At 49.6% G+C, this 59822-nt stretch overlaps 3 protein-coding genes across 4 annotated transcripts; all 3 read left to right on the top strand.

The window, feature by feature from the left end:
• Window positions 1-4566: 4566 nt before the first annotated feature.
• LOC135907348 (uncharacterized) lies at window positions 4567-26398 on the top strand. Its single transcript, XM_065439037.1, has 4 exons — window positions 4567-4931; window positions 18118-18463; window positions 21844-22087; window positions 26256-26398. The coding sequence occupies exons 1-3, from the start codon at window positions 4633-4635 to the stop codon at window positions 22078-22080; spliced, it is 882 nt and encodes a 293-aa protein (XP_065295109.1). The 5' UTR covers window positions 4567-4632; the 3' UTR covers window positions 22081-22087; window positions 26256-26398.
• Window positions 26399-27944: 1546 nt separating this feature from the next.
• LOC139054311 (uncharacterized protein DDB_G0287625-like) lies at window positions 27945-28823 on the top strand. The gene has a single exon (XM_070531132.1). It carries the CDS (start codon window positions 27945-27947, stop codon window positions 28821-28823), a length of 879 nt encoding a protein of 292 aa, XP_070387233.1.
• Window positions 28824-53177: 24354 nt separating this feature from the next.
• Window positions 53178-58907, top strand: LOC135908505 (phosphate-regulating neutral endopeptidase PHEX-like). Of its 2 annotated transcripts, none has more exons than XM_065440323.1 (2): window positions 53178-53562; window positions 56431-58907. In XM_065440323.1, the coding sequence occupies exons 1-2, from the start codon at window positions 53246-53248 to the stop codon at window positions 58499-58501; spliced, it is 2388 nt and encodes a 795-aa protein (XP_065296395.1). In that variant the 5' UTR covers window positions 53178-53245; the 3' UTR covers window positions 58502-58907. The 2 variants fall into 2 exon arrangements, with proteins under 2 accessions (XP_065296395.1, XP_065296389.1); XM_065440317.1 differs by having other exon boundaries at window positions 56428-58907.
• Window positions 58908-59822: the final 915 nt, after the last annotated feature.

The raw sequence follows: 59822 nt of genomic DNA, 5'->3' as shown, positions 1-59822 counted from the left end.
TCAGGCTGCACTGTACGTCGCGTTCAAGAACATACCACGTGCAGTGCACGAAGGAAGTTTCGACATACTACTCCAATGGCCATGCTATTGTCATCAGCTTGACCCGCAGATGCCATCGCCGGAGCCTATGGAACGAGGACGAATATTATACAATGCGCGTCAGGTACCCATCGGACGACGACAACAATATCCTCCCAGAGCATAAGGTAGACTTCCCCTACCAACCCGAAAAAGAAATATAGTGTCAAGATCATGGTTCCGCTCGGGAAAGTATTGTCATCGCTCGGCAAAGTGGTGTCATCGTATTGAAAAGTGGTGCATTCGAGAAAGAAGTAGCGTGAAATACTACTTTGATGAGTACTCCGCAAGTAAAACTCGTCTGAGCGATCGCATGATGACCGGCTTGTCATCTTGCGTTGTTGCGACCTAATAAGCACCAACATTACACTCGGAAACATAACGCAGCAGCAGTACACTCAGCAGCATATCGCCTAATAATTGCTTAGGTGCCCCCATAGTTATTTCGACATCACCTATTTTTTTCTCTTTAATGCGAGGGTAAATGCCTCAGGGCATACAGGGGAATGGGATTGGGGTGGATAAGGATGATTAAATGAATGAAAAAAGATTTGCTGGCCTAATGAAGTCCAAGAGGGATCGATGATGCGGTCCCTGCGTCCAAGCAGTATAATCGCTAGGATTACGCGGTGAGAGTCCCGCTGCTGCAAGGTGCCGGAGACTCGTCGGTTTCAGCGCAGGGCAAACCCACAGCAAGTGGTGGATGTCGGCTTCAGCATTTCGCGACTTGCAGAGTGGACACTCAGGACGAGAATATAACGGGCGAAAGTGCGGCCACTTCTAGTCACGGCAGGTGTGAGCGCAACCCCGACCCTGATCCTCCGAAGCACAACCTCCTCTGCACGGGTAAGACCGCGGGGGAGGTTTACCGCACACGGAGGTATGAGAGCACGTGTGCGGCGCCGGGGGTGCTGCTTTCTTGGTAAAAGGAGGTTGGCATCATCTAGATGAAAGAGTTCACCTATTTCGCACGGGTCACAGGGTACGGTCACAGTGCAGCGGTGGCGTAGAGGTAGAACACCCGCCTCGCGTGCAAGAGGTCCGTGGTTCGAATCCCGGTGCCGGCAATTTTCCACCGGACTTTAAAAAAAATCCGCGTGTAGATAAAATTGCACGAACAGGCCTGGAGTGTGGCCTGATCCCGGTAACCAGAACCGGGTAACACAATCCCTCATCAGAGCAGGATTGGCCACCCTGGTGCAGTACTTGGCCACAACCTCCTATATGAATACAACAATCAAACCCCGGCCCTCAGTCCCCAGCAGCTTCGAAGCAACTGACCACGGTGGCGGTCAGACCTGCAACGCAACAGAGGGTGCTAAGAATCACTGGCTCCGGACAGGCCGCCAATGGCATATGAACCTGGCAACGTTTAACGCTAGAACGTTATCTAGTGAGGCGAGTCTAGCAGTGCTATTGGAGGAATTAGAGGGCACTAAATGGGATATAATAGGGTTCAGTGAAGTTAGGAGGCCAAAAGAAGCATATACAGTGCTAAAAAGCGGGCACGTCTTGTGCTACAGGGGCTTAGCGGACAGAAGAGAACTAGGAGTCGGACTCCTGATTAATAAGAATATAGCTGGTAACATACAGGAACTCTATAGCATTAACGAGAGGGGTGGCAGGTCTTGTTGTGAAACTTAATAAGAGGTACAAAATGAAGATTGTATAAGTCTACGCCCCTACATCCAGTCATGATGACCAGGAAGTCGAAAACTTTTATGAAGACGTGGAATCGGCGATGGGTAAAGCCAAAACAAAATACACTATACTGATGGGCGACTTCAATGCCAGGGTAGGCAAGAAGCAGGCTGGAGAGAAGTCAGTGGGGGAATATTGCATACGCTCTAGGAATAGCAGAGGAGAATTATTAGTAGAGCTTGCAGAACAGAATAATATGCGGATAATGAATACCTTTTTCCGCAAGCGGGTTAGTCGAAAGTGGACGTGGAGAAGCCCGAATGGTGAGACTAGAAATGAAATCGACTTCATACTCTGCGCGAACCCTGGCATCATACAAGATGTAGACGTGCTCGGCAAGGTATGCTGCAGTGACCACAGGATGGTAAGAATTCTAATTAGCCTAGACTTGAGGAGCGAATGGAAGAAACTGGTACACAAGAAGCCAATCAATGAGTTAGTGGTAAGAGGGAAACTAGAGGAATCCCGGATCAAGCTACAGAACAGGAATTCGGCTTCAACTCAGGAAGAGGACCTTAGTGTTGAAGCAATGAACGACAATCTCATGGGCATCATTAAGGAGTGCGCAGTACAAGTCGGTGTTAACGCCGTTAGACAGGAAACCAGTAAGCTATCGCAGTACACGAAAGATCTGATCAAGAAACGCCAATGTATGAAAGCCTCTAACCCTACAGCTAGAATAGAACTGGAAGAACTTTCGAAGTTAATCAACAAGCGTAAGACAGCGGACATCAGGAACTATAATATGGATAGAATTGAACAGGGTCTCAGGAACGGAGGAAGCCTAAAAACAGTGAAGAAGAAACTAGGAATAGGCAAGAATCAGATGTGTGCGTTAATACACAAAGCCGGCAATATCGTTACTAATATGGATGAGATAGTTCAAGTGGCTGAGGAGTTCTATAGAGATTTATACAGTACCAGTGGCACCCACGACGATAGTAGAAGAGAGAATAGCCTAGAGGAATGCGAAATCCAACAGATAACGCCAGAAGAAGTAAAGAAAGCCTTAGGAGCTATGCAAAAGGGGAAGGCAGCTGGGGAGGATCAGGTAACAGCAGATTTGTTGAAGGATGGTGGTCAGATTGTTCTAGAGAAACTGGCCACCCTGTATACGCAATGCCTCATAACCTCGAGCGTACCGGAATCTTGGAAGAACGCTAACATAATCCTAATCCATAAGAAAGGGGACGCCAAAGACTTGAAAAATTATAGATCGATCAGCTCACTGTCCGTTGCCTACAAAGTATTTACTAAGGTAATCGCAAATAGAATCAGGAACACCTTAGACTTCTGTCAACCAAAGGACCAGGCAGGATTCCGTAAAGGCTACTCAACAATAGACCATATTCACAATATCAATCAAGTGATAGAGAAATGTGCAGAATATAACCAACCCTTACATATAGCTTTCATTGATTACGAGAAAGTGTTTGATTCAGTCGAAACCTCAGCAGTCATGGAGGCATTACGGAATCAGGGTGTAGACGAGCCGTATGTAAAAATACTGAAAGATATCTATAGCGGCTCCACAGCCACCGTAGTCCTCCATAAAGTAAGCAACAAAATCCCGATAAAGAAAGGCGTCAGGCAGGGAGATACGATCTCTCGAATGCTATTCACGGCATGTTTACAGGAGGTATTCAGAGACCTGGAATAGGAAGAATTGGGGATAAAAGTTAATGGAGAATACCTTAGTAACTTGTGATTCGCTGATGATATTGCCTTGCTTAGTAACTCAGGGGACCAATTGCAATGCATGCTCACTGACCTGGAAAAGCAAAGCAGAAGAGTGGGTCTAAAAATTAATCTGCAGAAAACTAAAGTAATGTTTAACACTCTCGGAAGAGAACAGCAATTTACAATAGGCAGCGAGGCCCTGGAAGTCGTAAGGGAATACACCTACTTGGGGCAGGTATAGTGACGGCGGATCCGGACCATGAGACCGAAATAACCAGAAGAATAAGAATGGGCTGGGGTGCGTTTGGCAGGCATTCTCAGATCATGAACAGCAGGTTGCCATTATCCCTCAAGAGAAAAGTATATAATAGCTGTGTCTTACCAGTACTCACCTACGGGGCAGAAACCTGGAGGCTTACGAAATGAGTTCTACTCAAATTGAGGACGACGCAACGAGCTATGGAAAGAAGAATGATAGGTGTAACGTTAAACGATAAGAAAAGCGCAGATTGGGTCAGGGAACAAACGCGAGTTAATGACATCTTAGTTGAAATCAAGAAAAAGAAATGGGCATGGGCAAAACATGTAATGAGGAGGGAAGATAACCGATGGTCATTAAGGGTTACGGACTGGATCCCAAGGGAAGGGAAGCGTAGCAGGGGGCGGCAGAAAGTTAGGTGGGCGGATGAGATTAAGAAGTTTGCAGGGACGGCATGGCCACAATTAGTACATGACCGGGGTTGTTGGAGAAATATGAGAGAGGCCTTTGCCCTGCAGTGGGCGTAACCAGGCTGATGATGATGATGACAGTTTCATGAGGTCCGCATCACCGAACCACCGGCTTTCCTGGCCGATATCCCTCTTAGTGGGTAAGCGTCACGTTTCAGAAAGCAAGGAACCGCACAACAATGAATGCCACAAAATTTGCTGTTTATATAAAATTATAGTCGATCTTAATTCAGCCTATACCACGCAAGTCCATTTTCTAATGATCAAAAATTTCTACCTCACCCAGACTTGCTTCATTTTTCAATTTTATCTCTTCTTCTTCCCTTTAAGCTTTAACCGCCGGCTTCTCGCCCAATCCCCCGCAGTGGGTAAGCGCCACAAGATAAAGAACAAGGCAACAAGCAAAGCAACGGTTTCGCAGCCATTTTTCTGGGAGGTGCCACGATGCGGTATTCGAGAGGTGCCGCCGTCCGTTATCCAAGGTCCTCGACATCAGCGCGTTCGGCGCTTGAGCAGCCCCTCGGTCATGTGCCGCTGATCGACCTGGGAGGTCCCGTGCAATTCGATCGAGCTGGGTTCTACCCGCCGCGATCACCGTCCTTCGGCCGAGAGCCCTCTCCAGGACCATCGTACACTTTCGTGGCGGCTTCAAAGTCGGAACCGCAGTTTACCGTGGTCTCCTTCGAATCCTCGCACAAGCCGTCCTCCACGGATTCGCCCCCGGAGACTTCGCAGTCTGCTGAGTACGCCTTCGATTTATTTACCCCCCAAATTTACCCCACCGTCGTCACGTAGGAGCTCTTCGGAATACAGTTTAACGCGAACGTAACGAGCCCCGATAAAGCGAATTATTTTTTATGTAGAACACGCGAAACACACTGAACTCTCTCCTAGCGAACTTGTCATGGCGAATAACGAACTCTGGGCGTCTACCGCAAGTGCCATAAAGCCGTGAACAGGTAACTTAATTTGATCAGGAACAAGCGAAAAGTTGCTGCCTACTACGCGTAGTTTCCTATTCATGAATAGATTCCTCCATTGTTTCTTTTCTGCAATATTCTGCAAGATCGGTGATAACTGACGCAGAACAAAGTTTGTTTAACTTTTTTAGAGTCGAGTTACCCTATACTGAAATATGTATATATTGAATTATCTCAGCGGAAAAGCGTGTGCGTTATAATTGGCTTCATATACATTATCTAAAGAAAATTGTTAGATGAGAGAGAGAGCTATATGCCTTTGTATTAAAGGCGGAAGGGTGCATCTGAGAAGGTGCACTCTAGCCTTTTCCTTTGCGCTGGAGGCTCGGGAGAGAAGGGGAGTAACAGCAGTGAGTAATGACGATGAGGAGAGGGGATGGAATGCATGGCGCGTGCGCCATCAGCATCAATCGAAACTCCAGTGGGAAGTAAGTAATAAGACCTGTTACGCATAATTCCATAGGAGCGCATTGGGCTGTCGCATCCTGGCCCGTTTTCAAACTTAATGTCGTCCCAAGCCTACCTTCTCTCAACTGCGCCGTTGCAAACAGCTCGAGCATGAAAACTCAATTACGCATACCAGTAGCTTTCAACTCGTTCGCCATTAAACTTGTGCTGATAGCGCATTACAAAGCGGCCCCACTAAAGTCTAGATGCCAGCCCCTTGGCACGCAGGATCTTTAATGAAGCTCGTGTTGTCAGCCTCTCAGTTCTATAACATCAACGCCATACGCCGAGAACAGCGCCCGTCTAAATTGGTAGTCTGTCGATGCTGAATATAGGAAACCGTCCGGTCTCCATCGCTCCGGCACAGAGGTTGGACAATTGCGGATGTACTCCAGCATTTCCGCTCTGGTTTCAGCACTTGGAAGTGCTTGCAGTCGGGACTGTTCCCGCGACCTATGAAAGGAGCATAGCGCCTAAAAGCAAGGCCAACTTGAATCCTGTGTGCAGCAACACCATAACTAGCTTCATGTATAACCTTCGTGGGTATGTCACGTTAAACTGCAAGGGAATCGCGTTGCGGACACGAGAGCGTTTCTTTAATATTATCACCACCTGCAATAGCAGCAGCAGCGTAATTTCCACTGCGGGACCAAGGCCTCTCCCACCATGCTCCAGTTATCCCTGTCTTGCGCTAGCTAATTGCAACTTTGCAAATTTGCAGCTGCAAATTTCCTTATTTCATCACCCCATCTAATTTTCTGGCTAGTTTTCTGCCGTATATATCGGCTAATCACGTTTGCTCTCTGGTCCAAACCGCTCTCTTCCTGTCTCTTAAGGACTCACTTAGCACTTTTCGTTCCATCGCTCTTTGCGCAGTCCTTAAGTTGTTGTTGAGCTTCTTTGTCAACCTCCAGTTTTCTCTCCCATACGTTAGCACCGGTAGAACACAGTGATGGTACGCTTTTCTCTTCAAGGGTAGTGGTAAGCTCCCGGTAAGAAGTTAGTAGTACCTGCCGCAGTCCAACTCATTTTTATTCCTCTGTAAGTTTCCTTCTCATAATCAGGGTCCTCTGTGAGGGGAACCTAGACCTATACAAACGCACTCTTGCGCAGACTCTAGAGACTGACTAACGATGATGAATTCTTGTTCCCCTGCTAGGTCATTGAACATTACTTTCGTTTTCTGCATATTAATCTTCAACCCTGCTCTTACACTTTCTCCGTTAAGGTCCTCAATCATTTGTTGCAATTCCTTCCCAGTGTTCCTGAACAACACAATGTCATCTGCAAACTAAATGTTGTTGATATATTCGCAGAAATCCGCATTACTAAGCATTTCCAGTCTAATGGCTTGAATAGTTCTTTTAAGCATGTAGTGAATAGCATTGGGGAGATTGTGTCCCCTTGCCTGATCCTTTTCTTGATATGTAATTATCTATTTTCCTTGTGGAGAAGCAAGGTAGCTGTAGAATATTTTAGATGTTTGCAAAGATATTCACGCATGCATGCTGTCCTCTTTGGCTAAGCGATGCCTCTATGACTGCTGGTATGTCTAGCGAATCAAATTCATTTTCATAATGTATGAAAGCCGTTTAAAGAGGCCGATTGTAATCCGCTGGTTTCTCAATTACTTGATTGATGACAAGGGTGTGAACCATTGTAGAATATTCCTTCTTAAAGCCAGCCTGTTCTCCCGGTTTATTGAAGTACTGCCTTTATCTATTTCGAAATTATCTTGGTGAATACTTTGCATAATACTCAAAGCAAAATAATGGGCCCATAATTTTTTTCAATTTTTAACGTCTCCCTAATTTATTAGCTTATTGTTGTCATTCTTCCAGCTCTCTGGTACACTTGAAGTTGCGAGGGAGTGCATATAAAGAGGCGCAAGACTTTCAAGCGCAATGTCTCGTTCATTTTTGATTAAATCGACTGTCATTCCATCACCTCCTGTCGCTTTTACCGAAAAATGTTTGGCAAGGCTCTTCTGACTTCATCGCTAGTTTTAAAAGAAGCCTCTGTATCCAGCTTATCACTACTTCCAATGAAGGTTGCGTGTACATATCAGTATAAAATACTCATAAGTACTGTACAGGTCAATATAGAATACTTCATCTCCTTTTACTATACCATCAAAATCGCTGATGACATTACCCTGCGTATCTTTCACTGCATTCATCTTGTCCTGTCCTATACCAAGTTTTCTTCTGATTTCGTGCTGCGACCATTTCTTACTCCTTCCTTCATCTTTCCAACATTGTAATTTAAAATATCGCTTACTTTCTTCTTCTTGATCAGTTTTGACAGTTCAGTGAATTCTATCTGATCCCTTGAATTGGTTACTTTTGCGCTTTTTCGTTTTTTACTGGGCCCTTTGTTACTTAGCAGATCTTACCTATTGGTTGCTTTCATGTAGTACCTCCCACTTCAGTTTCTGCTTCTGAAATCAGTCTAGTTACGATTTCATTCATTGCCTCTATGTCATCTTCATCTGCCGATTCGCTAGCCCGAGAGTTTATTACCCGGGCCGACTCCACTGGGACGGTCCCAGGTAGCCACTGTAAGGACCCCAACCAAACGAATTCCCGGGAGATTCTCGCTCATCAGCGTGTAACCACAAGAAAATGCCCTCACCCTCACCCACAACTCAGTGAAGAGGAAGCCGCCAGCTGGCGCAAAATTCAGGCCGGGGTATTCCCCCACCTTAAATTACAGAATGCCATGTTCCCCACTCGCTACAGGCCCGACTGCCCGTGGTGCGGCAGCATACCAACACTTCAACACATTACATGCGATTGTGAATCGCACCCGTTTGATAAAACATACCTCACAATGGAACAACGGGAGGCACAGCTGACCAGCTCAACACTCTTCACACACTCCTTCATAAGACAGGTCAAGGGGGCGGCCGAGGCCAGCGGGGCCTTGGACTAAAGGGGCTCCGACCACTCCACGTAAATCGTTTAAGTCAATGAAAGTTTCTCTCTCTCTCTCTTTCTCTCTCTCTCTCTCTGTGTATATCTATCTATCTATCTATCTCTCTCTCACTCTCTCTCTCTCCTGTTCTGAAGCTGCATTTAGTTTGCGAGCACCAGTCTGAATTCGTATGATTTTACCCTTACTTCGTCAAGGTTGGCCTGCTTCTTCGTGACTAATTTTGCTCTTTCTCTCTTCATATTGAGAGCAATTCTAGACCTCGCTAACCTATTATCACTTCTCTTTACCTCATCTCACGCTTCCACAAACAAGAACATTTATATAGCAATAATCACTAACATGTTGGAGTACGTGGCAACGTGAAAAAGATTTAGTGTACACGAAAGCCGGAAGTGCTGTCCGTTCCTTCACGCATGTTTTCTTCTTTATCATACAGTGCATATTCTTGCGTTAAGTAACCAACTAGCTAAAACTTCTAGTCTTCTCGGGAGCACTCCAAAAAGTTGACACTCTTTGAGGCTTATGTCATCCGCAAACAATAATCATCTGTCTTGTGCGCATTTCCTCTCGTTACGACTCTGCACTTGTGTGTCATTCATAGAAATAAAGTTAAATAACATCTCGAAGGTGAAGAGCGTTCAGAAAATCTACAAGAAAGGTTTTCAGCGCACACCGCTAGTTATTGCTCTGTGTAAAGAGATCAGGCAAACATTACTCTCTACAAATCGGCCGTGTGCATTAGGAATAAAGCTAGAATAAAGCGCTTCGCTAATCGATAACTCTCGACCCATTGAAAACGGCAGCGAAATTTTAAGTGTCCTGTTTATGCGGCCTGCTTCTTCGAGAACTTGTTCATACAATAGCATCGCTAGAAGCCTAAATAAGCCGAACCTGCTACTATGTCATGATGTCTGCTACGTGATATCACGTGCAAGCTGCACAAAGGCGGGAAGCGACCTGTTATCACGCTCAGCTGCGTTCTGATAAAGGCAGTGCAGAATATTGTTAATCGTAGGTGCAATATTTTTCCACATTCACAGTGGCTATGCGTTCCGGGTTCGATCGCGGACATGGTAACCGCATTCCCATAGAAACGGCATGCAAAAACGCTTGTGTGCCGTGCTTTGGGTGCAGGTCAACGAACACTAGGTGATCGAAGTTACTCCGGGGACCTATACGCCGTCCCTGACAGCCATATGTACAGTTTCGGGACTGTAAACCCCCTCCCTCCCCCAATTAAATTTTGAAAGCAGGCTGCCTCTTCCATCCCTTTTTCCTAGCGATGGCTGCTGTCTCGCACGATTGGCCAGTACCGGACCAAGTGCAAACAAAAAAAATTGGTGGTTTAGCTTTGGTTAAACGTAGTCTAGTAGCGATAGCTACAGACCCCCGGCTGCGCTTAGGCTTCGCTTGTAGTTAGACATGTTGTTATTAAACTTAGGGGTTTCCCACTTAGTGGTTTCCCCCAACAGCAGGAACGGTGGCCGCGCGGCGACCGCGACGACGGAGTCGCCGGAGAATCGAGGCCCGTGGTGTGACGTCACTGTGCGGCCACGGTTCGAAGTGCGGCGACGGCGAAGAGGCAAAAAACTGGCTTAATGTACAAAAACACTGAGTGTAGTGTAAATCAAGTCGGCTCCAGGTGGTAGGTGATTAACGTAAGCGCGGACGCGAGCTCAAACATCAATATGCCGTTGTCGTCATGTTGTCGCCTTTAATTTATTGCCTTCAAGCCATTGTGATCATTCCTTCGTTACGTCATTTTTTTCTCTTTCAGCCATCCATTGTCGTCTCTGCATTGTCGTATCGTCGTCACGAGGCCGCCATCGTCAAACCGTTGTCATCATTTTGCCGTCGTCCTTCTGTAGTCAGAGCGGTATCGTGATACAGTCGTCGTCACGACATCGTGGTCCTTCCGCTGTCGCCATTCTGTTGTAGTGATGTAAGCGTGTCTCCAGTGCGATGCCATGGTCGTCGTGCCGTCTTCTTCACGCCATCGTCGCCATTGCGTCGCAGTCATTACGTAGTCGCCGTTCCAGCTATGTCATCCCATCGTCGGCATACCGTCGTCGTCATACAACCACCGTCTTTACAGCGTGGTCATATCATTGTCGTTGTGCCATCATCGTCACGCCGTCGCATGTCATACCGTCGTCGTCATGGTGTCGTCATGTTGTCGTCATGTTGTCGTCACGTTGTCGTCATGTTGTCGTCACTCCAGCATCGTAATCCTACTGTCCTCACGCCATTGTCGTAATTCTACCGTCGTCGCACCACCTTCGCCATGGCGCCGTCGTAATGCCGTCGTGGTCGTTCTATTGTAGTCATTCAGTCGCAGTGATTCCAGAGTCAGCAAGCCATTGTTGCCATGCCGTCAAGGCCGTTTTCGCAGTTGTCATTCCGCGAAATGCAAAAACTACGGTGTGCTTAGATTTAGGTGCACGCTAAAGATCCCCAGGTGGTCGAAATTTCCGAAGTCCTCCACTACGGCGGGCCTCATAATCAGAAAGTGTTTTTGGCACGTTAAAGCCCATAATTTAGTTTTTCATTAGTTGTCGTTCCAGTGTAGTCCTTTCTTGTCATGCGTGGTATGCGCATGTCACATCAGCGAGACGTTTTCCGGTGAAAAATTATTCAACAGTGTTGTTTGCTCTATACTTTCAAATGGCCACTCAGAAACAACAGCGTTATCCGCATACACGAGTTTCAGCATTGATTAAACCGATTTCCACAGTGCGTGGGATGCGCATATATTTCTCCTTATTTTCATGCAATTTTATATCATTCGCATGTAAGGGGGGATGAGCAATTGTTTTGGATAGCGCATCATTACCGCGCTTTCCGTATAACGAGTGCTAGGTAAACAAAGTTACTGTGCGAGGCGTACGATGTATGAGAACTCTCAGCTTGTATTTCATCCACAAAAGTATGAACTGTAGGTGCTGTTACTACACTTGCGATGAGGTTTATTCTCGTTCACGACGTTGTGGAATGCTAGGCAAAACAAGGCACTGCAAGGGCTGTCCGAAGCACGGGGTCGCTCGAGATCACGGCACGGCCCTTCGTCTTCCTCTTCAGACGGCACATACACAGGGGCGCGTCTGCTTCATTACAATGCCCCGGGAGCTAAGCGTAGCCATCCTGGCGACTCAGGGCGCGGAGAAGATGAGCGGGTCGTAGTACGGTTTCAGGCGGTTGACATGTACTGTCTCTCGCCCACGACGACGCAGGTCTGGTGACACGGTGAGCGGCTCGACGATGTAGTTGACCGGTGAAGTGGCCTCGATTATACGGTATGGACCGTGATAACGCGCCAGGAGTTTGGAAGAAAGGCCAGGAATGTTGGCTGGTATCCAAAGCCACACAAGTGAACCAGGAACAAAGTTAGGCGGTGGTTGATGAGCACGGTCATGTCTTGTCTTTTGACGTTCTTGAGTCTCACTAGTCAGGGCACGTGCCAGCTGACGGCAATCTTCAGCATATTTGGCGACTTCGGAAAGCGGAGTATACTCTGTAGCGTCAGGTTGGTACGGCAGTATGGTGTCCAAAGGGCATGATGGCTCACGGCCATACACAAGGAAAAAGGGGGAAAAGCCGGTGGTCGCTTGCGTCGCGGTGTTGTACGCGAACGTAACAAAGGGGAGTACGGTGTCCCAGTTGGAGTGGTCGGATGAAATATACATCCGCAACATGTCGCCATGTGTGCGATTGAAGCGCTCGGTAAGACCGTTGGTTTGGGGATGGTACGCGGTCGATTTGCGATGAATTATCCTGCACTCAGCGAGGAGGGCTTGGATGCCCTCCGACAGGAAGACACGGCCCCTATCACTCAGTAATTCTCGGGGAGCACCGTGGCGAAGGACGAAATTGCGAAGGATGAAAAAACCAACGTCACGGGCGGTCGCTGCTGGCAGTGCTGCAGTCTCAGCGTAGCGAGTAAGGTGATCTACGCCGACAATAATCCACCGATTTCCACGCCCGCTGCATGGAAACGGGCCGTAGAGGTCGATGCCGACGCGGTCGAACGGACGAGACGGGCATGGCAGCGGCTGCAACGGTCCTGTGAAACGCTGTGTAGGTGTTTTGCTTTGTTGGCATGTAGTGCAAGACTGAATGTACTTTTGCACAAAGTTGTACATGCCTCTCCAATAATAGCGCTGACGCAACCTTGTGTAAGTTTTGAGGACGCCGGCATGAGTGCTTAGGGGGTCAGCGTGAAAAGACGCGCAGACGTCAGAGCGCATATGACGAGGTATAGCGAGGAGCCATTTGCGTCCGTCGGGCATGTAGTTTCGGCGATATAGAATGTTGTCCCGCACTGAGAAGTGGGTTGCTTGGCGACGCAGTGCTCGTGTCGAAGGGACATCAGACGGAGCAGCAAGGTAGTCGAGTAACATTGCAAGGGATGGGTCCTTGCGCTGCTCTGTGAGCATGTCAGGGATGGGGAACGGTGACAGGGTGGACGAGGAAGCTGACAAAGACGCCAAATCAGGCGTCAGTGGGGAGCGAGAGAGCGCATCAGCGTCGGAGTGCTTGCGACCAGAGCGGTACATGACGCGGATGTCGTACTCTTGCAAGCGAAGCGCCCAACGTCCCAAGCGTCCAGACGGGTCTTTCAAGGAAGAAAGCCAACAAAGGGCATGGTGGTCAGTAACAACGGCGAAAGAACGGCCGTAAAGGTATGGGCGAAACTTGCTTAATGCCCAGATGATCGCTAGACACTCCTTTTCTGTGACGGAGTAATTTAATTCTGCTTTCTTTAGAGTACGGCTCGCATAAGCGACGACGTATTCATCATAGCCAGCTTTCCGTTGCGCTAAGACCGCGCCAAGGCCAACTCCGCTGGCGTCAGTATGGACTTCCGTGGGAGCATCAGGGTCGTAGTGGCGAAGAATCGGTGGTGAGGTCAACAAATGGCGCAATTGCTGAAATGCTGCATCACATTCAGGTGACCATGCTGCTATGCCGTTACTGGCGGAAAGTAAACTTGTCAAAGGCACCATGATGGATGCGAAATTGCGTACGAAGCGACGAAAATAAGAACATAAGCCAATAAAACTTCGGAGGGTTTTGATAGACGTGGGCCTTGGGAACTCTGCAACAGCGCGGAGCTTGTCTGGATCCGGGAGGACGCCGTCTTTTGAGATAACGTGACCCAATATGGTTAGCTTGCTTGCAGCAAAGCGGCACTTTTTGAGGTTAAGCTGTAGACCGGCAGAGGCGAGACAGGTCAGAATGTCATGCAGGCGAGCGAGGTGCGTCGGAAAATCGGTTGAGAAGACGACGATGTCGTCGAGGTAACATAAACAGGTCTTCCATTTGTGGCCACGAAGGATGGTGTCGATCATACGCTCAAAAGTAGCAGGCGCGTTGCACAACCCGAAGGGCATGACGTTAAATTCGTAGAGGCCATCGGGTGTAACGAATGCGGTTTTCGGACGGTCAGGCTTGGCCATGGGAACTTGCCAGTACCCGGAGCGCAGATCCAAGGAACTGAAGTATTCTGCGCCTTGTAAACAGTCGAGAGCGTCATCGATTCGAGGCAGAGGATAAACGTCTTTCCTCGTTATCTTGTTTAGGCGTCTGTAGTCGACACAAAAGCGAATGGAGCCATCTTTTTTCCTCACCAATACGACAGGTGAAGACCAAGGACTTTGAGAGGGACGGATGACTTTACGTTGGAGCATGTCGTCCACGTGCTCCGTGATGATTCGGCGCTCTTCGGCAGAGACACGATACGGGCGCTGTCGCAAGGGGGAGTGGGAACCAGTGTCGATGATGTGAGAAACACCGGTGGCACGGCCCAGTGACGTCTGATGACAGTCGAAAGAAGAGACAAACTTGTGAAGGAGAGCGAGAAGTTGGCGGCGATGAGATGGGGAAAGTGCAGGGTCGATGGCCTTGTCAAAACCCACTGAAGGTGATGAGCCGGAGACCGAAGCGATGGCGTCAAGGTGACGGAGGGAGGCGGCAGGAACATCGAAGTCGTCGACGTAGTCGACCGCTTGAAAGTATCCTACCGTCTCTCCACGCAGTAGGCTGATCGGGTACTGGTAGTAGTTGGTGACCAGCATCACAGTTGAGCCAGAGGTTACAGTAAGCACGGCAAACGGAAGAACAATGCCCTTGCGTTGAGCAAACACATCGGACGGCGTGAACACTACGGTGGCGTCAGATGCGGAATCAGACGACAAGACAACAGCCATCGACGACTCAGGAGGTACGGTTGTGTCGGCATCAACAGTGAGTTTGTCGGCAAAGTGAGGAGGGCTGGTCGGCAGTGATTCACATAGTGGTAAAAGCGACACTTCTGCACGTGAACAGTCAATGACAGCATGATGACGTGATAGGAAATCCCAACCAATGATGAGGTCGTGAGAGCACGATGGTAGCACGAAACACTCGATTATGTACAGAACGTCGTTGATGACGACACGGGCCGTGCATACAGCTGAAGGGTGGATTCGCTGCGCGCTGGCAGTGGCGAGCACCAGGCCAGAGCGAGCTGTAGTCACTTTTCGTAGCTTGCGGCAAAGGCCCTCGTGAATGACGGAAACGGCTGCTCCGGTATCGACTAGTGCGACTGCTGGTACTCCCTCTACAAAAACGGTAATTACATTTTGCGGCGAAGATTGAGGTCTTGAGAAAATCGACGTATTTGCAGTTCTTGCCTCAGGAACTGCAGCAGTCAGTTTCCCTCTTCAGTGGGAACTCGACGACGCAGGGGCGAAATCGAACGCCGACGAGGGGAAGGGGAACGCCGAGTTTCCAATCGGCGATCAGTGTCGAGACGTCGCGGTGATAATGGAGGCGTGGCGGCGTATTGTGGTGCGTAGCGGGGCCTGTCAAAGCTGGTACACGCAGTTGAGGCGCGGCGGCGACAGAAGCGTGCCACATGGCCAGCAATGCCGCAGGCGAAGCAGATAGGCCGGTTGTCTTGAGTGCGCCACGTCTCGGTGGGACGAAAAAAGTGTGGTGACGGTCGGGCAACTTGAAATGAAGCCGGATTCATGGGCGATGGAAAGGAAGCGGTCTGCGCAGGTGGCCGTGCAACCACGGCGGCATAACTGAGCGGCAGCGACGTAGGGTGGTTGGCAAAGTTGGTATGGGCCAGCGGCACACTCATAGGGTTGGGTGGGGGGGTTGTAGGAGCTGCAGGAAGCGCTTCAGATATGTGATTTCGGATGGCTTCCTGCAGCGTTGGAGGCAGAGCTGCCGTAGGTGCGTCACTGTGAGGCAGCAGCGAGAGCTGCCTGGCCACCTCTTCACGGATAAAATCTTTGATATGCTGCGAGAGGGTCGAGTTGGTGAATTCGGTAGAAACCGCGATGCTGGAGACGGAATCGGCGTGCTGGATGTTCTGGCGGGCGATGGAACGTTGGCGGCGCAGCTCGTCAAAGCTCTGGCAGAGGTTAATGAGGACGGATACGCTAGTTGGGCCTTTGGCCAGCAACATCTGGAATGCGCTGTCCTCGATGCCTTTGAGGATGTGTTTGATCTTGTCATCCTCTGACATGCTGGGATTGACCCGCTTGCACAAATCGAGAACATCCTCGATGTAGCTGGGGAATGTTTCTCCAGGCTGCTGTGCGCGCTGGCGTAGACGCTGTTCAGCGCGTAGCGTACGCACAGCTGGGCGATCAAACACTTCTGCAAACAGAGTCTTAAAGGCGGACCAGCTTGTAAAGTCTGATTCGTGGTTGAAGAACCAAAGTTTGGCTACGTCGGCGAGGTAGAACGGCACGTTGGTCAGCTTAGACTGGTCATCCCATCGGTTATGGGCACTTACACGTTCGTACGATGAGAGCCAGTCTTCCACGTCGTGTTCGGCGGTCCCACTGAAAATGGGTGGGTCGCGCTGACGAGGGACGCCGGCGCAGATGACAGTGGCAGCCGGTGGAGCGGGCAACGAGGTGGCGGGATCAGGCATAGTGCACGGCGAACTTGTTGGCAGGGTTCGAGTGCGGAGCTCCAGGACGAGGCGAAGGATCTCAGCAACCTCCACCAAATGCGATGAGGTTTATTCTCGTTCACGACGTTGTGGAATGCTAGGCAAAACAAGGCACTGCAAGGGCTGTCCGAAGCACGGGGTCGCTCGAGATCACGGCAAGGCCCTTCGTCTTCCTCTTCAGACGGCACATACACAGGGGCGCGTCTGCTTCATTACACACTCTTTATTTCATAGGATTTTGTTTTATATCGCGTTGCCTGTAAATGCACATCAATTCCTAGTCGCCATCGGCATCCTCAACTGCATTTAGCTTCACGGCGCACTTTAAACGGGATTCATCCGCTGAAATATATAGGTCGCAACCCCAAGCGTATTTATTTTGAATGACTTAGAAGATCACGCTGTTCATTACCCACACCTATAGCGTGCACGGGAGTAGTCGCACTTCTGACTCCCGCTCCTGGTAGCGATGTAGTACAGCTGAAAATTTTGTGAATTGCCAAAGCCCAAGTTTCTGCAACGTCTATTGAAGGCGAGAGGCTCATTATCATGTGCGTACGAGATACGGGTTCAAAATTTCAGCTTCTCGCAAGTACCCAACGTTAAGCAATGCGCGAACTTAAAGAGAGATCGACTTAAGACGCACATTTCTGCCACGCCTACATTAAACGGTAATGAACTGGAACATGAGTATTCCATGCGTGTTTTGTTTGCAAAGTATTCACTGCTCCCCCATCCCCCTCCCGGATGTGCCGAGCAGCACTTTGTAAGGGAGTACACAGTGACGTCTGATTTGGCGGAAAAACTAGCCGAGTGCACGAATCAGAAGAATAGAACTTGCAGAGTCAACCAATGCGCCATCAGCATTTCCACCAGCAGCTCGATGACGCCACGCTTGTTGGGGGAGGTCTGCATGAAAGGACCGCGTTCAGCCGAATAAGGGAAGTTGGCTTGTAAATGAGTGTTGCTGTATGGTTCGCGCTCGCAGCGCGACAGGATAGTTGTAGAGGTCCAGCATGTAATTATTCCGCCGTACTATTTATGCACGCATCGTCGTACGTTACAGATCAATCTGCCCGCATTGTGCTCGTGTTGTATTGGGAATGCGTCTACCACGTTCGTGGCATGCGCACCTTGTGCCACAAGCTTGTATCGCGCGCTTGAGTGGTGCTCCTAACCAGCGAAGGAGCGATACATTTGTTTCTTTTTTTTCTATTTGGCAATTGAAAGAGATTATTTGCGAGGCAATGGCTCACCTTGGGCACATAATAGACACAAACGCCGCCGCCGTCGCCACCGCTGTCGCGGCTGCTTACACTGCGCAGCATCAGAAGCTTAGTATACGTATTTGCTTTCCTCTTCACTTTTCTTTACATTCTGGCACTCGAGCGCTCTACTATAAGCAAGCGGTTCGGGATCGCTGGTACTCCACCAAACAGTGCAGGAACGGGGCCAGGACAGAAGATGCGACACAAGCACGGGTGTCGCCTCTTCAACGCTTACCTCGTTCTTGCACCGGTACCACTATCGCACTCTTTCGTGCAACGGCAGTTTGACGGCAGCGATCGCCGGCAAATAGTTAAAGAACGCCGCGCGTCGCGACATTCGCCGCAGGAGGTCCCTGGTGCCCGGCGGGCCGGGCCCCTCTGGTGCTCTGGCTGCGGCCGCGACACCTGGCGCGGATGGTCAGCCGCTGTCTCTCCCGAGCACTATGATCGCTCTGTGCGTCTTCTGCCTGGTGACTGCCAGCGCCATCGCCATCACGGTGCTCGTGCAAGAAACCCTGGCCCGCAGGCGGGCCGGAGATGAGGGTCACGAGGGCACCGGCACGGACCCGCCGCTGCGGCTTCAGACGGGCCCGCCAATGGAGGCGGACCGCGCTGGCTTCGAGATGCACTTCTCGCACCGCCGGAGAACCGTGGCCGCGGCGATGTCTCCCAAGCAGCCGCCCTTCTTAATTGTACCTCGATATACTTCGTTTTCCATGTTTTCTTTTTCTTTTCTGCTTCGTCGTCAAATATCAGCGTTCGTTTGTTTTATCTTCTAGTGATTTAACCTTAACTTCTTGTCGCCCTCAAGATGTGATTTTGTTTTTATAAAGTGACGCTGTTCATGCCGTCGCAATCAACAATGCCGTCTGAACGCACAATACCAACCACTCTCATATCTGGAAAGTACCCGTGTCCGCTTTTTCTGTGCACATTTGTAAGAAGTGACTTCTGGCCTCCACGATTGCGCATGGCGTGCCGGTTAACACCTCGAAACTGAATGACATCGTAGAATAAACAATTGCTTCAGGTGAGCAGAAAGGCCTTACCGTTTGCAACTTCATGGTTATATTGCGCTCACTTTTACACAGTCGATATTAAGGAAGGACAGGACGTAGACGGGCGTAGCGCAAACTACCTACTGCTTAATGCTGTTAAAGAACGCGCTTATATACAAGGAGATATGGCGCGGCGAGGTGGGGGGGGGGGGGTATAAAAGATATGACAAGTTGACGAAATGTGATCATAGTTCGGGTCAGGCATACATCGTTCACTTGCACCCGTTCGCCCTGGCAAACTCGACCTCAGCTTTGAAAAGCGCGATGGACGGAGTGCTTACGCACATTTCTTTTTCTTTAGCTATCGCAAGCACCTCCCATATGGGAGGCGCTTGCGATAGCTAAGAATATATATATATATATATATATATATATATATATATATATATATATATATATATATATATATATATATATATATATATATATATATATATATAATACCCAAGAAGGTGGATGGGAGAACGGCGCCGGCGGTAGCTCAATTGGTAGAGCATCGCACGCGTAATGCGCTTTGGATCGTTCCCCACCTGGGGCAAGTTGTCTTTGCATCCACTTTCATTTCCATTATCATATCTTTATTTCAATTATTAAGTACAACTTCCCCAATGATGTTCTTGGTATCATTGTTTGTCGGCTTCTTATTATATTATTAATAATAATCGGGCCCCTTGTTAACCCCCTTTCTTCTCGTTTATTGCATAACGAGCATCTCGAATCAGGAAACAATGATGCCTTCACGACGTAATCAGGACGTACAATACAATACAAATTATGTAATTAAGCTGTCACACACCATGCTTCAGGTTATGCCAGATAGAAGGATCCTCCCTTTTTTAGGAAATAAAGATAGAAAACACGCTTAAATGAACACGCAGTGACACAAAAGGACTGCACCCATTAACGATGCCGCAAGAATAGGACTGTGCAGAGGCCAGTAAAAAAAAGCAAAAATCTACGTGTTCTTGTACAAAAACAGCAGGTCTTCCAGGCTCTCCGGCTTCAAGCAGGTCCTCTTCTGTTGCAGCACGTACTCAGCTGCACTTAAGTCGCATTCGCTATTGGCGCTCTCGGATGGGACATAAACAGCCTTTTTTTTTTAGAAAATTGAAGCCCACGTTATTTCCTACTCTGAGCTCCCCTCCATTCAAGCAGTTCCTCAATTCCCTCACATAAGTCGATGTCAAACTGCCAAGCTCGCTGTCGGCTGGCTGAATTCCCGCAGTATAGTGCCGCTCCCCAAATTCTTCAAGAAACATACACTTCGCTGAAGGTCCGTTATTCGGGTGTTCCATGCATGTTTCTCCTTTAGGCAAACTCAGATGTACATCAATCAACGATTCGCGTACCCTGTCGTGAACAGTTTTTCTCTCCTGCTCATCAAGCACGCGGAGATTGCGCAAAAGCGGCCACAAGAGCGTTAGAGTTTTGTGAAGCTCTCCTATGGGCAACTTTATTTCAAGAAACTGTAGCGTCCTCGACTTGAGCTTCCACGCTTCTGGGCAGTCTGGGGAAGCAGCAGTAAGGTGCTCTTTTTCAGTTTTGCGCGTCATATCAATATAAGGGACAGAGTTACTATTTTGCCCTGCTCAATATTTTCGCTGGCCTCCTTGAAGGGCTCCAAGAATTCGACGACCTCCGTCAACAAGGCCTTATTGACGTTTCCCAAAAGTAGATTGCACCCTTGAATCCAGGAGGTTCTCTATCGCATCGTACTGCGTTTGCACGGACTTGACCATGGCGAGCTTCGAATTCCACCGCGTGCATATCTCCTGGCACACTGCGTGTGGTAGCTGGCTCGGAAGACCGCTCTGTCATTAAAAAAATTAAGGCAGCCGTCACTTTTTGCATTTTTTGCAGGCGCATTTCGGCGTCACCGTCGGCGTCGGTGTCGCCGTGATGTTGCGAATAAAGTCCAAGGGCAATAACATCTTCGCCACGCCGCATGCGGTATGTGCGTGTGAAGGAATGCACGGGTGAGCCGACTATGCCGGCTCAATCTTGCGTGCGCAAGGCAAGAAAGTGGGTAGGAAGTGCTTCGTATTCCGTCGCGCGCAAGGCACCGGGGAGAGGGGAGGGAGGGGGGCGTTCTGCTCCGGCTCCTGCTGCGTATGTCGCGGTCGGGCGCGGCCACACGGGCCTTGAAAGCGATCTGCGATAGGGACACAGTGGGCCGGGTGCCGATAGCTTCGTGTGTGTTGTGTTTTTGCCGCTTAGTTCGTGTTGAAGCGGGAGCCAGCACAAAGGTCAATTCACTCGCTGCTGCTGCCGTGCTTCCTCACTCCAGCGTTTTGACAGCGAATTTCCGCGGTCATAGAGCGAGTTGTGTTCATCTTTGCTTGTGCGCGCAAGACACCATGCTTGTTAATTAGTAAGCGAATGGTTAGAAGTTTATACGGCTGATAAAACTATGATTACTTCGTATAGCTGTCTACTAACTTGCTGTCGCAATCGATGCTTCGTTTTTCGGGCGAAAAAGATAAAACTTTATTGTGCCCTTGATGGGGTCCGGGGTTGGCGGTAGTTGTGAGACTAACCCCTAGTACCCCCCCCCCCTTTCCTCAGACGGCGGCCAGTGCTTGCTTTCTGGCGGCTTATTCGGCCAACCGGACTGCCCAGAGCTGCTCTTTTGGATCCAAGCTGAGCAACAAAGTGTGCCACTGCTCGACCGATACTGCGACTTTTATTGATTTATCCTACTGTCAGGCTCTCATTGCCACATATTTTTTTCTCACTACCACATATCGACTGCGTGCACGGCTCTCATGAACACTCCTGACGGTTGTTGTTGTTGATAGCTTTAGTATAGGAAAATGCATCGCTTTGCACTTTCTATGCAATTCGTAAGTGTTTCCATTACCATTACGCGACACGTTACACAACTCCCTACCTAATTCCAATTTGATGGGGCCCATAATTCGAGCAAATGATGATACCACGATTGCTTGTATACGTAGTCCATAGGCAGATTGAAGCAGTTATGACGAGATTTCCACGTCTGCACGCTCTTGAAGGTGACGCTTAGGCCGCGGACTACGACGCCTTCACCTGAGTGGCCGCTTACTTGGCCACCCTTCCCGGAGACGCTCCCGCCATGGGAAGAGGACGAGTCTGAGGACAAGAAGTCTTCCTCCGAGGCGTCTAGCGACGGCGTCACCGTCTCGACCGTAGCTGCGACCTCTGCGGCCTCTGTGGTCCTGGCACAGCAACAACTGACGGATGGGGTGGACGAGACCACACCCGATAGCTAAAGAGCAGGTAATGTGATCAGCATTCCCGTTAAATGGTGTTTTCGTGCTAGTTCATAGCCTTATTGACGTGTAAAGCATATTCAGTGCCTTTCAGACTTGCTTTCATTGTGCCCATTGACTACATGCTTAGAAACATCACGCACAAAATGTTGTGTTTCCGAAGGCCTGTTTGGTGCTGTACTGCACGTTAGTTAATTTATGTTTGACTCAGGATGGCGCATCTAATAGTATATCAAATCAAATTATGGGGTGTATATCGTCTTTATTTAATGCATTAGCATTAGAAGTGATAAAGTGTATGCGTGTGAAGTGTAGGAAACTGGTCAGGTGGTAGAGAGGGGATGGGAGAGCTTCGAAAAACGTGTATGCATGTGTGTATGTATGTTGCAACTGACGCTGGTTTGCTCCGGGCAACCGTCAACTGCATCTCGCTCCTGCAGGAGGCAGCAAGTGTGTCGAGCGCGCTCCTGAACAACAATTTGAAGAGAGCATTCGCTGCTGTGAACATCTCAGCCACATTTTGCAGCCGTGGGCGGCGCGTGGATATCGCAAGCGAAACGCGAAGTCACCTTTCTCTCAAGCGCTCTTTTAACGCGAGAGCGTTAAGGAACTCGTGTCGCAGAAAAGCCGGTGTGGTCGGTGTGAGTGTCGGCGGCGTTGGCCGTGAGTGGAAAATCACGGAAGGCAATTCATAAATAAAAACAACTTGCAAGATGGGCTAGGTGGGAAGCGAACCAGGGTCTCCGGAGTGTAAGACGGAAACGCTACCATTCAGCCACGAGTTCGATGATTGAAAGCGGGACAAAAGCGCCTCTAGTGAATGCGGTGTTGCCTTAGAAATGTGCCGTAGAAAGTTATACTGCAATGTATATCGGTAATTATGAGCATGTAAATTACAGAAGTCGCAGTTAAACGAGTAGCAAAGTACGTTTCCGCGACATTTCTTCTGCGCTTGGGGCATACGCAGAGCCATCTTGCGGCAAACACAGAAGACCCCCTCCTCGCAATGTACGGCGCTGCCCCGACAGGTGGCGTGCCACTCGCCCGCTTCTCCCTTTCGTCTCGTTTGAGCGCATTGTGACCATGCGGGGACCGGTGCGAGGATGCCCCAATGCCCTTGCGTTTAATAAGTTTTCTCGCTCTCTCCCCTTCCAACTTCCAGGGTGCGTCATACGAACCCTCGTTGCCCTCGTGTTTAGGCGACGCGGCTCCTCTCTCCGCTCACACCGCGATTCCTAGGTGCAGCGTCCGATGCGGGGCGCCTCTGACGTGATCGCTGCGCCGTAGCGCGTCTAGTGGGAAAGCGTCCCTTGCGATCTGTGCCGTGCTGCTGGCGAGGAGTCATGCGTCTGCGTGGTGCTCCCAAGCAAAATAGAGGACGATCCCATCGAGGCGTTAGCCCCATGATCGCGTCCGCCTTCATGGCGCGTCGCGGCCCGGCTGTCCGTGCCGATCACCACATTTGGCTAGCGTAGATCGTTTCTCTCTCCGAGACATCGAGAGAGACATCGAGAGAGGTGATCGGCCCGGCTGTCCGTGCCGATCACCACATTTGGCTAGCGTAGATCGTTTCTCTCTCCGAGACACCGAGTTCTTTGGTTCGTTCTGCTTGCTCAGGCGCACGTTTAGTTGCCGCGCCGAACGCTGCGTTGCTCGGCGCTCACCGCGTGATTGGTGGGTGCAAAGTCCGATACGGAGCGCCTCGTAAGTGATCGCTGCGCCGTAGCGCATTGTCTTACACCCCTTTGCGAGTCGACGGGAACGTCTTGAAGGCGAAGCTTAAGCGTCCTCCAATTTTTTTCAACAGAAGCCTGTTTACGTGGTTCCTATTGGCCATTAGCTGACATCAATCAAGGATGGCGTTTTCATCAATGCGTTCCTTCCTACTTTCCTGTGCGTATTCACTGACGCAGTTTATAAAACAGGCCGAAGTAAGTGAAAATCTGCTTTCGAATTTCGATAATAGTTACGTACTACCGGAAGAAGCCGACTATCGTTTGCCCACGCAGGAATTTAACTGTGGCCGCCCTGCTTATCGGTGTCGTAGCCGATGGGTCTAGCTAATTTCGAACTAGTTTGGAACACTGTACTATAGCCTCGAACCACGCGAAACGTAAGGTCAGACCGCACGCACGCACGCTTGCCAGCGCGCGCTCACTCCTGGCCGCTCCTGGTTAGACGCCCTGGCAGACTTCGCTTCGTGCTGATCGCTTGATAGCACGTCAAAATGCGCAAGTTGGATGTGGCCATCGGTCAGTCATGGTGCAAAACAAAGCCGCTTCCCATAACGTAGCACCGCCAGACTGGAGCATGTGAGCGCGAGCGCGCTCTCGAGCCCTGCCGTGCGCAAAGCAAACGCTGCGCATGCGCACTACAGGTGCACGTAGCTGCGGTCTACTACGTAGCGTAGTAACACACCGCCAGTTCATCATTCTTTCATTACTACTGAATGTCCTGTACGGCGCAAGATTAAAGACACGTTTCTAACTACGCTATTACACCATTCTACGCTCTTCATGCCCGCTGGCTTCGAAACTTATTGTGCGAATACTTTTTTTTTCTTTTCGTGACTAATTAAGTGACTCGGTGCTAATGCAACCTTCTCCTTCATTTTTTTATGCAAAATGCCTCAAACAGTTCTCTCTCTCTCTTGAAGTCCTGAAACTTCCGAGTATACAAGTGCCTCTGTACACTGGAGTACACGGGCACTTTGGGTGCACAGCTTTCGGCGCCATCCTCACAGGTCCCCGGGAAGGGCCCGTGACAACGGGCTGAAGCCTCCCGAATTAGCAGCCAGCGAGGTCCCGGTAGGCACGTGGAAGCCGAAGCCAACGGGGAGATTGGACGCTGGTCGCGCAGCGAGACCCACGAAAGGAAATTTGGCACCTTTCGACGAAAATTGGGAGTGATAGCAATTGGTTACCCTTTGCGCTCGGCCTCCTCTGAGTTCTAACTATACGTTGGTGCGATCCATCGCTGGGTGCGACCTAGCTTACGCAGGGCAGAAGGAACGGTGTCCTTGCAGAGCTGCCGGGCTTCTCACAACGCTGGCGCGATGAGAAGCGTCGCCGTTGGCGTCGCAGGCGTCGCTTCTCGACGGTGCACTAGATAAGACCTATACGGGAAACTGCTTGGGCCTTAGTCAGCCCCCAGGGAAGATAACGTTAGATGGACATTTACTGTCCGTTTAGCTCAGTAGCTCAGACCAACACATACAGACAAGCAGTTCAGGAGGAATGCTATATAGCGGGCTCATTTGATGTTATTCGTGTCATAGGTGTTATTCGTGTCCCTGCGGACGCGTAACGCTCATGGATTGAGCGCAGAGTTGACGGCGCGTCCAGCTCGCTTCGTCGTTTTTTAGCAGTTAAATGCACTCCGCGTATCTGTAGACACCCTGTATCTGTATATATGCCACACTCTTAGGCCAAGTTACACCCTTTGGGGTGTATCTCTGCCACACAACAATAATCGTCATCTGCCTTGCTTGCGTTTCCTTTCTTTAAAACGCCGCGCTCGCTACTTTCCTGTCGGGGATGCTATGCCATGCTGATAACGCGCATGCCGTTCGTTACTGGAAAGTACCGGGCTCGCCGCGTTAAAGAAAAGAAATGCGGAAAAAAAGAACTATGGGGTTTTACGTGCCAAAACCACTTTCTGATTATGAGGCAGGCCGTAGTGGAGGACTCCGGAACTTTCGACCACCTGGGGTTCTTTAACGTGCACCTAAATCTAAGTACACTGGTGTTTTCGCCCCCATCGAAATGAGGCCGCCATGGCCGGGATTCAATCCCGCGACCTCGTGCTCAGCAGCCCAACGCTTTAGCCACTGAGCAACCACGGCGGGTTAAATGCGGACAAGACAGATGGCGTTTATTGTTGTGTGGCAAATAGGCACCACAGAGGGCGTAACCTTTTCTTAGAGCGTAACTCTCCACGCGCCTGCCTCGCGTGCGCCGTCTGTAACCGGACAGCACGGCGGTGGCGGCGGCGTAAATGTGCATCGAGAGCCCGTATACAATTGCTATCGAAATAAAGGAAACTGCAAGCAAGTGCTTTTTTCTCGTAGTGGCGGCTGTGCGATAAGGCACCGCGCTACAGTAGCGTGCCTATATACAGCGCTTGCACGTCGGCTCCGTACGCTATATACTGATGTCGACTCTCACTTTTTGCAGCGCTGATGCCCACCGTTAGGCAGCACGTCGACTCGGAGTGAACCCTTCTGCGTCCAAGTCTCGCGCGTCTCTCGTGCGATTGCATTACGTCCACCGTTTGTTCTTGTAGAAATAAAGAGCAGCTTCACTGCTCCATTTGAGTATGTGGCATGTCTGCATAATGCCAACACATATGTATACATATTAATTCATTTGTTTATATAGCTTCGGGTTCTTCCTTTTAACTCTAGCGTAAGGAACCTGAGAAGACTTCCGAGTTGGCTCGTCCCACAGGCAGTGTCGTTGCCAAGATTGGACTCGTTTATTGGTTCTAGTAGTAGTAAACATTCTTTGTTGGGGCCCTGATGAGCTAGGCAGGAAGCCTGCTCGGTAGGTCCCTGCCCAGCCGTTGGCTAGTCCTATGTCGGAACAGAGAAGCCATGCCTCTCCCCCCGTTCATGGGCCCTCTGGCCAGCCAGCAGCTGGGCGTCTTTGTTAAGGGTCTGTGATGACCTTCGTCCAGTCTTCTCTGTTAAAATCCTGTAACACAGGGCCCAGCCAGAGCATGTGACTTAATGAGCAATATTCAGTGCCACAATCTGGGCAGAGTGGATCAATGTCCGGGTGGAGCATGTTCAGAAAGCCCCTAGAGAGGTAGGACCCCGTCTGGATCATTCGGAGCGTGCTAGCTTGTGGTCTGTTGAGCTTATGATCGCTGAAGAAAAAACTCTGCCAATTCCCTCTGTAATGAGATGTGATTTCGTGAAAAGCAACTAGAGGACCACTGTGGACGAGCTCTCCGGCACTCACCCGAGACACCATCCCGTCGCGGCATATGAAACCTTGTGTTCGATCGTGGGCTGTCTCATTAGGGTTCAGGTGACCCGGCAATACGCATGGTCCTATGTGAGCTGGGAACCGGACTATGTGGTGAACAATGTCAGCCGTTCAGAATCCTGGCTGCTTCTTCGGCTATCAATCCCTATGCGAACGCTCTAACGGCTGCTCGGGAGTCCGTGTACACCGTAGTAGGCCCGACGATTGGTTTAGAAGCAAAAATTAGGCAACCGCATCCTATCTATACAAGTTTAATAAAGATATGTTTTATCTCTCTCTAATCCGAATTTTCATCATAGCAGCGCGATGCTCAAACCACTAGACCATGAACCACCCAGTAACCCAGTGGCCCAACTGGGCGGGAAAACGATTAGCCCCGCCCAGCCCAACCACCCGCCGGAAAGTGCGGGAAGCAACCTAATCATGCTAATCGCATTAGAAAATATCTCGAAGTAGTATTACAGTCAGGTTAATATCGTAATTTTTTTAAAGAACCGGAGATTGTTGACAAAAGATGCAGTACACTTCAGATGAAAATGTTTCCAGGGAGGGCAACTGTGCTTATAGCCTCTCTATGTTGCAACGTGCGGTGAAGAAGAGGAGAAGAATGTGACGCCTGCCACGTGCAGCACATCAGGTCGGTTTCGAGAGCTTCGAAAAGCCAATTGGGGACGCAGGTACGTCGTTCCACGTCTCCAAATCTAGACCCTACTTGGAATAGTGGAAGCCCACCCATCTCGGCGCTCTGGGTGCCTGCTCCCTGAGCACCAACAAGCCCTGATCGCGAGCAGAGCGCCCAAGGCGAGCTACCGGCTGGCGGATACGGCTGGGCGATACCGTGCTGTTGAGACCTAGCTGACTTTGCTGGCAAGAATGGCGACAAGGCAGGGCTCTAAATTCGCTTCCGACTCGTCGGCGAGAAAGAAAAAAGCTCAAGCGGTTGCCGAAGCAGCACCGGAAGCTCCTTCGGACGACGGCGGCTACGCCCCACCGGGACACGTCGGGATCGAAGCTTCAGCTCGGAGCGAGACCCGGGACAAGTTGACACAGTCCCGAGGCGTCATCCAGAACCGCGCCAACAATAATTGCCAGGTGCGACATGCGCTTAGCCAGGAAGCGACCATCGAGAACAACAAAGCCTGTCACCGAGCAGAGACGGAAGGGGCAAGCATAGTACTGCAGGAAAGGTTCGACGCCGAAAAAGCGACTTGTCCGGCGCCAAAACAAAGCTGGAAAAATGGCATAGCCAGACGGATGCACGCTTCGAGAGACCGTTCTTCGGCAAGTGCCAGTGACACGAGCAGGACTGGGCGACACAGCGCTATAAGGCACCCGTCATCGAGCAGTGGCGGTGGACACAAGCGCCGGACTCAGAAGGCACGTCACTCAAGCGGAGCGAGCCGACACAGCCGCCATGCTAAGAAGGCTCAACGACTAAGGCGCCCGTCGTCGAGAAGCGGCGGCAGTCGGCTTAAGCGCAGAACGAGCCGGATCTCCGTTACAAGCAGGTCCTCGAGCACCACCAGAATTAAGCGTGGCGTTAAGAGGGACCGACGATCACGGAGCGCGTCGTCAAGCGGAATGAGTGGGCACAAACGAAAAACCAAGATGGCGCAGTATTCGGGCGCAGTATGCGTCAAGGGATCGCACAGGCAAGAGAGCAGTTGGGGCCAAAGCACAGCGCAGGCCGAGGAACATGTCGAGACAGCAGCCGCAACAAGCACGGGGCACAAGAATTGTGTTGGAGAGTAGTGCGCTTAGCGCAAGTAAATGTCATGAACGATAAGGTTGATGATTCTCCCAACTATATAGCCTAGAAATCGGCAAAATGATGCAACAATTTATATTATGTTCACCCTTATTACAAACCTATAACAGCCACAACGCAAAATTCCATAACTTTTCTTATATTTCATGTAAGTGCGTTTGTGAGGTAGGGGAAGGTGGGGGGGAGGGGTCAAAAATTTGTATGAAGACACCGTTTCAGAAGAAAGTCCCGAAAATAAAGATGCTATATCTTTTTTGTTTTCTACTGTAGCCTACTCGTAGGACAGGCTAAATTCTTTCTTGCGAAACGTGAATATACGCAAAATGAGTATTATGGAAGCTTATCTGTATTGAAGAGCAGACTAGGCGGCACCTTTTCAGAGCTTCAGAAATTGTGTTTGACAAGAAACAGTTCAAGTCGACAGCCGTGACAATTTGCGCTTTTTGGTACGGGGCCATTACTACGAGGACGTGCTCAGGTACGTATAGGGAAGAAGAAACAATAACCGAGATAAAAAGCTACAGTATTTCAACAGCGTTTTACTCTTGGAAACAGCTATTCATAGATTTCAGTGATCACACGTTACATGCAATAAATTAAAGAAATCCAACACATTATCACTCAAATGCACGGAAGGCCTGCTAACAGATTTTGACACCGGTCTCAAGATCAGCTTCAATAATATCGCATGACAGCCTGTCATGGTCCTCACAACAGATAGTGCATTAAAGAGGCAATTTAACCCAGCTTGTTGGCTTAGTGGCTACGACACTGAACTGCTACGCTCGAGGTCACGGGTTCGAGTCTCAACCGCTGCGGCCTCATTTCAATGGGGCGGAATGAAAGAACGCTCGTGTGCCACGCATTTCGTGCACGTTAAAACACTGCCGTCTAAATAACCTCATCTTATTGTCCTAAACTATTATCACGACATCACCGTCATTACGTTGTCGTCATGCGTTCGTTGTCGCCGTCGTGCCGTCGTGATCGTTTTAACCTCGTCATTCTAACTTCGTCAGTCGACTGTAATCGTGTCGTCGTCTCAAGCCATCATTGTCGTCTCACCAGTGTTGACATGTCGTCGTCCTACAGTCGTCGTCATGCCGTCGTGCTCATTACCGGCCTCGGCAAATGAGTGTCATAGTGTTACGTAAGAAGACGCAGAAGAAAAGTTACATACAAGTGTATTTACAAGTAAATACGCCGCACTTCGCCAAGAGGCAGCAGCCCGCGCAAGCCACTAATCGTCGTCGTCGTCGTCTTCACACTGCTCGCCTCTTCGTCATCGTAAATACTGTTCCGTAGCACTAAACCCGGCGGCAAAAGCGCAGTCCTGCAGCAACTAAATGCCGGACTCAAAAGCAGTGTAGTAGGCCTTGAGCCTACTGACGTGCACGACATCACTAGATGCCAGAGTAGAGGACGAGGTTGAACTCACAGGAGCAATTTCGTACGTCACAGGCGTCACCTGGCGCAGCACGCGGTAGAGCCCTGTGTATCGCGAAAGGAGCTTCTCTGAAAGTCCGACGTGACGAGAGGGCGACCACAGGAGCACAAGCGCACCAGGCGAAAACTGTACGTCACGGTGGCGGGCGTTGTACTGACGCTGCTGAGTGATTTGCGAGGCCGTCAGTCGAGTACGGGCAAGCTGGCGTGCATGGTCGGCGAGGGCGATGGCGTCGCGCGCATACTCGCTTGTTGAGATCGCAGCAGAAGGAAGTGCCGTGTCCAGGGGCAAGGTCGGTTCGCGACCGTACAGTAGATAAAATGGAGAAAATCCGGCGGTGTCATGGCGGGAAGAATTATACGCAAATGTGACGTAACGAAGGGCAATGTCCCAGTCGTGGTGATCCTTGGAAACGTACTTGGACAGCATATCGGTAAGAGTATGGTTTAACCGCTCTGTCAGGCCATTGGTTTGAGGATGGTATGAGGTAGTCAGCTTGTGTTGAATGGAGCAGGAACACACAATGTCCAAGATAACTTTCGAGAGGAAGTTACGACCACGGTCAATAAGTAGCTGTCGCGGGGCGCCATGAATCAAGATAATGTCACGCAAGAGAAAGTCCGCGACGTCAGTAGCGCAACTGGTAGGAAGATCCCGGGTGGCGTATCGGGTGGCGTAATCAGTTGCGACGGCTACGCATTTGTTCCCAGAGGATGACGTGGGAAAGGGACCTAGGAGATCTAATCCAACTCGAAAGAACGGTTCCAAAGGGACGGTGATCGGCTGGAGATGACTGGCAGGTAGCACCTGAGGTGTTTTCCGACGCTGGCAGGGATCAAAGGCAGCAACATAGCGTCGGACGGAGCGAGCGAGACCAGGCGAATCGGAGCGGCGGCGGACGCGTTCGCACGTGTGGGTTACACCAAGATGTCCTGCAGTGGGTGCGTCATGCATCTCAAAGAGCACAGCCTGTCGTAGATGTTTTGGCATGACAAGAAGAAGATCGTAGCCGTCAGGGAGGAAGTTCCTTTGGTACAGAATGCCACCCAGGAGGACATATCGGCGAGCGGATGCGTCGGTAGGTGTAGAGCGCTGACGCTCGATGAGTGCTCGCAGCGATAGGTCTCGGTACTCCTCATCGGCGATGTAAGCGAAGGCAGACACAGAGAAAATGATGTTGGCGCTACTACTGTCGGCGTCGTCAACGTCCTTGTGTAATCGGCCTGATTTGTAGATGACAGAATACGAATATCCTTGGATGAGTAAGGCCCAGCGACAAGTCTTCCGGTAGGATCTTTCAGTGAGCATAAGCAGCAAAGCGCGTGATGGTCTGGGACAACGGAAAAGGGTCGACCGCACAAGTATGGGCGGAACTTCGCAACCGCCAAAACTAGGGCCAGGCACTCACGCTCAGTGATGGAATAGTTGCGCTCGGCGGGTGAGCGGAGCCTGCTGGCGTAAGCGATAACACGATTGTGGCCACGCTGGCGTTGTGCCAGTACTGCGCCAATTCCGTGACCGCTGGCATCAGTATCAGCTTCGGTAGACGCAGAAGGATCGAAATGGGCCAGAGCGGGAGACGTTGTGAGAAGGTTGATTAGATGCGAGAATGCAGAGGCCTCGTTATCGCCCCACTGGAAAAGGGAGTCTTTTTTCAAAAGCTCGGTTAGTGGTCGTGCTATGGCGACGAAATTTTTCACGAAACGGCGGAAGTACGAACAAAGGCCGATGAAGCTGCGCACATCCTTGACACACTTCGGCACAGGGAAGTGCGTAATATCATGGATCTTGCCTGGGTCCGGTTGCACTCAATTCGCGTCAATGAGATGTCCAAGGACGGTAATCTGGCGACGGCCGAATTGGCACTTCGATGCGTTGAGTCGCAGACCGGCTCGACGAAAAAACGTCCAAGACTGCTGAGAGGCGCTCGAGGTGCGTAGCGAACGTTGGGGAGAATACTATAACGTCGTCCAAGTAGCACAGGCACGTGGATCATTTGAAACCGTGAAGAAGGGAGCCCATCATGCGTTGAAAAGTGGCAGGAGCGTTACATAGACCGAACGGCATCACTTTGAATTGATAAAGACCGTCGGGTGTTACAATAGCAGTCTTCTCGCGGCCGAGATTGTCCACGGCAATCTGCCAGTTACCAGAGCGAAGGTCAATAGAGGAGTAATAGCGAGCACCATGGAGGCAGTCAAGGGCGTCATCAATCCGATTTAGGGGATACACATCCTTTTTGGTAAGCCTGTTAAGGTGCCGATAATCTGCGCGAAAGCGCCATGAGCCATCGTTCTTTTTACCATTACAACAGGTGACGGCCATGGACTACATGACGGTTCAATAATGTTCTTGGCAAGCATTTTGCGAACTTCTGGAATAACTTGACGCTCAGCCGGTGACACTCGATAAGGGCGGCGATGAATAGGAGGGGCACCGCCGGTATTAATGCGATGTTTAACAGCTGTAGTTTGGGCCAAAGGACGATCGTTAAAGTCAAAATATCGTGGTAGCAAAAGAGAACGCGGTAGAGCTCACGAGCGTGCTCGGACGGCATGTAAGCCGCAATCATTTTCTGTAAGTCGGCGATGGTACAAGTCGCCGACTACGATGGTAGAGGAGGATCGGCTGAATTTTTGTCTACTGCAACAGATGCTACTGAGTGGTCATCCAATGGGCAAAGCTGGGCCAGACACATCCCGCGTGGCAGCACTTGTGTCGTCAAGCCAAAACTGACCACTGGCAGGCAGACGCAATTCGCCGTAATAGATAAAACTGTATGAGGTACCGTGATCCCGTGTGTAAGGAGGACGTCCTGTATAGGAGCCGCAATGTTGTGACCATCGCGGCCTGGTGAGGATGACACTAAGTCAACGTAAGTCAGTGCTGAAGGCGGCAAGCGAACGAAGTCGACGGAACTGAGGCGACTGGGGTGTGGTTCAGCGGGATCCAGAAAAGGCAGGTCAAGGCGGAAAGTACTGGCGGAACAATCGATGAGAGCAGAATGAGCGGTGAGGAAGTCTAAGCCGAGGATAATGCCGTGGGGACAGTGGGCCATGACTGTGAATAGCACGATAGGGGTGCGATCGGCGAAGGTGACGCGGGCGGCACACATGCGGGGGCTGTTCCTCCATCGGCGACACCAACTGGCGACGTGGTGGGCGTGATTATTTTCTTCAGCCGGTCATTAAGGTCCGCGCTCATTACCGACAAATGCGCTCCAGTGTCTATAAGAGCAGACACAGAAACACCGTCGACTTGCACGGCAAGAAGATTCAGATGAGTGGGCAACGTCAGTAGAGGATTTGGCGGCGTAGGGAGCAATGCAGCGTCACCTCGAGGCGCAGCATCGTCTAGGGTGACACTTGTAATACGTAGATACTTAAGTTCCGAATGCCTACACGCGCCTTATACAGTCCGTGTATTGTTCGCGTGCGGACCTTCCTTGCAAGTAAACTCATCGAAGGGACTGTACACTTCAAAGTTGGACAGTGCATTATTCCTTGCATTACATCGACCTCTTCTCATCCTCCTCTCCTACCGCTTAGACCTTCCCCAGTCTACGCTGTTTAGAGAGTTGTAGGCCAAAAATATAAAGGCTCTTCGGTCAGTAGTTTCGCTAAACTATCTGCTTTTCTTATTATTCTATTTCATTTTGCCAGTTGTTCTTTGGGCCTGTTATGCTAACCGTTTGCTGAAACTCTCTCCCGTCGTGTAAAAAAATGTAAAACAAGACAAATTTACTGAACTGTTGCTAGTAATTTGTTCTTCGGAATAAATAAGCATGAGAAGTAACCCACCGAAATACGTGTCAGCGCGATCTGCCGCGAAAACAACGTGTTCGGGCCCTCGCGCAGGGAAACACCAGCGAGACCGAACGACTCGAGGCCAGGCAACAACAAGACCGAGTGCCAAGATGTTAACGCTCACGCTAGTTCCACTAGTGGCAATAGCTGAAGCACAAGATCTGTTGGTAATCACGCGATATATAAACAACGATACATAAACAATGTTTTTGCAGCGTCAAGTTCAGGCACATACGCATGTACAGTCGCGGACAGAATATTATGGACCATGAAATCTAAGAAAAAGCTGAATATCTCCGCAACATCACAACGCAATCTGGTTTTTGCATTTTCGACCTCGACTAGAATGTGCTAACAACGTTGTCGTGGGCAGTTTTACTGGTTACTGCTACAGGCTGCTCGGGAATTGAACGTTTTCGGAGATCCAGTGGTCCATTTTATTCTGTCCGTGACTGTACATGGCAGAGCGTCGCAACGTCACTGACGCAACGCCGCGCCGTCCCCATGAACATCATCATCTACACAAAAACGATAGCCCTAGTTCACAAAGACGGCGATGCCGGAAAGGTGGCACCCGTCCACAAGCTGGCAGTCCTTGCCAGGCCAACTTGATCGCGGGGCGCCCGTCCTACGTTCACCCACGCAGTCCTCTCGACCGGCTTCTTCGCCAGCTCGGGGGCCATAGAGCGTGGCCAAGCCGGGGCCTCGCTGAAATCCGAGACTCTCTCCAGCGTCGTCGCCCACTAATAGCGGCTGAGCATGTGTTGGTGGGCTAGTTGGTTAAGCATAATTACAAAGACGGCGCCGAATAAAACAACACACGAAGGGAAACACGAGACAGCACGTAGGCGCACGAACAACTGAGTTGTTCGTGCGCCTACGTGCTGTCTCGTGTTTCCCTTCTTCGTGTGTTGTTTTATTCGGCGCCGTCTTTGTAATCACTAATAGCGGCTGTCGGCGTCGCTTGCGCCGACAGCTTCCGATCTGCGGTGGTCAGTGGCTTCAGGCCGGCGACGTCTGCCTGCGCGTAATGTCCGTATATTCTGTCAGTTCACTTTCCCTGGGAAAGTGAACACATGAAACGCGTCTTTTTTGTTTAGTATTCTCATCATTTCAGTCACTCAAAGTGGAGACAAAAAATTACATTAGTATTCTGTGGTCTTACCACGATATGATCATCAGGCACAACGACGGAAAATAAGCGCGCAGGAAGATACACACGAACAGCCGAGAAAAACAGGATAGGGGATGGCGCTTGTCCTGTATCTTTCTCGGCTGTTCCTGCGTGTCTTCCTGTGCGCTTATTTTCCGTCGATTGCAGTGCACCAACTATGGGCCGTCTGCAGGTGTTGTTAAATTATCAGGCACGCTGTAGTGGGGGACTCCGAATGAAGTTTGACCACCTGGGGATCTTTAACGTGCAGGCAACGCACAGCACACTGATGTTCACCCATTTCGCCGCTATTGAAATGCTGCCACCGCAGCTGCGATTTGATCCTGCGTCCTCGGGCTTAGTAGCGTAACACTGTAGCCACTACGCCACCACGGCAGGAATACTGTATATTGCAGACACTTTAACGTTTCTTCAAACTTGTAAATTGCTTGTTTTAACTGTGCGGAATATTACCTGTAAGATATACCACTTTTATACAACCGGCGCTTATAAAATCACCACATAGCAATCTCCAAAGATGCTGCACTGATGCATAATGACGATGAAAACACGACGAAGAAAGAAATATTATGCGAAGCATATTACGAGAGCTCAACCCAGCTCCTCAGGCGCGGCGGTATCGCCTTCAATACCACGTGACACAGTGACGTCACGACATAGGATAAACGGGGCTCCAACTCGCGCCGTCGCTCGCGGCGTCGCGGCGGTATATAAGCAGCTGCGCTTGCCTCTGCTAGACACTCACGAAGTGAGATGCCTCCTGGAGACAGAGCTGCTCGTTGGAATGAGAAGCGAAGGTTGCGGCGTGCTACAGAGACTGATTTTCTAGGTCGCTTTGGCTCAACTCTTGCAAGATGGGCTGGGTGGGAATCGAACCAGGGTCTCCGGAGTGTTGAGACGGAGACGCTACCACTGAGCCACGAGTACGATGCTTCAAAGCGGTACAAAAGCGCCTCTAGTGAATGCGGTGTTGCCTGAGAAACGAGCTGTTCTCGTGCGTCGCTTGCTCAGGCGCACATTTCGTTGCCGCGCCGAACGCTGCGTTGCTCGACGCTCACCGCGTCCAATGCGGGGCGCTTAGTCGCTGCGCCGTAGCCCATTGTCGTACACCCATCGGCGGGTCGACGGGAACGCTATCGCGTTCCACTCTTGAAGGCGAAGCAGGGTAACGCATGAGTTGTTTATTCGTCTAGCCGAACCAAATATAGCCAAGCAAAAGCAGTTGACCAGGCTAAACAGCGGTTCAACAACTAAAATAAAGGCTAGTATGCTTCGCATCCTGGGCTTAACCTTAGCTAAGCCACAGCCATTTTTTACTCCAGCCTAGTGTTATAGAATGTTTATTTATTTATTTATTTATTTATTTATTTATTTATTTATTTATTCATTCATTTATTTATTTATTTCAAAGTACCTTACAGGCCCCAAGAGGAGCTTTGAGTAAGGGGGGCGTCATTGAACAAATGACAAGAGAAAACATACATATGGGCGCTAAAAAATGTGAGAGCTAAAAATGTTTGTAATGATCACATGCTTGCAGAACAGTGTAAAAAATAAAAAACGCTAAACCAATACAAAGAGTTATCGGGAAAGGAATGAAAAGTACAATTCACGGTAACATAAAAAGCGATGTAACACTCCCGCAAAATAACGTACACAGCGCGAGCACATAAAGCAAACAAAATTGAAACAACAATAACAAGAAAAATAAAGTCATGACCCGTATGTGACACGTATTATATGACATGACATATGTACAGATGAATATATTTGTTATGATGAAGACTGTAGGCTCAGTAGTTGCCTGAATTTATCATTGCTCATCTGAGCGGCAGTGCTATTAGGAAGCGAATTCCATAACCGAATCGCTCGGGGTAAAGCCGGGAAGTTAAATGCGTTAGTGTTGCCATAAATGCGAGTGAGGCTTAAATCATTATAAAGTCGTCGTGATGTGCAAGACGCGCGTTCCAGTGGCAAGTTTGATGGCTTGATTTGGTCAACATATCTATGGAGCAAGGACAGGAGTGCTATGTCATGTCGGCTACTCAGTGATTGAAGGGAAAGGTCGAGTTTTATTTGAGTAATGCTTGACTGGTAGCTGTAATTTCGACAAATAAATCGTCTAGCTCGGTTTTGGATGGCTTCTAACATGCGGATTAAGTATTCATGGTAAGGAGACCATATAGAGGACGCGAACTCAAGCTGAGGGCATACAAATGATACGAATGCTAATTTACGGATGTTAGACGGGCAATTACGCAAGTTGCGACGAATATACCCAAGAGATTTGCAAGCGTTTGCGCATATGGTTGCAACGTGAAAGGCCAGGAAAGGCTCGGTGTAAGATTTACGCCTAGATATTTATATGCTGATGCCTGAGATACTATATTTGAGTTTATATAATAGGAAAACCTATGATTCGATGTTTTTCGCGTGAATGTCATTAGTTGGCATTTATATGAGTTAAATTAAGTTTCATTAGCCAGTCTTCACACCATTTGGTAACGAGATGAAGGTCCTCTTGAAGAATGCGATGGTCATCAAGGCTGCGAATTGGTCCATATAATATACAATCACCGGCGAAAACACGCATGCAGGATGAGATGTTATTGGGCAGATCATTGATGTAAATAAAAAAAAGCAAGGGTCCTAGTACGCTACCCTGCGGTACACCGGAACTGACATATGCAAGGGGTGACGTAAAATTATTAACGACTGTAAATTGCCGACGATTTGTTAGGAAGTTACGAATCCAGGATAGCGTTAAGCAGTCTAATTTGAGAACAGATAAGTTGGAAATTAAACGGCAGTGAGCCACACGGTCGAAGGCTTTGGAGAAGTCGAGAAAAAAGCAATCTGTTTGAAGATTATGGTCCATGTTAAAATGCAAGTCTGTAGTGAATTCTAGTAACTGCGTCTCACATGACAAACCTTTCCTAAACCAACGTTGGTTAATAAAGAAAAAATTATTTGATTCCATATGATGATATATGTGAGATGCAACGATATGTTCAAGCATTTTGCCGCAAATACTTGTCCATGATATTGGACGATAGTTTACTGGGGAATTCTCGCTACCACTTTTGTGGACTGGTATTACTTTTGCAATTTTCCAGTCTAAGGGAAGCTGGCCTCATGATAACGACTGGCAGAAAATGTTGCATAAAAATTTGCTCGATAGCGTGACTGTATTCTTTAAAATTTTTGAGTTAATGTTATCGACACCCGAAGAAGTAGTCAACTTAAGGTTATTTATGAGACCTGTGATACCATCCTCTGTTACATCGATGGATTGCGTGTTCTGGTAATCTAGATCAGTGACTTCCGGCAGATTAGAATGGTCTTCTATTGTGAATATGGATGAAAAAGAATGCATTAAAGACGACTGGGCATTCCTTGTCACTGATTGGAGCTTGATTACCATCACTTAGTGAAATGTGATGCGAGCCACTATTGGGTGAAATCACCTGCCAAAGTTTCGGGGGGTAGTTTTTAAGTAGTAAAGGCAGATCTTGAGAGTAGTATTTTTCTTTAGCCTCTCTTAAAGATGAGCAGTAAACTTTCAAAAATGAGCTATATTTATCCCATACCACGGGTGAGCTTGTACGCTTTGCAGTTGCGTATAGCCTTTTCTTCTTGTTTCTTAGCCGTCGAAGGTACTTGGTGAACCAAGGGTTCTGTCTATCGCCTGTTATTCTGATTTGGGGAATGCACGTTTCCACTAAAGCACACAGCTTTTCTTTAAACAGAAGCCAGTTTTCGTTGACTGGCCGAGCAGAAAACGAAGCTAAAAAGGTGCCAGAAAGAAATGTCTCAAGTTCTTTGTTAATATTGCCATAGTCTCCCATGTTGTTGAGAGCATCATCCGGATCCGTAGTCTCTGTGGTTAGTTTTGCTACCATGCCATAAAAGCCTGCATAAATTGAAATCCAAAGCTAAAAGCAAAAATGGGTAATCTAATATATATGACTTCAAGTGACGTTTTATTGAAGGAACACCATCACTTTTTTAACGAAGCTGCGTATTTCATTCCAGATTTTTGCACTGACAAATGATAGCGAAAACTAGGCCAGATACGTTCAGAGTTTTCGGCAAAGTTGAATTTGTTATGCTCAGCCTGTCTAGTATCTCTTGACGACGTGAGAAATATTGATGGCTTGTTCGTGGATAAGTGGCATCATATTTAGAGGTGCAAAAAGTTGTGCAGAGGGCGCTTCCTTCGTGGCCGATGTAATTATTCTCACCGTCATCTCCATAATTCCACCGTCCATAATCTAAAGCGTGAATATTTCAACATTTATCTGTTACTGCAAGTAAACGGGCATTACGTAGAGTATGGGCCACTCTATACTGGCGTGCGTGCGTGCATACGTGCGTGTGCGTGTCTGTGCGTGTGTTCAGTATCTGCATTGGAGACAGCATTCTGGTTTTTCAAAGTTCTATATTTGCAGTCTTATCTGTGGCATATACTTACTGTAAATAACGGTTGCTCTATTTATGTGCAGCCATCGCTTATAACACGCATCGGGCAGAAGGCCTAATTGATGCGGGAGGCATGATCTTAAGCGTATCATTTCTGAAATTTTACTATTTTTTCGCTTTTCTTTGAAGGCAACAAGCACGCCTATTGCGTAGGGTCTTTAGCACATTTTCTCTAGCGATATGTTCTGTCATTTGCTTCTTATTTGTTCCCATGTCCAATCTTCATTTAAGGCATTATGAGCCCTATATAGATAATCGAATCAACAATGATGAGTGGTTTGCTGTTTATCAGAAAGAGCTGTGTGCCTTTTGGCCAGCTACCTTCGCTAATGATGCGTGAAACATCACAATTAGCTGAGACGTGCTCTTATGAACAACTAGCTCTTGCATCAAGACTTTTGCGAAAAAAGACCAAACGCACAAACTCATCTGTATGTGCGCTAGTTCTTATTCACCCTTGTTTTCTTCTTCTTTTGTTTTTGCACCATTCATAGCTACGCAAAGAAATTTAGCTTGAAAAATGTTGGAGCACAAATAATATTTGAAAGATGTTGAAGTACAAAGCACAACAACGTAGTTCATGACAGAAAATCCTTAACGTTAACAAATGTACGAAAACTTGTTTCGACGTGCAACGCAGACGCGCTCCAGCTAAGTTTTAACGAACTGCGTATAACTAGCGCCTGTATTAGGCAAGCCCACCTTTATATTAACATCATCACACAGTAAGTCTAACAACTGAGCGAAATACAGCGTGCTGGTTCTCGGCAGGAATAATGCGCCACATTCAATGTCACACTCACGAACGTCGTGGGCTCGCCCCTATATTTTCGACGCATGCATTTAAATTGCAGCCTGTTCATCGTCCCCCAGTTTTGGCCGTCCTACAATATTCGGTAAAATGTTCGGACTCACGAGAGTACGCCTCCGTTCCGCCGCCATGGAAGCTTCCGACTTATATTGGTCACATGATGTGACCAACATAATATTGGTCACATGTGTCACATATTGGTCACATAATATAATATTGGTCACATGATGTGACCCTAAATTGGTCACATCATGTCATTAACTTAGCCAATGCCGCGAATCGAACCCTCGGTTTTCTCCGCCGGAATCTAAGACTTGCTCCCCCAGGAGTAAAATTGTTAGCTTATGTTACATATGTCCGCCCTAAGTTAGAATATGCATGCTCTGTCTGGGATCCTCATAAACATAACCTGTCTAATACACTGGAATCAATTCAAAACCGTGCAGCCCGGTTTGTCTACTCTGAATATTCTTATCATGCAAGCGTGTCTGAACTAAAATCCCGTGCCGGTCTTACTAATCTAGAATCGCGACGCCTTATTTCTAGACTGTGTCTTTTTCACAAATTCTATCATTCACCACTCCACATTTCAGCTATATTACCAGCTCATCGTCAGTCCAGCCGCATTAACCACAGCAAAGCCGTGTATCCTCCCCCGGCGCAGACTACCTCTCATCTACGATCATTTTTTGTGAAAACCGCCAGGGACTGGAACGATCTGTCTGCCGACATCACGCACCACTCCGACACTCATCACTTCAAGGCTGCTCTCGAATCACTGTTTTGTTAAAGCCCATCCCTCATGTAATACCCAATCTCTGGGGCCTTTGCGGTATAATAAATAAATAAATAAATAAATATAGAAGCACAACTTTAAAGTAAGCCGATGGTTTGGCATAAGCTCTGTTTGGGCCATGCAAATTACTCAGCTGCCATAAATCGACCGAAATCGGTCGATGATTTTATCTATCAAAAAGTCTAGAGATGAGGAACAAAAATGTGGTGGTGGTGGTGGTGGTGGTGGTGGTGGTGGTGGTGGTGGTGGTGGTGGTGGTGGTGGTGGTGGTGGTGGTGGTGGTGGTGGTGGTGGTGGCGGCGGTGGTGGTGGTGATGATGATCTTGAAACAAGACTATCTCACCATAGAGTTTCTCACTATAACACCTAGAGGGTAATCTGGCGCCACCGTCTATGGGAGTTTCTTAAGGGGGCACCGTGCCGTCATGGGAATGACGGTATATGTGTCTGCGAGGCTCGCGTTGGCTGGTGTTGTAAGAGGCTTCGTCTAAAACGTGGATATGGCTACGCAAATAACGCGTTCTCAAAGTAAAATCTTCATAAAATGTTTCCATTCACGCATATTACATGTTTACTCACCCACGATGCATGACCAAGCGAAGAAAAGCAAGAACAGACGACCAACTGTTTCAAAGCGAGCGCGAACCTTGCCGTCTGTCCTCCAACTTTAGCGGCCCGCTGATACTTTTTACGTAACATGTAGTCCTACACACAATAACAAGTTCTCATAGTTAAACAAAACATGTTTTCGCGTAATAATAAAGCTAAAACAGCTTTTCACGTGCAGTTCTAGTAGAAAATGAATCATTGTGACAGACGGAACGGTACTTGCCAAGCGCGTCTTCAAGGTGTCCTGTCTCTACGAGAACGATGCCAATCCGAATCCACAATATACCGGCATTCCCATGCATACAACAGCGCAGCAGCGCCAGATTTCCCTCTAGGTATTGTAGTGAGAAACTCTATGTATCTCACCCCGCGTTCTTGGGTGGTTTCTTCTTTTACGCACGCGTCACGCACTCACTTGCGGTGGCAGCATCGCCTACGCCGTAGAGCACTAAGCTTACACACGGCCCGTAAATGCATGATGTAAATCTAAGGGCCTTCGATAAGATTTATTTTAATATGTAGTAATGAAAATTGCAGGTAACTTTCCGGATACCGGTTTTACGCAGTGGTTATCTCATTTCCATACCTGTGAGGGGTTTCCTTTAGGTAGTGGAAACAAAATCTATAATTTCATGTGTATCAGCTGGGGAACCTGCGGGTGGTGCTCTTGGATCCTTTCTATTTCTTGTATTTGTTAATGGCCTCCCAAACGGCACAGACACACCTATCAGATGTTCTGCACATGACTGCCCATTTTTATAGCAAAAAAGAAGCACATATATGACCAAAAAGTGTTTAGCCTGCTGAACATCAATACATCAACATCAGTACAATGGCTCTCAAATACACCTAAATCAAGTCAAATAGAACTTGTGACTGTTTCTACAAGGAAACCCGTTCTGGATGACCCGTACAATATTAATAATCATGAACTAAATGAAGCTCTCCAGTACAAGTACTTATGGCTGTTTTGGCTTATGGTTGTTATGGCTTATGGCTGTCAAAGTTCTGCGCAGCCTCAAGAGTAATTTGTCTCTTACAAAGAAATAAATAAAAGGAGTAGCAATAATAGTAGCAATAGTAATTATAGCAATAATTGCATACGCGAAAATTGCCTTGGACCCGTACGCACTAACCAATACCTAATGACTTTGTATTGTCGTTTTTTTCAGTTTCTGTATCAATGACGGGAATTTTTGCTAGCTTTTCGTGACACAACCGCTCATCTTTCAAACGTCATATTCTGCACGGAGGCTTCTGTATGCCTACGTTATCCTAAACTAGGCTTTTGCGCGGTGAAAAATTTCGTCACAGTTGGCCTCTAAATGAAATTACCGACACACTTGAGCGTGCGCCATCTTCCCGGCCAATCTCCCCGTAGTGGGTGGGCGCCATGGCTTGAGAAGCAAGCAAGGAACCAAGCACGTACGTCTACAGTTTCGGAGGCTCGCTTTCACAGCTCAGTTCCCCTTAGCACGGCGACAGCGTCCCACCATGCAGTGTCCGTCACCGTCCGACGTCACCAGCAGGCCTGGGACGCAACCTATGGTGGCGCACCCGGAGCTCCCACCGGCACCCAAGCCAGAACCGATGGAGACTGACCACACACCAGCGTCGCCGCAGAGCACCACCTTTACCAGCGCCTCAGCCCAGACCTCGGCAGCCGATCAGAGCCCACAGCAGCGGAAGAAGGAGCGCGACCTTCAGCGGACGCTGGCAGAGGACAGGGCGCCTCTGGTCGTGGCTGTGTTCATCCTCTGCATCGTTCTGCTGGTCCTAATCTTCCACTCATGGCTGTACTTCCAAGAGAACGAGTTTTCACAGCGCCGCCGCGGTCGAAACTCGCTGACTGTCCGCGTGCAAGTGGCGCCGTCTACCGGCAGGGCCCACGCGGGGATGACGCTCGAAGACTCGACGGATGCCACGCACGAGGCCACGGGCGGTGCGACGAGCACCCGCAGGACGCCGGACGGCAAGACGCGTGAACGGAAAGAAGCGAGAAACGATACTTCTACCGGCGTCGAAGAGGCTTCGGGAACCATGGCGGCGTCGCAGGACGCAGTCGAGGGTCTATGAGCTGACCTTCCGTGTTAACAGTCTGAATAGGACACGTACGCATCGTTTATGGCCAGTGCTAGTGTCGTCGTCTTTTATTTTACGTTATATCATTATCCTTGCTTATATGGGCTAACGTCTGCGTCTAAAGGAAACCACCTCGAAATACAAACTGTACTAGGAACAATGATGGTCGTAACTAATAAATACGTATGGTTTAAGGGTGCATGGTGTCATCACGTGTATTTCTTCTAAAGCGAGTAGCCTGCTATAGTAATATAGTTTTTCGCCCGGTAGAGTAATGGTGGGTGGTGGCCCGACTTTCTCTGCCAATGCGAAAGTGCCCATACAAAGGACGCATGATCTCGTGCTACCGAATCTATAGGACACTTTCTTTATCTAACGCACGCACTGTCACACGAGAGAGAGAGAGAGAGAGAATAAACTTTAATCAAGAATCCCGGTCTGGGTTCTCCCGCTTTGTTCTAGTGTCTGTGCCAAGCCGAATTTCGTGTTGCAACTCGAGCATCGATTTAATTAACGTCGATTTAATTTGTTAGCAAAGCTTTGTTTCATGCACTAAAGCACACAAGTAACTGGAACGCCGATGCATTTTCCCGCAAAGTTCGGTAATTTATATCTCAAAACTGGTGTCGTCCTGAGAATTCGTGCCAAGAGGCACGAATTCTCAGGACGAAGTCCTGCGAAATCCTGCGAATTCATGACCTTGCGAAGACTACTGCTAGAATTTGTGAATTGCGATATGGGCCATGAGATAATTAGCTAAAAGTTAATTAGTGAAATCTTGTTAATTAGTCGATTTTGCATTTCCGTTTTTTGTGCAAGTAGGGTCCGCCATTTCGAGTAGACCAGCTCATAAACTAGAATTGAGCTATGTGCCACAGGCAACCTTTAAACACAACCTATGTGATCATCGTTGGAGACTTCAATGTGGACTTTTCAAAACCAGACAAGAAAGGGTTCACTCAGTTTGTGCTTGAAGAGTTTAGTTTGAAGTTCCACACTAATCCAAGTGACTCAGCTACTCAACAACGGCCGTGCATAGATTTAACTTTGGCCAAGAATCTGTCTAAGTCCGTAAGTGAACCAATCAGTGTATATCATAGTAATCATAAAGCCCCATCGTCCCGCGGACAATAAGGCAAAAACATCTGCTCCAGATACTAACCGGACCTCCAGATACCACTGGCTTTAAAATTATGAATACCTCTACGCACTGGGGCAGTCGGTCTATAAGCGCAGCCGTGGTTAGCCGGCCAAGTCGAAACGGCGCATCTTGACAAGAGACGTGCAGCGGCTTTTGGTGACGAACGCAACCCGCGACCGTCATCCATGGCTGCAGAGAAACGTGACACAGCCTAACCAACGGCCGCAGCATCTAAACCTTCAGACCAAGCTCTCGCGTTACAGCACCTGCGTCTGGAAGAGCTGATTGTACAGTTGGCGCACCGCAACCAGGTGGCGCGAGAGATGTGGTCTTTGTAATGTCCCTAGATAAAAATGGCTGTGGCTTAGCTAAGGTTAAGCCCAGGATGCGAAGCATACTAGCCTTTATTTTAACGCGACAGCGTTAAGGAGCTCGTGTCGCAGAAAAGCCGGTGTCATCGGTGTCCGTGTCGGCGTCTGCAGCGTTGGCCGTGAGTGATAAATCCCAGCAGGCACTTCATGAATAAAAAACAATTTGCAAGATGGGAATCGAACCAGGGTCTCCGGAGTGGGAGACGGAGACGTTACCACTGAGCCACGAGTTTTTTTTTTCTTTATTTCACTGAGCCACGAGTTCGATGCTTCAAAGCGGTACAAAAGCGACTCTAGTGAACGCGGTGTTGCCTTAGAAACGAGCTGTTTCTAAGGCTCAGGCGTGCGTCGCTTGCTCAGGCGCACATTTCGTTGTCACGCCGAACGCTGCGTTGCTCGACGCTCACCGCGTCCGATGCGGGGCGCGTAGTCGCTGCGCCGTAGCCCATTGTCTTACACCCCTTGGCGGGTCGACGGGAACGCTGTCGCGTTCCACTCTTGAAGGCGAAGCTTAAGCGTCCGCTTTGCAGCTGTTATGACGTCATATGGTAGCGCAGCAAGGAAGAGCGTGGTTGTGCGGCTAGTATGCTTCGCATAAAAGAAACTTGTTTTGTCAAGGAACCTTCGCTCTTTGCGGAGAAAGTCCAAAAGCGAAACAGCCGAAAGAGCCAAGCAAAGCTATTCACTCTAAAACAGGGGGAAAGACCAAATAAATAGCTTTGGTTCATTAAAGTACTTGTGTGCTTAACGCTGTATGCTTGTTGCAGTGAGGATATTTAGGTTGCGTTTTCGTGGAGTAATGCTCGCAGAGAACACAGCCGTCGGCCGGCGCATCTACCGCGCTAGTACAGATGGCTGGCTATACGTATACGCCGACTCGTTATACGGGGTGATTATTTCTAAGTTTTCCGGATTTTTTTAAACGTCGACTGTTGCAGATAACGTAATTGTAGTCCTTGAGCTGGATCCGTGAGTCGTCCTTGAGTACTCGTTGAGAGAGGTGGGCATTACTCGCACGGAAATGGAAACACATATTCAACTAATAAAAAAATAATAAATTAACTTCTTAATTGATTACCTTGCGACACGTATAACAATTTACGGATTGTAACCGGGGAGTTCGCAAGGCGTGTCCCCTAACAATGAATTTCCCCCCGAATGACACCAGTTTGGAGATATGCGCTGTCAAATTCGCCGTAGATATGCACTGTTGTTCCACTTACTTTTCTAAAACTTTATTTTATGCATTGAAGCACAGAAGTAAGTGGAATGCCTATGCATTACGTCCCACACTCTGAGAAATATCTCGAAACTGGTGTCATCCCGGAGCTTCATTTGAAGTGTGTACGTATCGGGAAACTCACCTGCTACAATTAGTCAATTGCCTAAGGTGCCGTGAAGTAAATAATTGGGAAGTTCAATGAATTTTATTAACTAGATGAATATGTCTTGGTTTTTCGTGTTCTCATTGTCCGCATCATTGAATAATCCAGCTTTAGGACAAGGCTTATGCTACCTGCCACAGACAATTTTTTAAAATTCCCGAAAACTTAAAATGATCACCCCGCTTCTGTGCATTCCTCTGCCCAGCATGCATGTCGGGCTATGATGTAGTTTCCGTACAACGAAACTGCGCGGGAGACCTCGAGAAAAACCGCTTCTGCTTTAATAACTGTGACCAGATGGTTAGAGCACTGCGAGCTGCTGCACTGGAATTGAGAGGTTCGAGCTGGCCGCGCATTCATTTTTATTGCATGAGCAGGTCCGAAACGAGGCCAGACAGGAACCTATCTACCTACCTATTCACCGCAAAGTGCCTGGAATGAAGTAAAGAAGGCAGCGCATTAACATATTGTTGTTGATGCCATTACACCTGGCACATAGTTTTGTCGTCGTCGTCATTGTTGTTGTTGTAGTTGTTGTTGTTGTTGTCGTCGTCGCCGCCGTGGTCGTCGTCCTGAGTGGCCGTGGCACATACCCCACTGTGGGTGCTGAGTTCCCCCACTGAACTTTTGCCTCCACAGGTCTGGTCTGGTTATATCGCCTTTGTATTCTTTATGCAATGAGAGTGAATTTCTGCAACAAATCTTTTTGACATGCCACTGGTTCACTACTCAAATGAAAACATTTTTAGAAGAACCCTTCTAAAACATTGGCTTGAATTTGGCTCTTCCAGTAATGCTATAAAGCGAGGATATACCGTACTGGGTTAAAGTCACAGAAACGTTTGTGGAGCCCTCTGCATCTTCCTGCGGGGGACAAAAACAATTGCGTGCTAAAATTTTTCTTTATGCTTATTATGCTCACATAATTTTTACTGTAATGCTTGAATATTTCAACTTTCATCTCTGCAACAGTGGACACTTTAATTCCCATTTACAAGGTACTTACATTATCTCACCTTATCTCCCTAAAACAAATTGATAACCTTCTCACCGCTAGACTTACGACGGATCCCCCAGAGTGGGTAGCGCCATTTTACTAAGTAACAAGAACAAGATGGGTACCTGGCCGCAGAAATCTTTCTAAACGAAATGTCTGTTTCACTGGAGAAGTCTTCTCTTTCTGGAAAATTTTTTCTGTGCTTCCGCCCACAAGGTTTATCACTTCCGCCAGGTTGCAAAGGTATATTTTTTTACTGCGAAATCCGATTTGACCTAAGTACCAGAGCATGGCTGGGCCAGAAAATTCTTTAAAACTCGGCAGACGGAGGTGACGCTCACGATGCTGCGCTGTGTGCACAATATTCCAGGAATAATTTTTTTTTATAAGTACATATCTGGCCTGGCAGTCTCATCACTATGTCGTTTGGTGAGGATTGAATCAATCGGTCCTTTTTACCGACTCGACGGCGCTTCTCCTCCCTAAGGAGGATTGAGTTAGAAATTCCGCGACGCTTGTTTGGCTTGCCTGACTTGCCTAAAGCCCGACTTTCCCTTCATGTGCCGCCATTTTTTGGAAGAGCCATACTGGGGCACACGCACAGAAACGCATGCGATACCTTCAAAGACTTCATTTGGGACTTCCACCGACTAAATTGTTAACGTTATTGTTCCTAACAGTGGAAGACGGCAAGCATTATTTTAATACCAAAACCCGGAAAGCCTCCGCAATTGGAAAACTTACGGCTAATTTGCTTCACTTCATGCGTGGGGAAATTGATAGAGCACGTCGTCCAGACCACACTGATGGGCTTTACGGAGCAGGGCGATCTGTGGCCACATGAGATGGTCGGGTTCCGACCTCACTCGTGTACGCAGAACGTCATGCTCCAAATCAAACATGATATAATAGACTCAAGGTCTAAAGATGCAAAAGCAATTCTGGGACTGGACCTCACGAAGGCTTTTGACAACGTAAAGCATGAGGTGGTCCTGGAAGGGCTGAACAAGATTCATGTAGGTACCAGGACATATCGATACATCAGGGACTTCCTGACGGGAAGAACTGCTTGCATGAGGTCCCAAACGCTGGAATCCCCCACAGTTGAGCTAGGGAGTAAGGGTATGCCCCAAGGATCACTGCTGTCTCCCCTACTCTTCAACGTGGCTATGAGAGAACTCCCCGAGCAATTGGCAAAGCTCGAGGGATTAAAATTTAGATATATGCGGATGATATCACCCTCTGGGTCAACCGGGGAAGTGATTCAGCCGTCGAAAGCCTGCTCCAGGCTACCACCGACATCATAGTCGATTACGCGGCCGAGAGAGGCCTAGCATGCTCACCGCAGAAATCAGAATTGTTTATATACAATCCGAAACACTTAAGGTGCAAGGCACCGTCGGAGATCAAAATTAAGGTGGCGGGTAAAGAGGTACCAATAGTCGAGCAAATTAGTATCTTGGGCCTGATTCTCCAGTCACACGCCCACAATGGCGAGACCGTCAAGAGGCTGCAGAATAACGCATTACAGACCCTGAGCCTAATTAGGCGGGTGGCCAGCAAAGGCCGAGGGCTAAAGGAAAAAATGTAATTAAACTAATACAGGCGTACATATTCAGCCGGGTGAGCTATGCAACGTCATATCTCGATTTGAAAGTGGTGGAAAGAGATAAGATTGATTCTCTAATGAGAAAATGCGTAAAACGAGCGCTGGGACTGCCCATGTGTACATCAACAGAGAGAATGATGGCTCTAGGAGTGCACAACACATGGGCAGAACTGGCGGAAGCGGTGCGAACCTCTCAAATTGAGAGACTTAGCACCACGAGGACAGGAAGAGCCATATTGGGCAAAGTTGGAATAAATCCGGACAGAGGCCCCGCCCAGAAGGTGGAAGTAGATAGGGAAGTTAGAAAAAATCTGATTATCCCCCCCCCCCCTGCCAAGAAACATGCACCCGGAACATAGCAAAGACAGGAGGCATAAACGAGCCGAAGCATTAAAAATTAGATTCGGTAATATCTCGGAACATGAGGTGGCCTATGTAGACGCGGCGGGAGGTAGCGGCAGTTTTACGGTGGTAACAGCCGTCAGCGGTCGGGGTATTCCCGCGACCGCTGTCACTCTGCGCGGGCGCAACATAGAAGTTGCCGAGGAGATTGCGATCGCATTAGCTTGCGCTGGAACGGACGCGAAATTTGGGATCAGTGACAGCAAAACTACCATACAAAATTTTAGCAAGGAAAGGATCTCGCCCTTAGCGGCCAGAATCCTAGGCCAGAGAAAGCTAGATAGAAAAATTCAAATAATTTGGACTCCGGCGCACGAAGCCGTCCCCGGCAACGAGGCGGCCCACGAGCTGGCTCGAGATCTCTACCGCCGAGCCGCTACGGGGCCCCTCGATGACCGAGGGAGCGGAGAGCGCATGCTAAAATATGGGGAGATCACGCAGCATTATAGATTGGCTCGTAGACTGGTATCCCCGCCAGACCCAAAATTAAACAACAGACAAGCAGTCACGTGGAGACGACTACAAACATATACGTATCCGCACCCGGTTATGGCGAACCACATGTTCCCCGAGGCCAGGAGCGATAAACGTAATCTTTGTGGGGCGAGAGGGACCCTCGACTACATAATATGGGAATGTCCGTACTCTCCCGGGGGAATGCACAAAATAGGTAGTAGAGACACCTGGGAGACCCTGCTGCGCAGCTCGGACTCTTTGCTCCAGCTCCGGCTCGTCCAACTGGCTGAAGAGGCTGCTGGGACCCAAGACCTCCCAGCCTGCATCTGAGGCAGCGGCACTCGCCCCCTGACCTGCGTGTCGGGGGGCGGGTAGATCACCTTTTCCGTTGGACATTAAAGTTTATTCTATCTATCTATGTCTCTTATTTTTTTTTCTCTGCGTAATATCGGTATACGTTTGTCATCAACCTTGTTGCTCTTCATAACCAAAAAACAACCGAATTATGTCATTTGTGTCTGCTCATTCTAACTGCTAACCCTACGCGGTAGCTCGGTGCTTATGGCACTGCGCTGCTGAAGTCGTGGGTTCGACCCCGGCCGCGGCGGCAACGTTTTCACAGGGGCGAAATGCAAAAAACACTCGTCTACTTCGATTTAGGTGCATGTTAAAGGGACCCTGAAACGCTTTTGACGATTTTCTACAAACGTACTGAGTGGTTAGAGTAGGTCCTTCTGATCGTTAATTGACACATCTAAGTGCTCCGCGTAAAGCGTGTAATTTATTATGGAAGACGCCGTCTGAAGCCGCGAAGATCTCTTTTCTAGAGCCCAATAAATGTTTTCCGATCCGATAAGGCTTTAAAAATGCACATCGCTGCCGATCGCAGTGCACTGCTCGGCGGAATTTTAAGCCACCCCTACCCATATGACCGAAATCACCCATATGACGTCAGTGGGGCGAACTATCCGATTGGCTGACCAGGGCGCGTGATCGATAATTTTTCCAACTTTATGGTAAACAAATGATCTTCGTAATAGTTGGAATGTTAGCGAATTGTTTTTATAAAAAGAAAGTAACATAAAGAGAATGCACAAGAACAAACTTTCAGTACGCTTAAGCACTTCCGGCAAACAGCAATGGTCGTCTGCTTGTGTACAACGCACTCCATTTTGACGAGAGCTCCGCGGTCAGAGTCGGTCTCAGTCTTTTCGCGAGCACTATGATTCGACTTTGTTGCCTTGTGGAGCGCTAACGTAGCGACTGGCAATATGTCAAGCTGTGACATCGTGTCCCTCTGCAAGGCAGCGTACGAGCGAACTGGCTGCTGCGCATCGGACTGCCGCTATCCGATCGGCGCCGGGATTTGCGCGTTTGTGGCCGTCACTTTACACCGGAAGATTACTAACGCAATAGCGTTTCGCGAGTCCGGCATTAGGGCAAACGCAAGCGCAAGGGGACAGGGCCTGGCCGCTTGACTGTGCCGTAACGGGATGAGCCATGAGATGAGCAGAAGGGCAAATGTGAATGGTCTGCACGGTGCAGCCACCTGGTGGCACAGAGCTCAACCATACACAGTAGCAGCAACGAAGTGTATTCTTGGCTGCTGGTGTGTATTTTTCGCAAGAGTGTAATCATCAACACGTTGTTTTTATAAATGTTTAAAATGTTTTACACTTGGTTAGAGCAATATTAGCGCTTTGTTTGGCTGGTTAAGCGCTGCGCCAACAAGTGTATGGACCGTGCAGACCGATCAGGCTGCTCACGTACGTCTACGCTGAAGTTCCTTCATCAGCTTGAGTTTATGCCTTCAGTCATTTGCTGAAATGATCAGCTTGCCTGTGGTTACCGGAATACCAGACACGTTTGGCGCTACGACAGATTGCTCGCAACGCACGCTGCTTCGAAAGCTCCGCTTGGGGTCGACGGCCAAGCGGCTAGCGGAGAGGTCTCGCGCGGGCGGGGGCGGGCTCCAAAACAACCGGAAGTGGACAATGTGACGTCGCATCGTGACGTCAAACCAGTGAAGGCGGAGCTTAGCCCCGCTCGCTCGGCGAACGAGTTGAGGAGGAAAAGCATGGCTAGGGAGGAGGGTAACTCTTAATCGCTTGTAGCTCCATTAATACGTAACGCTTCACTTAAATTGTGGTGCGAATGTCCTACTTAAGCTGTACCCTACGCGTCTACAAAATTTGTCCGAACCGTTTCAGGGGCCCTTTAAGGGACGCCAGATGGTCAAAATTAATCCGTACTCCCACGCTACCGCGTACTTCAAAGTCAGGCCGTGGTTATGCCACGTAAAACTTCATAATTGATTTTCCCTTTCTAATTCCCACTACCTTTCCTTTTTCTGCTCCTCTTCGTTTTATTTATTAAGCTTTAGAAGTCCGTGCAATCAATGCATTTTTTTGTTTTTGTTCTTTGCCAGCGCCCCTAGCTTCTTCGCCAATCCTCCTCAGTGGGAGGAGGATTGGAGGATCGCATCCCGTTGCCCCTCCCCCAGTACAGGATAGCCAACCGGAGATAATCTCTGGTTAACCTCCTTGTCTTTCCTTTGCCTTTCTCTCTCTCTCTCTCTCGACGTCATCACAGTTCACAGTTTATTTTTCATCTTGGGTTACACATTTGTTTTTCTTTCTTGTGTTATTTATTCATTAACTAATTTATTTTATTTTTGCAATCATATTAGCACCCGCTTCGTGGCCTATCCCCCATAGTAGGTTTGTGCCATTGATTGAGTCTTCATCATCATCATCAGCATCACCGTCATCGAGCGCGACCGTGCGCGCGCGCAGCTCGTGGCGTGGAACGGACCCCCCCGGATTCCGCTGCACAGCGATGGCCGAGAACCTTCCGAGCAGCGAGGTCCTCGCCGGGCCGGCCGAGCTGTACGGGGCCGTCAGTCCCCTGCCCCCGCCAGACCAGAAGAGCGCGCAGTGCTGCAGCGGCGGTGGCTGGACCGCGGCCCTGTGGAGCCTCAGCGTCGCCACGACCCTGCTGCTGCTCGCGTCGGTGGTGGTCACGGCCTTCGTCACCGCCACGCTGTTCATTGCCAGCGGCGCCTCCTCTTCCATGCAGCCGCCGACCACCGCGGCCGACGGTGAACCGCCGCCGGCGGACCGGGGTACGCCGCCCAAGATGGCGACGGCGCCTCGGTGAGTGACATCGCTGCATAGTGGGGTAGCTGCTCGCCGAGTTCGGTGTTACCGCGTTTGCCGTCAAGCGCCTGTACTTGCAATCTGAACTCAAAGCGATGAAGCTACGGCTCGTGTGAACCACGCATAGAACGGCGCATATAGTTAATAGGAAGGGGCTATTCTGTAGGCAGTCGGGCAGGGCAGAACAGGTACACCGCCCAGTTGATTCCCAGGGCTCCTAGGTCGGAGCGGCCTGCTTTATCCCTGGTGTAATCTGGTCCTATGAGATCATCCAGCTTGTAACAATGTAACCGACAAATGGAGACCTCAGGAAACCACCTAAAATTAGTATGAAGTGGCCTGTGAAGCATCTTCAGGACAACCAAGGAGGATCAAAGCCGCAACCAGGACGGTTTGCGTGGGGTACAACCGAGGCCGGAACGTGCCAGGGGATATTAGCACATATGAAAGATCGGCTGTCCACGATATACACCCTTAACATTCGAAGGCTTCGGTGAGCCCCGAAACCACGGACCAGTCCGGATTGCAGAAGGGCAGCGGATTGGGCGAGTTGGTGTTCCATGGTAACAATAAAATTCAAACAGCGCTAGACGACAGGGTCAGAAAGAGGTTTCTTTTTGACACATAAAAGAAGCCCATATACAAGAAATGAACTGCAGAAGGGCAGCGGATTGGACGAGTTAGTGTTCCATGGTAACAATAAAATTCAAACAGCGCTAGACGACAGGACCAGAAAGAGGTTTCTTTTTGACACATAAAAGAAGCCCATGTACAAGAAATGAACTGCAGAAGGGCAGCGGATTGGACGAGTTGGTGTTCCATAGTAACAATGAAATTTAAACAGCGCTAGACGACAGGACCAGAAAGAGGTTTCTTTTTGACAAATAAAAGAAGCCCATGTACAAGAAATGAATTGCAGAAGGGCAGCGGATTGGGCGAGTTGGTGTTCCATGGTAACAATAAAATTCAAACAGCGCTAGATGACAGGACCACAAAGAAGAGAGCGCCGTGTTTGTCTCCTCTTTCTGGTCCTGTCGTCTAGCGCTGTTTGAATTTTACGGATTCCAGCTTTGGTGTCCTCGTTGCTCTTTCGGTGCACTGGAGGCACCGCCAAAGTATACTACTTAATGGCACGTTTTGTACACTTGCTCTCAGAACCCATGCTCGCAAACCTGGGAATTTCTGCGAATTGCCGTAAGAATTTCTTGCGAGCGTTTTTGTCGGCTTTCGGCTGAATAACCACACCCTAGTTAATACGTAAGAAATTAGTGTGCCCTCATGGGTGTGTAAGGACAGGTGGCGTATGAAAAAAAGTTTTGGAACGCTGTACATGTGATAGCTATATCCCGGACTGCAAGCTTCGATAGGTGTGCATTTGATCGGTTCGCCCAAGCCGGCTGAACGCTACTATTGAGCAAAATTTACTGCTAAGAAATCTGGCACTAGGTATATTCTAGCCGCAAGCACGGTGGTTCAGCCAACGTGAGAATTACGATTAGTACGTGGATTTCCCCCCGACTTCGTCCTTCTTATTTCGCACGACTTTCTTAATGGATCATATTCATCGCGCTATGAGTGCAATAGCTTGTAATGATTATTATGCTAGTGCTCAATCTTATTGGCTTCGGTAGTTCCGAAAACGTATGTTGCTTGGAAACAGGGACCAACTGAAGGCCGGATAAAGCATAATAAATTATTCCGAAACCACGTCCCACGAAGATTAGACCAACTCGCCCAACTTAATCGCCGCACTTGTCAGACAAATCCATGTGCTACCCCGTGGCTGAAGAATGGCAGCGCCACTAGTGATTTTAGTGGGAAACTCTGTGAGCTGAACGTTTGAACTGGGTGAACGCGCGGGCTCTTGAGACGCCTCCACGCTGAATCATCTGTTCAAGTTCGAACACATTCTGTAGTGCAGTCACGAGGACATGATCTAGCGCCATGGTGCGTACCCAGATTGCTGCGGAAAAAAAATCACAGTTTAGCCATAATGGCGAAAGAATCAATGCGATAGCAACATGTTAGAATATTACGCGAAGTGTAAGACTAGTAGTTGTAGGGGCAGTATGTAACTACATAAAAACGACCTGTTGTGATATGGGTCCGTTCTTTGAATCCTGCGCTTTACTAAATTTGAATCCTGCCATCGGACAATTTTATTTGTGTTAATAATTAGATCCGTCGACTTTCTTAGCGAATTTACCACCACTTTTCCGTATCGGGGTATGTTTCGAACCTCTTCCCTGGGCAGATCCCGCCCAGCCGCGCCAATAGTATTACATCATTTCCAGGTTTGAGCTCTGTTATTGTTTTCCACTTTTTAATATTTAAGTCTGAGAAGCTTTAACATAAGAAACATGCGCTGTCGGTGTTTTGCTTCATGACATTTGGTTGTAGGCTGCCATTCTCAGCGCTGAGGAATAATTTCACAAAGAATGTAAGACCCGGTCAGAGCAACTTTAGTGATAGAATGGTGTGGCAGTATACTCCGCAGATACCGCATGTCTTATAGCATGGCGTGGCGTATAGCATACATATACCTAAATATATACGGAACCTCGCGGCGACGCAGAAGGCAAGAAATTTGCTTGACGTATCCACATAATTGCAATCGCAGTAAAGTGTGCAGACTGTTCGCGCGCTTCGCCGATGTCTCAATGGGGGACCATGGCACAGCGAAGCCATCAACATTTACCATACGCTCGGGGGCATTTTGGTTATCGGCCCCAAGCTCTTCCCGTTCAGCATCTAATCCATCTTGACGGTTCAAGCAAATTGGTGAATCCGTTCGTAACGAAGTCCCACATCGAGCCTAAGTTCCCGACTACCCTACTCACGTGGTTCTAACGAATGCCGCAGCAGGGCGAGCTTTCAGGACGCCTTCGTCGACGCACCCGCGCGGAGCAGCCACGCCTGCACCTCGACGGCGTGCGTGGAGCACGCGCGCAAGCTGCTGCGCCAGATCAACGCCAGCCGCGACCCCTGCGACGACTTCTACGCGTACGTGTGCGACGACTGGGTGCGGGCGCGGCCGCTGCCCCCCAGCAGCGAGCGGCTCTCGGTGGACACCGCCCTGGTGGACGGCTACGCCGAGCTGCTCGCCTCGGGGCTGCGCGACAACGCGACCGGCCGATTCCCGCCGCTGCGCTTCCTCATCGACAACTGCCTGCGGCCGCAGCCGAACCTCTTCCACGCCCTGCGCGCCATGTTCATGGACGCCACCCGGCTCCGACCCTGGATGGCCCAGTCGACGGCGCGCCGCCGCCCGTCGCCCGTCGAGGTGTCGCGCAAGCTGGGCGTCGCCTTCCGCGAGCTGGGCGTCGACGCGCTCTTCCGGCCCTTCGTGGTCAAGGAGGTCTCCCCCAACGACACCCGCCGCTTCGTGGGGCTCGGCGAGCCGTCCACCGTGCTCCTGCGCGGCCCGCTGGAGCGCCGAGAGTACGAGCTGGTGCGCGTGAGCTTCGCGCCCCTGCTGGGCTTCTTCCAGAACCAGACGGACGCCGACCTGCTCCAGTTCGAGGAGCGGCTCACGCTCATGCTCGGCCGGCCGCAGCTGGACGCCGCGGCGCTCGCCGACGGCAGCACGGTCAAGGTGTTCGACCTGCCCGCGCTGAGGAACATCGAGTGGACGAGCTTCCTGCACAGCGTGTTCGGCAAGGGGCTCCGCCCCATCACGGCCCGCACGTACGTCAAGCTGGCCTCGTCCGACTACCTGCTGCGGCTGGCGCGCGGAGACCTGCTGCGCTTCTCGAGCGACTTGCTGGGCTACCTGCTCTTCCGCATCACCATGGCGCTGTCGCCGTTCATCGCCAAGCGCGAGATCCGCGACCAGCTGGCGTCGGTGGCGTACGCGCGGCACCCGGAGTTCGCGCGCGTGCTGCCGCAGGCCCACTACTGCCTGCGCCTGCTGGACCGCTTCGAGCCCAACCTGCCGCTGCACGTGTCGCGCCGCTTCGCCGAGTCCCTGCTGGGCGGCGACGGCGCCGTCCAGGACTTGGTGTCCGCGCTGCGCCTCGTCCTGCTCGAGGCGGTCCAGGCGCAGCTGGGCCCGCTGAGCAGCGAGCTGCGCGCGCACCTGCGCGACAAGCTGGCCGCCGTCTCGTGGGAGCCCCTGTCGCCGCGCGCCATGGACAGCGAGACGACGCGCGCCGAGTACGTGGACGGCGTGTACCTGAGCAACTCGCGGCTCTCGACGGCGCAGTTCGTCTACACCTGGATCCGCAAGTCGCTCGAGAAGAAGCTGATGGCGCACATGAGCACGCGCGCCGGCGTGGCCGCCTACCCGGGCTGGACGGGCGGCTTCCTGAGCGCCGAAAGCCGGTTGCCGCCGCCGTACGAGAGGCTCGAGATCCCGCTGCCCGTGTTCGACTTGTTCCTCAACGAGGACCCCTCGCTGCGCCCCTTTCAGATGGCGCGGGCCGGCCCCAGGGTGTACCGGTCGCTACTGCGCGCCGTCTACCACTGGGCCTACAACTTCGAACGCGGCAGCAACGCGGCCGGGACGGGCCTGGCGCAGCGCATGAGCGAGCTGAGACGCTGCCTGGAGCGCCAGTACTCCGCCCTGTCCTGGAGCCAGCAGAGGCCGCAGCTGGACGCGTCGCGCACCTCGTGGTCCGACCTGTGGGACAACCTGGCGCTGCGGCCGGCGCTCGACGCGTTCCTGCTGGACAGCCGGCGAGTGGCGGCCGACTACCGGCTCGCGCTGCTCGAGCGCTGGAACGCCAGTCAGCTCTTCTTCGTCTCGTACGCGGCCAACCTGTGCGAGAACTGCAACCAGCGCTTCCTGCGCAAGATGGCCGCCCAGGGACCGCACAGCCCCGCCTGGTTCCGCGTCAACGGCCCGCTGCGCAATTCGCCGGAGTTCGCGCGCGCGTTCGGCTGCAAGGCCGGCTCGTTCATGAACCCCGCCGGCAAGTGCGCCCTGACTCGTTGAGCCTCCCGCCCGACGGGTCTTTGTGACATCTTGTTATATGCCGACAGAGAAACGAACTTTTAGTGCCGTGACATTTTGGTAGTGTTTTTGGTAGCACTGAACTTAGCGCTTACAAATGTTTGGTTGTTTTCTTTTTATCGCTGTTAATTTTATTGTTTTATTTTTTGCTAAGCTGGTGTTACGAAATCGTAGTCGACGCATTACTCACACCATTGAACACCGCGCCAAGGCCTTTAGGTTTTTGGACAATAGGTGCATGTCGCCTCTTTCTCATTTTAACCGCATTGGCGTCCTAATTGTTCACTCATTTGTAGTGTTTTATTGTTATCTGTACTGTTGTTTGACAGCGTTGTTTTGACATATACGCAAACATTTACGCAATTACATCAATATACAATGTCAAGAACTTTTGCGTCGACATCACTGTCATAGATAAGTGTTTGTCAGCCGACTAAAATGCCGCATTCCATGCGCTATTCTTATGGCACTTTATGACAGATGCCTTACCTATACGCGTGCTGTCTCACCATGTTTAATCGTGCTAAACTCTGCAAAATGCGCCTCGCTTGTAGCACTCGTAGTGCCTGCATCATCCATGACTTTCCATGCAGAACGTGTGCGTTATAACCTGATTCGTGCCTTGCCAAATTGAGTCCGTTGGTGAACATGCGGACTACTCGATGTACTTGAAGATACTCTGAAACATATAATGTGGCAGCAACAAGACGAGCAAACGTCTATCCAGCACCGTTTCCAACGACATTTTCCAGCTTGTCCCAGCTAGCTATAGCTATGCTGTTGAAAATTTTGCACAGTATACAATTGCAAGATCTATGCGTCGTCAGTCTTATTCGGTCGCTAGAATAATTTTCGTGTGGTAATTAGCTGGCTAATTAGACAAAATTGAGCAAGATTTTATTTCTCGTCATAAATTCAGTGCGCTACTTTTGATGGAAAACTGCTATTGCGTCCTAAAACAACTAATTCAGTCACTTTCATTGAAAGCTTTTCCCTGCGTAATTGTTTCCCCGCTTTACTCGTAGCACGAGAAATACGAAAGTTGTCATCTGATTGCGCGCGGAAGCACCGCGACACCAAGGATCCCAAACGGGATTTGCATGAAACAACTGCCCGGGCTGCGGTGCCTCCCCGGTGACGTATTGAGGGCGGGGTGCACGGTGTTTCCACCATACCCCCATTTCCTCCCCACCTTGGAGCGAGGGTAGATCATGATAAATATAAATGGTTGCCTACAAAATAGTTGTGCAAAAATAAAATAAAAATCTACTGAAAGACTTGTGTGCCGTAAACACGCGTTATA

This window comes from Dermacentor albipictus, chromosome 1, assembly GCF_038994185.2.
Source record: "Dermacentor albipictus isolate Rhodes 1998 colony chromosome 1, USDA_Dalb.pri_finalv2, whole genome shotgun sequence".
Classification (NCBI taxonomy): Eukaryota; Metazoa; Arthropoda; class Arachnida; order Ixodida; family Ixodidae; genus Dermacentor; species Dermacentor albipictus.
The sequence above is the reverse complement of the archived record's forward strand: the minus strand, read 5'-3'. Positions and strand labels throughout refer to the sequence as shown.

What these genes read in the sequence shown, in the direction of transcription:
- LOC135908505 (XM_065440317.1), top strand. Translation starts at nt 53,246, where the DNA reads ATGGCCGAGAACCTTCCGAGCAGCGAGGTCCTCGCCGGGCCGGCCGAG. An exon ending in AAGATGGCGACGGCGCCTCG is followed by an intron (nt 53,563 to 56,427) that starts GTGAGTGACATC and finishes CGAATGCCGCAG; the next exon opens with CAGGGCGAGCTTTCAGGACG.
- LOC139054311 (XM_070531132.1), top strand. Translation starts at nt 27,945, where the DNA reads ATGGCGACAAGGCAGGGCTCTAAATTCGCTTCCGACTCGTCGGCGAGA.
- LOC135907348 (XM_065439037.1), top strand. Translation starts at nt 4,633, where the DNA reads ATGCGGTATTCGAGAGGTGCCGCCGTCCGTTATCCAAGGTCCTCGACA. An exon ending in GAGACTTCGCAGTCTGCTGA is followed by an intron (nt 4,932 to 18,117) that starts GTACGCCTTCGA and finishes CATTCGCCGCAG; the next exon opens with GAGGTCCCTGGTGCCCGGCG. An exon ending in AGCAGCCGCCCTTCTTAATT is followed by an intron (nt 18,464 to 21,843) that starts GTACCTCGATAT and finishes ACGCTCTTGAAG; the next exon opens with GTGACGCTTAGGCCGCGGAC.